At 39.9% G+C, this 72089-nt stretch overlaps 2 protein-coding genes across 5 annotated transcripts; one reads left to right on the forward strand and one right to left on the reverse strand.

Moving 5' to 3' along the window:
• The first annotated feature begins 29273 nt into the window (after window positions 1-29273).
• Window positions 29274-41933, forward strand: foxl2a (forkhead box L2a). Of its 4 annotated transcripts, none has more exons than XM_060905754.1 (3): window positions 29274-30856; window positions 33996-37755; window positions 41877-41933. In XM_060905754.1, the coding sequence occupies exon 1, from the start codon at window positions 29501-29503 to the stop codon at window positions 30401-30403; it is 903 nt and encodes a 300-aa protein (XP_060761737.1). In that variant the 5' UTR covers window positions 29274-29500; the 3' UTR covers window positions 30404-30856; window positions 33996-37755; window positions 41877-41933. The 4 variants fall into 4 exon arrangements, with proteins under 4 accessions (XP_060761737.1, XP_060761736.1, XP_060761735.1 ...); XM_060905753.1 differs by lacking the exon at window positions 41877-41933 and adding an exon at window positions 38369-39000; XM_060905752.1 differs by lacking the exon at window positions 41877-41933 and having other exon boundaries at window positions 33996-34065; window positions 37675-39000.
• A 13811-nt stretch (window positions 41934-55744) lies between these two features.
• rps28 (ribosomal protein S28) lies at window positions 55745-66754 on the reverse strand. The gene is made up of 4 exons (XM_060905755.1): window positions 66678-66754; window positions 61543-61590; window positions 58248-58370; window positions 55745-55947 (listed from the first exon to the last, which is right to left on the reverse strand). The coding sequence occupies exons 1-3, from the start codon at window positions 66714-66716 to the stop codon at window positions 58248-58250; spliced, it is 210 nt and encodes a 69-aa protein (XP_060761738.1). The 5' UTR covers window positions 66717-66754; the 3' UTR covers window positions 55745-55947.
• Window positions 66755-72089: the final 5335 nt, after the last annotated feature.

The raw sequence follows: 72089 nt of genomic DNA on the forward strand, positions 1-72089 counted from the left end.
GTCCACTGGGGTATGGCTGTTCGTGTGTTTGTGAGGAAGTAAAGATCTTAGATCATTTTGCAGCAGTCTGTTGCCATTGCATGCTCAGGAATTTGTGGTTAGCATGAAGACGATCCTGCAGTTCCCCAACCCTTCATATTTTTTATGTTTTCCCAGCTCTAACATTTTCATGAATGTTGCAGAAAGTGTGTTTATTTAACCCTGTCTGGTAAAGGTTTGCAAACACCTGTAAAGATTAAAGTATTGGCATACTTGTCTGTATTTGGGACTTTGGAAAGACATTAAATGGAAGCCATTTAAAGAAACTAATTATGTCTCAAAAATGCACACTCATTTTAACATCAAATGAGATATGGCTGGATTATTTTCAAAATTGTTTATTTAAAATTTGAGGAGTATTTTACTACTCATACCTACGGTATCAAGACACCACCAGATAACCTCTACATACTCCTATGTTCTTTAGTACAACTGTAGAATTAGGCAATATTTGTATACTCAGCCAGGACAAGGATAGTCCCGGGTTCACATTTGTTGCATGAACTTGGCGAGCCATGCTGGTTGGTGAAGAAGCACTATTAATCTTTCATTATGGAGAATCATTAGTAATTATGTCTACACAAACAATTTTTTTTTTCTGGGGATTGAGTGTCATTTTGTGCAATTTAGTTATGGAACTGGTTTTTGTAGTTGCTGTAAGGCTTCAACACTCAATCTAAAATGTGCTTTATTGCTAAATATTGGCTTTCATTAGAAAATAGTGTAAAAAAAAAAAAGGTACAAGTTTTCACATTTTAAAAAAAAAAGGACACAAAAATCTTTGAAGTAAATCTGGCTACCAAAGTGCATGTGTAGCAGTGGTGTCAAGGTTACCCACAGGTGGTGTACTATCACCAGTAAGTTGCCAGTGACCACACATCACTTCTATATACAGCCCTAAAACCAGTCTATTCAGAATGTAAGTTGTGTAAACTACAGTATAACTTATGAGGTATGTGTACATGGTAATACTAGGGTTGAAGTCTCATCTCATCTCATTATCTCTAGCCACTTTATCCTTCTACAGGGTCGCAGGCAAGCTGGAGCCTATCCCAGCTGACTACGGGCGAAAGGCGGGGTACACCCTGGACAAGTCGCCAGGTCATCACAGGGCTGACACATAGACACAGACAACCATTCACACTCACATTCACACCTACGGTCAATTTAGAGTCACCAGTTAACCTAACCTGCATGTCTTTGGACTGTGGGGGAAACCGGAGCACCCGGAGGAAACCCACGCGGACACGGGGAGAACATGCAAACTCCACACAGAAAGGCCCTCGCCGGCCCCGGGGCTCGAACCCAGGACCTTCTTGCTGTGAGGCGACAGCGCTAACCACTACACCACCGTGCCGCCCAGGGTTGAAGTCAAAACCACCAATTTCAAGTCTAGGGCATGTCCAAGACCAGGACTAGCCAATATTATGTCCAGTCAGGGTCTTAAGGGGTTTTGAGGCCAAATCAAGATCAAGTGTAAATGAAAGTGAGACTGAGTCAAGATCAAGACCAAAAACATCTAATTATTTTTTTAGACCAAGCCTTTAGTTCAACTATTTGGCCTTATTCATGCTTTGCACCAATGCTTAGGCTATGCATTCTATAAGAATTTAGACAAGAATTACTTCTGGTCAAACTTTCTGCATGCGAATAGAAACAGTGCAAACATTTTTTTTTTTTACAAACTCTGTCAAGACCAAGACCATATTTACCTAATGCCCAAGACCAAGACAAGTGCAAGTCTGACTGTTAATATTTCTGAGCCTATTTCCAGGTCCTCTCCTTATGGGATGCAGTTTCTTAGATTTCAACAAGCTGGTCAGGACCAAAAGATGCCAGCCCTATTCCAGACACCAAGCAACTGGCCAGCTAAACCCTTGCCACACCAGGCCTGTTCAACCCTTCTGGCCAAGGACAATATGACCCCTAAATATGACAGGCTGGTAACTGCTAATGCTATGTATGATTCCTTCCAGGAGGTGCAGGAGGATCAGCATGTAAAAAGTCAATAATTAAAGGGTAGCCCAGATTTGCTGGTCCCTCACAACTTCCTCATCTGTGAAAGCCTCCTAGTTAATTACCTGCACAAAGATTCATATGGGGGCGGCACGGTGGTGTAGTGGTTAGCGCTGTCGCCTCACAGCAAGAAGGTCCTGGGTTCGAGCCCCGGGGACGGCGAGGGCCTTTCTGTGTGGAGTTTGCATGTTCTCCCTGTGTCCACGTGGGTTTCCTCCGGGTGCTCCGGTTTCCCCCACAGTCCAAAGACATGCAGGTTAGGTTAACTGGTGACTCTAAATTGACCGTAGGTGTGAATGTGAGTGTGAATGGTTGTCTGTGTCTATGTGTCAGCCCTGTGATGACCTGGCGACTTGTCCAGGGTGTACCCCGCCTTTCGCCCGTAGTCAGCTGGGATAGGCTCCAGCTTGCCTGCGACCCTGTAGAAGGATAAAGCAGCTAGAGATAATGAGATGAGATGAGAAAGATTCATATGATGATGCATGCAGCACATTCTTACCTCTTCCACTGGTGCAGTACCCACTGCCCTTGTGTCCCTTTTTATTATGCCTTTGAATGTATGGATGGATTGGTCTGCTCTACCACATTCAACCTGGAGATACCAGTACATCATAATCAAAGTAGATATTGCCAGTTGCTAACTAGAGGCAGGTGCTATATGGACATCTACAGTGCACAACAGTGCCATCTTAGTGCATATGTTAAGCCTCATGGGTATCCCCATGACCATATTGTCCAATGCAGGTACCACATTAATAGCCTGGAGGACAGAGCTGAAATGGGACAATAATTCAGGCTGGGAATCTAGACCAAACATATACTATACATATAGCATGTTTTGGGCGCAAGTCTTTTGTCTACTTTGTAAGTACTTATTGTGCTGAGCTTTGGAAGAAAAACTTCTCAGAAATGTTTAAGAAACCTTGGGAGGCTATGCCAGGTTTGAAGTTCCAAGAGGGTTTTGGGGTGGTTCCTTTTTGCAAATGAGGTTCTACTTCACTTCTCTAAGATACTGTACTTCTCTTTAAATCACATTTCTGCACTAGGTCATGCTAATGAGAGATGTTTCCCAGCCTCAAGATAACCTTCTGAATGTGTCTATGTTTGCAATTGGTAGCTATTGTCTGAATTCTCCTCATCCAAAAAATTTAGGAGTTTTGTGCAGCTTTCCAGTATTTCCACGATAAATCTTTCACATGGAGATTTACATGGAACAGACTTACTGTTAATGTATACTCAACTCCACACTATTTATGAGTTCTGTTTTTATCATTTGACAAGGATGCACTATCAGGATATGTTATCATCAGGACCCTGGTGATGACTTGGATACATAACCTCAACTAGTTCTGAAAAAACTGTCCTTGTGGTCTGGAAGGAAAGCAGATTAACCTTTGGGTTGATGAGAATGGCCTGAGGATGAGTGTAATGTACCATGGGCCAATTTACAAGTGATACAAGTACAATTACAGTCACAAGGTGATGATTCTGCTTTTAGTATTCGTCAAGAAACAAGCAAACAGGAGAACTCCAGGTCCACTCAGTCATAGGACCACAGTGACATATGTAGCCTTCTGGTTTGCAGTTCTTGAAATTCAGAATTTGTTCAGTAATTAACCATATAACAGTATACTGTACAGTGGTGCTTGAAAAATTGTGAACCCTTTCGAATTTTCTACATTTCTGCATAAATATGACCTAAAACATCATCAGATTCACACACGAGTCCTAAAAGTAGATAAAGAGAACCCAGTTAAACAAATGAGACAAAAATATTATACTTGGTCATTTATTTATTGAGGAAAAGGATCCAATATTACATATCTGTGAGTGGCAAAAGTATGTGACCCTTTGCTTTCAGTATCTGCTGTGACCCCCTTGTGCAGCAATAACTGCAACTAAATGTTTGCGGTAATTGTTGATCAGTCCTGCACACCAGCTTGGAGAAATTTTAGCCCATTCCTCCGTACAGAACAGCTTCAACTCTGTGATGTTGGTGGGTTTCCTCACATGAACTGCTCGCTTCAGGTCCTTCCACAACATTTCCATTGGATTAAGGTCAGGACTTTGACTTGGCCATTCCAAAACATTAACTTTATTCTTCTTTAACCATTCTTTGGTAGAATGACTTGTGTACTTACGGTCGTTGTCTTGCTGCATGACCCACCTTCTCTTGAGATTCAGTTCATGGACAGATGTCCTGACATTTTCCTTTAGAATTCGCTGGTATAATTCAGAATTCATTGTTCCATCAATAATGGCAAGCCGTCCTGGCCCAGATGCAGCAAAATCGGCCCAAACCATGATACTACCACCACCATGTTTCACAGATGGGATAAGGTTCTTATGCTGGAATGCAGTGTTTTCCTTTCTCCAAACATAACGCTTCTCATTTAAATCAAAAAGTTCTATTTTGGTCTCATCTGTCCACAAAACATTTTTCCAGTAGCCTTCTGGCTTGTCCATGTGATCTTTAGCAAATTGCAGATGAGCAGCAATGTTCTTTTTGGAGAGCAGTGGCTTTCTCCTTGCAGCCCTGCCATGTACACCATTGTACATGGTAGGGTGCTGCCCCCCCTCCCTTCCTCTGACCCTGCTCCAGTCTTGAGCTCTCATGAGGTGAGACGTGTCCTCCGCAGCATCAACACCAGAAAAGCAGCCGGACCGGATGGTGTGCTGGGCTGTGTGCTGAAAGATTGTGCTGCGGAGCTAACAGATGTCTTCACCTCCATTTACAATACATCACTGTCCACATCATGGGTCCCCGCCCGCTTTAAGGCAGCCACAATAGTTCCCATCCCCAACAGTCAAATGTCACATGTCTGAATGACTACAGACCTGTGGCACTCACCTCCATTCCCGCCAAATGCCTTGAGAGACTGGTCATCAAACACATTAAAGGCGCAATACCACCAACACTTGACCCATACCAATTTGTATACAAACAGAACAGGTCGACTGAGGATGCTATTGCCATCGTGCTCCATTTACTATTGGAGCATCTCGAGCAGAAGAACACCTATGTGAGGCTCCTCTTTGTCGATTTCAGCTCAGCCTTTAATACAATTCGGCCCTTCAAGCTCCAAGCCAAACTACACCATCTTGGATTGAACATCTCACTGTGCAATTGGATTATGGACTTTCTGACAAACCAAACACACAGTGTGAGAGTAGACACCACACTTCCTCCACCCTTTCAATCAATACTGGGGCCCCCCAAGGGTGTGTGCTTAGCCCTCTGCTCTACACCCTGTTCACACATGACTGCTCTGCTTCTTCTCTTTCCAATCTCATTGTTAAACTCACTGACAACACCACAGTGCTTGGACTTATCAACAACAATAATGAGACGGATTACAGGGCTGAAGTGCAACATCTAGCGTCATGGTGTGTGGGTAATAATCTCATACTGAACATCAAGAAGGCCAAGGAGATGATTGTGGACCCCCGCAAGAAGAGACAAAACAACCACCCTCCACTCTTTATCGGCAATGAGGCGGTGGAGAGGGTGATGTACTTCAAATTCTTGGGAGTGACTATCACTGAGGACCTGTCCTGGGGCATCAACACCACCTCAGCGGTAGGAAAGGCCCAGCAATGGCTCTACTACCTGAGGCAACTGAAGAATGCCGGGATCCAGAAACAGCTGATGGTGAACTTTTACAAATGTGCCATCAGCAGTGTTCTGACGTATGGTTTCCTTGCGTGGTTCTCCAGCTGCACTAAGGCCGAACAGCAGGCACTCCAGCGGGTGGTAAAAACAGTGGGGAAAATCATGGGGACCACTCTACCAGAGATCAGTACCACCTACACCTCCCACTGTCTGAAGAGAGTGTGTAACATCCTCCGTGACCAACACCACCTGGCCTATCACCTGTTCCACCTGCTGCCCTCAGGCAGAAGGTACAGGACTTTACCAGCCAGAACAACCAGAATGGCCCAAAGCCTGTACCCTCAGGCAATGAGGCTGCTGAACAGTGCCCCTCTCCCCTCCTCCCATGGACAGTAAACCACACCTCACCCTACAATAACTGTGAACTGGACTCTGCATTGCTGCAACATTACATTAACTCCACATCTGACCATGCTCTCTGTTTTTGGTGCCCCTGTTCTTGATCTGTTTTCTGATATACCTCTTGCTGCTACAACTATGACTGTTTACATTTCGTGTCTGCACTGGACTCTATTTATAATGGGTATTATGGGACTTTGCACTACTATGCACTTTTTTACATTATGCACTTTTACACCTACTATGTATGGCTGGGTTGCTCCAATGGAATTTCGTTGTTATTTATGACAATGACAATAAAAAAAAGTGAAGTGAAGTAGTTCAGTGTTCTCCTGATGGTGGACTCATGAACATTAACATTAGCCAACGTGAGAGAGGCCTTCAGTTGCTTAGAAGTTACCCTGGGGTCCTTTGTGACCTCGCCGACTATTACACGCCTTGCTCTTGGAGTGATCTTTGTTGGTCGACCACTCCTGGGGAGGGTAACAATAGTCTTGAATTTCCTCCATTTGTATACAATCTGTCTGACTGTGGATTGGTGGAGTCCAAACTCTTTAGAGATTGTTTTGTAGCCTTTTCCAGCCTGATGAGCATCAACAACGCTTTTTTCTGAGGTCCTCAGAAATCTCCTTTGTTCATGCCATGATACACTTCCACAAACATGTGTTGTGAAGATCAGACTTTGATAGATCCCTGTTCTTGAAATAAAACAGGGTGCCCACTCACACCTGATTGTCATCCCATTGATTGAAAACACCTGACTCTAATTTCACCTTCAAATTAACTGCTAATCCTAGAGGTTCACATACTTTTGCCACTCATAGATATGTAATATTGGATCATTTTCCTCAATAAATAAATGACCAAGTATAATATTTTTGTCTGATTTGTTTAACTGGGTTCTCTTTATCTACTTTTAGGACTTGTGTGAAAATCTGATGATGTTTTAGGTCATATTTATGCAGAAATATACAAAATTCTAAAGGGTTCACAAACTTTCAAGCACCACTGTAAAGTGTCAATACAGTATAATTGTCTGGTCCCACAACACCAATAACTATAACTATACCTATACCTGAATTTAGTTCCAATCTGGAGCAGTCACACCACAACTATAATCTCGCCTATTGGTTGTTGGTTTTTGCGGGAAAATGTAGTGGTTGTATGCTGTTTGTGTGCACACCCAGTGCACTCAGAAGCACACAATGGCTGACAGTGACAGCGAGGAAGAGCTGCTTTTGATGCTCAATTTGCACAGAAGGCAAAGCTGAAAGAAGACAAAAAGGAGAATCTGGGTACATGAAATCCTGCAGCACATAGATGACCGCTAATCTCAGACTCCTGGCACTCCTGCATGTAACAGACCCACTCGGATAGTCAATGGGATGACACACAGAGCTATACACTGTACATATAAGACACATGCCTGAGTGTTTTGCTTTGAGAGTGATAAAAAAAATGAACCTTTAACACAAACAGGTAGCCTAAACTGTGGCTGACTGATTTTATCCCGTTTACAGTGAGCATTCCCAACACGAAAGAGAAAACAGTCAAAACCGAAAGAGTGAAAGTGATTATCATGCCGTTATCATGTGAATATTCTTTTGTGAATGCATAAGTGGGCGCTCAGCGCTCCAACTGAGGTGTGACTGAGTAAGGTGACAAGTTTTATTCATTCATTCATTCATTCATTATCTCTAGCCGCTTTATCCTTCTACAGGGTCGCAGGCAAGCTGGAGCCTATCCCAGCTGACTACAGGCGAGAGGCGGGGTACACCCTGGACAAGTCGCCAGGTCATCACAGGGCTGACACATAGACACAGACAACCATTCACACTCACATTCACACCTACGGTCAATTTAGAGTCACCAGTTAACCTAACCTGCATGTCTTTGGACTGTGGGGGAAACCGGAGCACCCGGAGGAAACCCACGCGGACACGGGGAGAACATGCAAACTCCGCACAGAAAGGCCCTCGCCGGCCCCGGGGCTCGAACCCAGGACCTTCTTGCTGTGAGGCGACAGCGCTAACCACTACACCACCGTGCCGCCGACAAGTTTTATGTTTCATCTAATTTAGGTAATTTTAAAAATATAATATTATTTGGCAGTGGGCACATAGGAAAGTGTATCAGACATGAGACCTCGTGCTGCAAAATATTTTTTACATGATCCACAGATAGTATTTGTGGCAAACTGTGTGTGTTTGTGTGTGTGTGTATTGTGTGTAGTGTGTATAGTTGCATGATCTAAAATCTCAGTTTAAAATGGCTCAACTCACAGTGCGACATGACACTTTGTGCTCTGAAATCTTTTTTTACATGATCTACAGCTCGTGCTGGGTAACAAAGAGAGTGTGTAGCATGGTTTAAAACAGAGATTTTAGAGCGCACAGACACACACACACACACACACACACACACACACACACACACACACACTTGCCAGTCATACCCATGCTCCTGCTGATGAGCTTCCATACATTTTCTTTTTTGGCTGTATCTTTGTACAGCTTGCGCTTTTTGTCATAAAGCATGGGATTCCTTGACACTTCTATAATCAGCTTCTCCTCCATTGATGCAACAACTACCTGAAAACAATTACCTGATTGATCAGATGTTTTATCAGATCAGGTTCAGGTCTGGAAAAATCGCTCCAGAAGCAAGCTCATCGATATGGATGAACCCAGGCCTGGGCTATAGGTATCGTTATCAGTCTGGTGTGACCTCCAACCATATAAACTGCAGGAGACCAATTTATTTATAATTATCATCATAGTCATAACTACAAAGTTATAGTTATAGTTATCGGTGTTGTGGGACCGGGCCCTAACTTTATATACCAATTTGATGAATTCTTAGAGGAGGTATAGTACTTGAAGTGCACAATAAATTTGCCCAAATAGATTTTCTCTCTGAGCGGCACGGTGATGTAGTGGTTAGCACTGTCGCCTCATAGCAAGAAGGTCCTGGGTTCAAGCCCAGCGGCCAACGAGGGCTTTTCTGTGTGGAGTTTGCATGTTCTCCCCGTGTCTGCGTGGGTTCCTCCGGGTGCTCCGGTTTCCCCCACAGTCCAAAGGCATGCAGGTTAGGCTAATTGCTGGCTCTAAATTGACCGTAGGTGTGAATGGTTGTTTGTCTCTATGTGTCAGCCCTGCGATGACCTGGCGACTTGTTCAGGGTGTACCCCGCCTCTTGCCCATAGTCAGCTGGGATAGGCTCCAGCTTGCCTGCGACCCTGTAGGACAGGATAAAGTGGCTACAAATAATGGATGGATGGATGGATGTTCTCTCCACCCCTCACTTCTCCCTACTATATTTTGATGTATTTTAGATAAAATTATATCATGAAAACTATCACTATCAACTATCAAAATGTAATTTAACAAAAATAACCCAGAGGAATTCACATACAAAAAGGAATGGACTGTTATCTAGAAAGTTTTAGATTGTAGAAAGTTGTAGAGAGAAAGACTGTACAATCATTGCCCAATGCATGCTGTGTGTTGGCCATTATACCGTATATAGTTTGCAAATGTATATGTTATAATTGGATGCATGTGATATAAACACTAATTCTTGGTATCAATTTCATGAAGCAAATTTATTGTACGGTTACTATAACTTCCACCTAAACGTTTGCCTTGAGCGAAGTCCCATTTAGACCCATTTAAAGTGCCCATTTAATATATTTAAAGGCTTGATGTTTTTAGGTCAGTGCTATATGTACATCGAATAGAACCATGAATTAAAAACAAGTGAAAGTTCACTGAAAGATGATGAGAGAGATTAAAATAAAGAGAAAGAGGAAAATGGAAAGAGGAACAGCTGTGTGGCACAACGTACCATTATTGACTTTCTACTTGTCATGGCAACACAATGTGATATGATCTCCCACAATTCACTGCCACCCACATGTGGTTTAGGCCTTTGTAACATGGAACAAATAGTGTGCTAAGGATGATCTCTTATCACTTAGCAACCACAGGGCATGAGGGGGTCAGTTGAACACCCCCTTCAGCCTGCCCCACCAACACACACACACAAGCAAGAGCAAATTAACATGTAGACATACTGTACATGACTTACATATGCAGTCAGATATGCCTGGTAATTAGTGAGTACATGCTAATTATATACAAATTGATATGATAAAAGCAGAAAGAATATCTCCGAAATACTATTTTGCATGTTACTTGCTACTAGATAGGTGATCTTTGTGTTCATAAACAGCACAAAAAAAAAATTCAAATCCAAAATGAGACATGTCTCTCTTTTCCTCCTTCCCCTCGGATCCGATACTTCAATCCACTGCAATGGATTACTCATTAAAACTCATATAGATATTAAACCAGCACTTTCACTTTACATCAGTACTAAATAGTTATGACTGAATATCAAACTTGACATGTCAAACAGTTGTCTGGTTACATGTGTCGTATCCACATGGTAATTAGTCCTAATAGCGCTGTGCAGCACCATTAGAACTACAGTGGTGCTTGAAAGTTTGTGAACCCTTTAGAATTTTCTTTATTTCTGCATAAATATGACCTAAAACATCATCAGATTTTCGCACAAGTCCTAAAAGTAGATAAAGAGAACCCAGTTAAACAAATGAGACAAAAATATTATACTTGCTCATTTATTTATTGAGGAAAATGATCCTATATTACTGTACATATCTGTGAGTGGCAAAAGTATGTGAACCTCGAGGATTAGCAGTTAATTTGAAGGTGAAATTAGAGTCCGGTGTTTTCAATCAATGGGATGACAATCAGGTGTGAGTGGGCACCCTGTTTTATTTAAAGAACAGGGATCTATCAAAGTCCGATCTTCACAACACGTTTGTGGAAGTGTATCATGGCACGAACAAAGGAGATTTCTGAGGACCTCAGAAAAAGCATTGTTGATGCTCATCAGGCTGGAAAAGGTTACAAAACCATCTCTAAAGAGTTTGGACTCCACCAATCCACAGTCCGACAGATTGTGTACAAATGGAGGAAATTCAAGACCACTGTTACCCTACCCAGGAGTGGTCGACCAACAAAGATCACTCCAAGAGCAAGACGTGTAATAGTCGGCGAGGTCACAAAGGACCCCAGGGTAACTTCTAAGCAACTGAAGGCCTCTCTCACATTGGCTAATGTTCATGAGTCCACCATCAGGAGAACACGGAACAACAATGGTGCACATGGCAGGGTTGCAAGGAGAAATCCACTGCTCTCCAAAAAGAACAATGCTGCTCATCTGCAGTTTGCTAAAGATCACATGGACAAGCCAGAAGGCTATTGGAAAAATGTTTTGTGGATGGATGAGACCAAAATAGAACTTTTTGATTTAAATGAGAAGTGTTATGTTTGGAGAAAGGAAAACACTGCATTCCAGCATAAGAACCTTATCCCATCTGTGAAACATGGTGGTGGTAGTATCATGGTTTGGGCCAATTTTGCTGCATCTGGGCCAGGACGGCTTGCCATCATTGATGGAACAATGAATTCTGAATTATACCAGCCAATTCTAAAGGAAAATGTCAGGACATCTGTCCATGAACTGAATCTCAAGAGAAGGTGGGTCATGCAGCAAGACATTGACCCTAAGCACACAAGTCATTCTACCAAAGAATGGTTAAAGAAGAATAAACTTAATGTTTTGGAATGGCCAAGTCAAAGTCCTGACCTTAATCCAATCGAAATGTTGTGGAAGGACCTGAAGCGAGCAGTTCATGTGACGAAACCCACCAACATCCCAGAGTTGAAGCTGTTCTGTACGGAGGAATGAGCTAAAATTCCTCCAAGCCAGTGTGCAGGACTGATCAACAGTTACCGGAAATGTTTAGTTGCAGTTATTGCTGCACAAGGGGGTCACAGCAGATACTGAAAGCAAAGGTTCACATACTTTTGCCACTCACAGATATGTAATATTGGATCATTTTCCTCAACAAATAAATGACCAAGTTTAATATTTTTGTCTTGTTTGTTTAACTAGGTTCTCTTTATCTACTTTTAGGACTTGTGTGAAAATCTGATGATGTTTTAGGTCGTATTTATGCAGAAATATAGAAAATTCTCAAGGGTTCACAAACGTTCAAGCACCACTGTAATTACCATGCACCTGTTCCTAATTAGAGCACATTCACAGCGCATACATATAAGGACTCTCAGTAACACACAGACTTTGCAAAGTATATGCTCTGTACCGTGCATCGGATGTTACCAAGCCTTGTATTTTGTTTCACGTTTCTGGTTTTGACCCTGTTTGTGTTTTTGGACACATTACCTCTGATAACCTCTCTGTGCCTCACTTGGCCACTGCTTGTTTTTCGACTCTGCCTTTGTCTCAGTTTTGGATCTGTTTGCTAGCATGTTTTCAATAAAACTCTTCCTGCACTTACATTCGTCTATCGCCATCAATTCTCCAACAAGCTAGTGTACTAATAACACTATTTTAACTAGTTTTATATGAAACTGTCATAAAAATTTTCTGCAAAATGTGTTAGCAAATAATCCCACGTTATTTTGAAAAAGCAAATTAAAAATAAGCACTGGATAAAAATCCATCGATCTTATGTAAATAAAAAGTCCTTCCCACGCCTAATGGCGGCACCGATCTCCATTTCTGTAGCCCTTGGCCTTTCGCCTATTACACAGCTAGGGTTACAGTGGGGGGGCTAGTCCTCTGGTAACCATGAGAGTTTGACTCCCTACTCACATCTGTATTGCAGCATGCCTTGCCAGACGGCAGTAGGTACTATTTTTATGACGGTCTTTGGTATGACACGACCGCGAGTAGAACTCACAATCTCACAATCAAGAGGCAGACACGCTAACCACAAGGCCAACTCATGGGTCTTATGCAAATAGGGATACAAATTTTGCTGTCTGGTGGTTGTGTTTATGAGCTAAGTTGCCTGTCAATTACAATCTGGTACTCTGTGGTGGTACACGTTCATCGTTCGTACATACTGAAGTGCATACATCGTTCATACAGATGTCTTGCAGTCATAAGCCATCAAAAATCAGGTCAGTGCATTACCATATTCTCTTACATATGGGGCTCCACTCTGCTCTGTGCGCTTTGCACACGGGGAGCTCGGCTAATATTGTAACTCACTTAGGTTTGTGGGCCTTAAAAACTTGTACTAAAAATGAGACGACTTTTGTACTAAAATTGCCATGGAATGGAGAAAGTAATGAGTTGCCATTTTCCCATCTATGGATATTCCACTGTTTTAAAAACAACCCGCAACAATCCAGCCACATCCTAAGCTATAATCATAAATTGTAACATGAAATTGGAAATATTTTGTCAAAGTAGTTAAATTTTAAATTCTTTCAACCAATCCATTCCATTTTCATATGGTTATTCCCAGAGCTGGGTAGTAACATGTTATGTTTACTATATTACATGTATGTACTTACACAACAAACAGGAAATGTCCTATTTTGTCCCTCAGATAGCATTCTCATTTGGTCTTTCAAAAACATTTTAAGAACATCCCATTTTGGTCCCCTCCATAACATTACAATGGGGACTTTCCTAGGACATTTTTTTTTTTTTTTTACATTTTAGTGGCCTGGGCAGCACGGTGGTGTAGTGGTTAGCACTGTCGCCTCACAGCAAGAAGGTTCTGGGTTCGAGCCCAGTGGCTGATGGGTGCCTTTCTGTGCGGAGTTTGCATGTTCTCCCCGTGTCTGTGTGGGTTTCCTCCGGGTGCTCCGGTTTCCCCCACAGTCCAAAGACATGCAGGTTATGCTAATCGGTGGCTCTAAATTGACCGTAGGTGTGAATGTGAGTGTGAATGGTTGTTTGTTTCTGTGTGTCAGCCCTGCGATGATCTGGCGACTTGTCCAGGGTGTACCCCGCCTCTTGCCCTTAGTCAGCTGGGATAGGCTCCAGCTTGGCTGCAACCCTGCACAGGATAAGCAGTTACGGATAATGGATGGATGGATTTTACTGGCCTTGTGTGTATACACACACACACAGGTGTGTGAGGGTGTGAAGGAAAACAAGGTAGGAGGAATTTTATGTGTGAGTTCTGGGCTCGTGTTTTTACTAATTTACTAATTAGTCATTGAGTGTATATTGTAGAGTTATAAAACACATCGATCTTGGCAAGTCCATTTTTACTGAATCTCTTGTTAGATTGCATGTGAGGAAAGGATATGGATTTTTTTTTAAATCTTGCAGAATTGAATCGTGCACGATCTCCAGTTAAAGACCAGTCAGAAGTGATCAGATTCCAAGATGGAAGGTAAGTTTGTTTATTTTCATCTCATCTCATCTCATTATCTCTAGCCGCTTTATCTTGTTCTACAGGGTCGCAGGCAAGCTGGAGCCTATCCCAGCTGACTACGGGCGAAAGGCGGGGTACACCCTGGACAAGTCGCCAGGTCATCACAGGGCTGACACATAGACACAGACAACCATTCACACTCTCATTCACACCTACAGTCAATTTAGAGTCACCAGTTAACCTAACCTGCATGTCTTTGGACTGTGGGGGAAACCGGAGCACCCGGAGGAAACCCACACGGACACGGGGAGAACATGCAAACTCCACACAGAAAGGCCCTCGCCGGCCACGGGGCTCGAACCCGGACCTTCTTGCTGTGAGGCGACAACGCTAACCACTACACCACCGTGCCACCCATTACATTATAGAGTTCATCATTTTTGTCATCATTTTTGGCACATCAGGATAAAGTGCCTTATGGCAACACTTCAATGAACTTGCATAGAAAAATATTGAACCATGAATAGAAAATGTCCCTCCAAATGTCAGGTTACTTAAATCACATTGCTCCTGTGGAGGACGGCCCCATACGGACAGTCGAAAGTCACACTTGGAAGAGGGCTCTGGACACTTACAGTAATGCATCTATTGCTGAGGACTACAGATGACTTGTTAACTTTAGGACTGCAATTAATGAACAGTTTTGCACTCAAGTCTTCATCAATGAACAGTTTATAACTTCAACAAAGCAGACTTCATGTTAAAGGAGAACTGAAGTCAGTTTTAAACTTGCTTTATTTCTTAATTAACGTGTTATTCAATTATGTTTTCGGTTTTAGTAACCTTATATCGTGACTCGTATTGGCACCTAATTGCAATTAAATATTATACTTATCGACATATTCGGTTTTTAGCCATGTTGAATTTAGTTCGTTTGATCCATGGCAGGCGTCGCTTATCCGCGCGATTTTCACGAGACTTGTGCAAGACTTCGAAACATGAAGTGTCACTCAGGTGTCAGTGCCGCCATTTTGAAAACTGTTTTCCAAACGAAATCTTGCACAAAAACGAGTTTAAATGACGATTACTGCTGACTTTTTTCAAACTTTCCTGATTGCTATCAAAACAAACAAAACTTTCGGCTTGATTACATCAGGATTCGAAAGAGGGCGCGCGTGTCTTTTGACAACGTTGGCAGATGTTGGTCAGTTTGATTTCCGCTGTATGTTTTACTTCCATCCTACGATGTCTCGCACAGGTCTCAACGAATCTCATTTATGGCCATTGCTTTGACATATGGACTGATATGTTACATAGCATATTTCAAACACTCATAACTTGCTATAGCAATGACAAAATAGCTATCAAAAATGCATTTCTATATTTAATAAAATGAGATAAATAGAATTTTGATAATAAAAAAATGTTTGCCTTCGGTTCTCTTTTAAAACTATAATGATTTTCCTGGTTACACAGTTGTACAACCCCGATTCCAAAAAAGTTGGGACAAAGGACAAATTGTAAATAAAAACGGAATGCAATAATTTACAAATCTCAAAAACTGATATTGTATTCACAACAGAATATAGACAACACATCAAATGCCGAAAGTGAGACATTTTGAAATTTCATGCCAATTATTGGCTCATTTGAAATTTCATGACAGCAACACATCTCAAAAAAGTTGGGACAGGGGCAATAAGAGGCTGGAAAAGTTAAAGGAACACAATTCACCGTGCCATCCGCCGTTGCCAGCTAAAACTCTATAGTTCAAAGAAGAAGCCGTATCTAAACATGATCCAGAAGCGCAGACGTCTTCTCTGGGCCAAGGCTCATTTAAAATGGACTGTGGCAAAGTGGAAAACTGTTCTGTGGTCAGACGAATCAAAATTTGAAGTTCTTTATGGAAATCAGGGACGCCGTGTCATTCGGACTAAAGAGGAGAAGGACGACCCAAGTTGTTATCAGTGCTCAGTTCAGAAGCCTGCATCTCTGATGGTATGGGGCTGCATTAGTGCGTGTGGCATGGGCAGCTTACACATCTGGAAAGACACCATCAATGCTGAAAGGTATATCCAGGTTCTAGAGCAACATATGCTCCCATCCAGACGACGTCTCTTTCAGGGAAGACCTTGCATTTTCCAACATGACAATGCCAAACCACATACTGCATCAATTACAGCATCATGGCTGCATAGAAGAAGGGTCCGGGTACTGAACCGGCCAGCCTGCAGTCCAGATCTTTCACCCATAGAAAACATTTGGTGCATCATAAAACGGAAGATACGACAAAAAAGACCTAAGACAGTTGAGCAACTAGAATCCTACATTAGACAAGAATGGGTTAACATTCCTATCCCTAAACTTGAGCAACTTGTCTCCTCAGTCCCCAGACGTTTACAGACTGTTGTAAAGAGAAAAGGGGATGTCTCACAGTGGTAAACATGGCCTTGTCCCAACTTTTTTGAGATGTGGTGTTGTCATGAAATTTAAAATCACCTAATTTTTCTCTTTAAATGATACATTTTCTCAGTTTAAACATTTGATATGTCATCTATGTTCTATTCTGAATAAAATATGGAATTTTGAAACTTCCACATCATTGCATTCCGTTTTTATTTACAATTTGTACTTTGTTCCAACTTTTTTGGAATCGGGGTTGTACTTTGTGACTATATAGAACACCATTATAGAAGCAAGTAATTTATAATCATGCTATCTGTTGTCAACCAGATGGGTTCCCTTTTGAGTCTGGTTCCTCTGAAGGTCTGAGGGAATCCTCCTCATATCATCTAAGGGAGTTTTTCCTTGCCACTGTCGCCACAGGCTTGCTCATTGGGGATAAATTAGGGATAAAATTAGCTCATGTTTAAAGTATTTAATTTTCTGTAAAGCTGCTTTGCGACAATGTCTGTTGTTAAAAGCGCTAAGCAAATAAACTTGACTTAACATAAATGTACACAAAAGATTTCCTTCCTTTCCAAAGTAAATCAGTGGCCTTTCTTCAATAAAATAATTAACGATCAATATAAACCACGTACCGATAAATCAGTTACATCAATGTCGCTTCATATTTTGCGAGAAGGGTTGGGTATCATTTGGGTTTTTTCCAATACTGGTGCTAAAACAATAGTTTTAGAAATGCACCGGTGCCTAAACAGTACCTGAAGTGATGCTTTTTTTTTAAATAGCACAAAATTAAGGTTGACAATATTAATGAGTGGCTTTTTTTTTTTTACAAAGTAGGTGGGTAGTGGTTTTATATGTTGGTCTTATATCTCTAATGTACATCTGACAGTTTTGACCTTGTTAGGACATTTGCTTTTACAAATCCAGCTTTTTATTTAAAAAAAAAACTAAACTAAAAGACACAAAGACTTTCTTTTGGGTTGTAAGGTAGGAGTTAAGGTTTAGGTGTTGCCAGAGGTGGACAAAGTACCCAAGTTTATTACTTAAGTCAAAGTACAGATCCCACAGGTTAAATGTTACTCCAATACAAGTGAAAGTTGTCCAGTCAAATTTTTACTTAAGTTAAAGTACTGAAGTACTTGCTTTTAAAAATACTTAAGTATTAAAAGTAGATTTTCTGTCAACGCACTGTTGTATTACTGCCACAACACTTACAAAACCTAATGCCTCTGAAGCAACCGACTGGATTTTCTGACAAGTTTGTAGAACCTGTAGAGCTGAAGCTCCACCTGGCATGCTAGCAAACTCTTTTCAAACTCAAAATCATATTGGGTAGCTAATGCTACTAGAAAAGAAAGATTTCTACATTCTGCTTATTTGGCAAGATTATGCTAAAGTTAATGTTATTCATGTTAGCATAACTCTGTTTTCACATGCTAACTAACAGTGTCCAAGTTAATTAGCGATGTGTTAATGTTAGCTGTGGACAAGGCTGTAGCAACTTGGCGGGCAAATCCATAAAAAGTCATTTGACTAACCAGACTGCATAGCTATTACAACGTTATCGCTAGCTCTAAAAGCACAGACAACTTCATTACAAGCTTTCTCTTGGAATAAAACGTTTACATACCTCAATATGCTTCCACAGGTTGGACGGCGAGTTTTTGAAGGCTGTGATGTGCTCCATTTTCGGCAAACAAAGCAAACATTTAAAACAAAATGAATCTTTAATCCTTTCTGAAAACTGAAACATGGGTTCTAGGTAAAGCCATGAGTGTGTGCGTTCTCCAGAAAAACTGCCTCCTTCCATTCTGCCATCAACCGAACAATCATGTTTAAATAAAGCTGCTGAGAAATCACTGAACTGGATTTTATAGTCTATGGACGTGATGTGACCCTAGTGATTACTGATAGACCGTCTCAGTGTCAGTTGCGAAAAAACCAATCACGTTTTATAAAAGAAAACAAAAAAACATCCACTTTCAAAGCTGCTTCATAGTAACAAGTAATGAGGACCTTGATAGAAATGTAGTGGAGTAAAAAGGACGATATTTGTCTTTCAAATGTAGTGAAGTTAAAGTCATAAGTTTCCAAAAAAAAATACTCAAGTAAAGTACAGATACTCAAAAAGTGTACTTAAGTACAGTACTCAAGTAAGTGTACTTCGTTACTGTCCACCTCTGGGTGTTGCATAGCATTAACTAGCTGAATTATGCCAATAGTAAGGTCTCCACAAAGAGTGTAAGATTGTGTGTGTGTGTGTGTGTGTGTGTGTGTGTGTGTGTGTGTGTGTGTGTGTGTGTGTGTGTGTGTGTGTTGCTCAGGTCCCTTCCTGACCCAGTGAACTAGTCCTCACATTCCTCCCGTGTGAGCAATCATAAACAACCTCATGCCTCAGTCCGTGGGCAGGAAGTGTGAGAGGATCAGGATTTCTGTCTTTCAGAATTCATTACAGCTGCAAACCAGTAACACAGCCTACTTTGTTTTTGAACCTGTCAGCCAGTTTGATACGCAGATGTTTTCAAGTACACGTTAAACGTTTAATAAATAGTCGAATAATATCATAGCTCAAAGAAATGCAACTTTGATCTTGACACTATTTCATTTCCTTCGTATCTTTAACTGCCTCTAGTTTTATCTGACGCAGGGGGTTTTACATAAAAGAAAAATGTTTTATGAGTAATTCCGCTAACTTACCATAGAAAAGTTAGATCGCTGTTGAACTTTTTCTTGGATGTCACATCTTCACTGTGCTTTCGACATTTGCAGCACGTACTGTACAGCACACTGTATATTAATACTTAGATTAACTACCAATCATGCAATCTCATCTTAAGCCTCATGAATTGGTGTTGGGTAAATGGCCATGTGACTGCCATGATTTGTAATTTTATAGAAATAAATTAGGTGTACTGTCTAATAATCTTATGCACTTGGCGCATTTCAAATGGGAGTGTGTGCATACACTACCAATCAAAAGTTTGGGGTCACTTTGAAATTTCCTTATTTTTGAAAGAAAAGCACTGTTCTTTTCAATGAAGATCACTTTAAACTAATCAGAAATCCACTCTATACATTGCTAATGTGGTAAATGACTATTCTAGCTGCAAATGTCTGGTTTTTGGTGCAATATCTCCATAGGTTTATAGAGGCCCATTTCCAGCAACTATCACGTATTTATAAAACGTGATTGGTTTTTTCGCAACTGACACTGAGACAGTCCATCAGTAATCACTAGGGTCACGTCACGTCCATAGACTATAAAATCAAGTTCAGTGATTTCTCAGCAGCTTTATTTAAACATGATTGTTCGGTTCTAATGGTACAATGTGTTTGCTCATTGCCTCAGAAGGCTAATGGATGATTAGAAAACCCTTGTACAATCATGTTAGCACAGCTGAAAACAGTTTAGCTCTTTAGAGAAGCTATAAAACTGACCTTCCTTTGAGCAGATTGAGTTTCTGGAGCATCACATTTGTGGGGTCGATTAAACGCTCAAAATGGCCAGAAAAATGTCTTGACTAGATTTTCTATTCATTTTACAACTTATGGTGGTAAAGAAAAGTGTGACTTTTCATGGAAAACACAAAATTGTCTGGGTGACCCCAAACTTTTGAACAGTAGTGTATACGCCCAATCACCTACATTGGGCCATATTGGCCTACTGGCCCCTATAAACTATGATTTATGAAATATACATAATGTATATTACAATAATACTACATTTAAATACTGTGTAATTTTACTTGTATATTATATCCACAGGAAAAAAAAAGATTTCAGGAATTGTCTCATCTCATCTCATTGTCTCTAGCCGCTTTATCCTGTTCTACAGGGTTTCAAGAATTATATCACTAAGTAAAGAACATGGAAATACATTTCTCTAGAAAGTAGGGAGCCTTGCTGAAGGCCTCGTGAAGCTGTTTCACCATTACTGAGGGTGCAGTTTTACGTGATGATGGAAAATCTCCACCAATTAATCACAGTGTGTGACTCACAGCTGTGACTGACATGAGGAGAGTCTAGAGATAAGAATTGCAGTGAAACTACTGGAGTAAACATGTAAGGGTGACATTATAGATGTGATATAGTCCCATATAATGTAAATGCAGTACTTTGTACCTTATTTAGACTGTTTTCTTCAAAGGAATGTCCTTTGTCCTTAAGTTGTAGGTATACAACTAGGTCATGTCCTGAGGAAGCATGCCATCACCTATGTCTGTCTTCTCAAACCAGGCTTGTAGTACTCAAGTCCAGGACTCAGACTCGAGTCCAACTCATGCCCTAATTTTAAGGACTCGTGACTTGACTTGGACTTGAGCACTGATGACTCAGACTTGGACTCGGACTCGTAAATTGGAGATGAAGACTCAGATTTTTCTTTATTTTTGTAACATGCCATAATAATTTGGCATAAGATATTTATATCTACATTAATTTTATACTAATTTTGTGCAAGAGAATGCACATTCACCTGTTCATATGTCATGTTCATGAACAAACTAACGTTAATGGTGCTAAAATGCCCAGTGAGAACGCCCCTAGGATTGTCTGCTTTGCTTATACAGACTTCTCGTGCATTGGGAAAAAATGCACTGCTATGTGTTCCATATGTAGAAGAACTATCGAGGAGACGACGGGGACAACCTCGAACTTCAATCGTCATTAGGCAAGACTCCACCCAGAGGAGGAAGTGACATGCTATGTTCATTGCTCTGTTGATAGCGGAGCTTGCTTACTGACCAATGAACTAGCTAGTGTTAACCCTCTCTCATGTTATTTGCCCTGTTGATAGCGAGGCTTGTGTCAGACTCAACTTGGCTCAGTAGTGGACTCGACTCGGACTCGACTTGAAACTTTCTTTAATGACTTGGACTTGACTCGGAATTGAACGCTGGTGACTCGAGACTGGACTCGGACTTGAGGTTTAGTGACTCAACTACAACACTGTCTCAAACCCTTTTATAGTCTTAGCAATGAGCTTGTGAATGTCCATTGAATGAGCTACAACTAGTTTTGGTCATAACAGACAAGGTCATCTACAGTGCTGCTTGAAAGTTTGTGAACCCTTTAGAATTTTCTATATTTCTGCATAAATATGACCTAACACATCATTGGATTTTCACACAAGTTCTAAAAGTAGATAAAGAGAACCCAGTTAAACAAATGAGGCAAAAATATTATACTTGGTAATTTACTTATTGAGGAAAATGATCCAATATTACATATCTGTGAGTGGCAAAAGTATGTGAACCTCAAGGATTAGCAGTTACTTTGAAGGTGAAATTAAAGTCAGGTGTTTTCAATCAATGGGATGACAGTCAGGTGTGAGTGGGCACCCTGTTTTATTTAAAGAACAGGGATCTATCAAAGTCTGATCTTCACAACATGTTTGTGGAAGTGTATCATGGCACGAACAAAGGAGATTTCTGAGGACCTCAGAAAAAGCATTGTTGATGCTCATCAAGCTGGAAAAGGTTACAAAACCATCTATAAAGAGTTTGGACTCCACCAATCCACAGTCAGACAGATTGTGTACAAATGGAGGAAATTCAAGACCATTGTTACCCTCCCCAGGAGTGGTCGACCAACAAAGAGCAAGGCGTGTAATAGTCAGCGAGGTCACAAAGGACCCCAGGGTAACTTCTAAGCAACTGAAGGCCTCTCTCACATTGGATAGTGTTAATGTTCATGAGTCCACCATCAGGAGAACACTGAACAACAATGGTGTGCATGGCAGAGTTGCAAGGAGAAAGCCACTGCTCTCCAAAAAGAACATTGCTGCTCGTCTGCAGTTTGCTAAATATCACGTGGACAAGCCAGAAGGCTATTGGAAAAATGTTTTGTGGACAGATGAGACCCAAATAGAACTTTTTGGTTTAAATGAGAAGTGTTATGTTTGGAGATAGGAAAACACTGCATTCCACCATAAGAACCTTATCCCATCTGTGAAACATGGTGGTGGTGGTATCATGGTTTGGGCCTGTTTTGCTGCATCTGGGCCAGGACGGCTTGCCATCATTGATGGAACAATGAATTCTGAATTATACCAGCGAATTCTAAAGGAAAATGTCAGGACATCTATCCATGAACTGAATCTCAAAAGAAGGTGGGTCATGCAGCAAGACAACGACCCTAAGCACACAAGTTGTTCTACCAAAGAATGGTTAAAGAAGAATAAAGTGAATGTTTTGGAATGGCCAAGTCAAAGTCCTGACCTTAATCCAATCGAAATGTTGTGGAAGGACCTGAAGTGAGCAGTTCATGTGAGGAAACCCACCAACATCCCAGAGTTGAAGTGTTCTGTACGGAGGAATGGGCTAAAATTCCTTCAAGCCAGTGTGCAGGACTGATCAACAGTTACCAGAAATGTTTAGTTGCAGTTATTGCTGCACAAGGGGGTCACACCAGATACTGAAAGCAAAGGTTGACATACTTTTGCCACTCACAGATATGTAATATTGGATCATTTTCCTCAATAAATAAATGACCAAGTATCATATTTTTTGTCTCGTATGTTTAACTGGGTTCTCTTTATCTACTTTTAGGACTTGTGTGAAAATCTGATGATGTTTTAGGTCATATTTATGCAGAAATATAGAAAATTCTAAAGGGTTCACAAACTTTCAAGCACCACTGTAAGGTCTAATGCTAACTACGTAACATTACATAGATACAAAATCAATGCACATTGTTGTAAAAAGTCAGAAAACAAGTAGGCTGACTAGCTATCCAGACTTTTAGGGGAAAATAAACTTATGTCACATGTTAAATCTGAAAACGCAAAGGATAACAAAGGAGAAATAAGGTAATCAAGGATTTTCTCTCAACCATATACTTTGCCTCTTGTCCGAAAGGCGAGACTTCTCAGTCTTTCAGTTTGTGTTCTATCCAATGATGCTGCAGCAGCAAAACACTGCTAGCATGTTCCAGCAGGAGAATTAAACCAAACACTGAGCTCTAACCGGGGCGGCACGGTGGTGTCGTGGTTAGCGCTGTCGCCTCACAGCAAGAAGGTCCTGGGTTCGAGCCCCGGGGCCGGCGAGGGCCTTTCTGTGCGGAGTTTGCATGTTCTCCCCGTGTCCGCGTGGGTTTCCTCCGGGTGCTCCGGTTTCCCCCACAGTCCAAAGACATGCAGGTTAGGTTAACTGGTGACTCTAAATTGACCGTAGGTGTGAATGTGAGTGTGAATGGTTGTCTGTGTCTATGTGTCAGCCCTGTGATGACCTGGCGACTTGTCCAGGGTGTACCCCGCCTTTCGCCCGTAGTCAGCTGGGATAGGCTCCAGCTTGCCTGCGACCCTGTAGAAGGATAAAGCGGCTAGAGATAATGTGATGTGTGTGATGTGTGACTGAGCTCTAACCACAATAATGTATTAGTATGCAATTATGCATGCAAATTCATGCAATTTAATATTATTATAAATGTAATAATGTAACATAATTTAATATAAACCTCTTTTTACTTATAAATCATTTTTGTATATAGCTACATAACAACAAAATACAATTTGATAACTTAGCAATAGCTTTGTAAATTGTTTGCCTAGTTAGAGTTAATATAATTTAATAGAAATAGTATAATTTTCCTGTGATTTTAAGAGCACTAACATTTAGTCTTTTTAGTTAGATTGTAGCCATACAGTATCTCCAGTATCGTGATATATTACAGTATCGTACCACCCATGATTATATCTCTTTTTGCTGTATTGCAACATCAAATTTACGTAGATCAGAATGTGATTTTTTTTTCTTGTCATTTTGTGAGCTAGTGGCTCTCTACAGACATTAATTTTAAGAAGTATTTAGATGGCCACAGAATGGTTTAAAAATTTTTTTTAAACTTTTGGCAATCTAAATTATAACTAGTATTGAATTTTCAAGAGCTCACACTAAATATGTTAAACAAGGTACATCTGTGTTAATTTTAAATCCATCTGTGTCCAATTGTACGCTTGCACCATAAATATCTCTGACCTTGGGAGGTCTTACAGATCAGCTCAGTACCGCTGTTGTGAAAACCAAGGAGATCTAAGGAGCACTGTGAAATCCATTGTATAAAAGTGGGGGGAAAAAATACAGCAGAGCCAAGAAACAACGAAGATAAGACCAGAATAAGTGCTCGGGCAGGAAGGGCAGGTCACAAAGCTATCCATGATGGCCTTGCCTTTACTGGAAGCATAAGGGTCAAAACTCCACACTACACACCACGTTCAATACATAGCTCTTATCTGCACCCACTTCCTGGTTACATAGCAATGATGATTGACTGATGAATACAATATCATCAGCTCTTCACAGATCAGAAAGAATCCACTTCTGAGAAAGGCCATGCTAGAAAATTTGAGAGCTTTTGGAAAATATTTTCTGATCTGATGAGAGTAATGTTGAGCCATTGGCTCTAAAATAAAAGCGTAACTTTTCACACAAACCAAATGCAGCCCAACACCCGAGTAGCACCATTCTAATGATCAAACATGGTGGTGGTAGCATCATGCTTTAGGGTTGCTTTTCAGAAGGAGGACCTAGAAAGCTTGTTGCCATCACAGGCAATGTGGATCGAGCCAAATATAAACAAACTGTTGAGGAGAACCTGTTCCAGTCAGCCGGACATCTGGTTTTGAGTCAAAAAGTCATAGCACAGTGAAAAGAAAAAAAGAGGAATGGAATTACTAAAGGAATGCCTTTTTTAAAAGGTTTATGTTTTGGAATGGTCAGGTCAAAACCCAGACTTAAATCCAATTGAAAATGACCGGAAAATTGCCATCCACCAACGTTCTCCATCTCATTTGACGAAGTTGTAGAAAATCTGCACTGAGAAACGGGCGATAACGATAATGGACAAAATCAAAATGTGCTAAGGGACACATCTGAGACAACTCAAATCTGTAATTGCTTCCAAGGTACAATTCACACTGCGGGGGTGAAGACTTACCAATTAAGCAGTTTTTAGATTTTTTTTATTAGTATTATTTTCAAGTAATTCTGAGGACATCTAAATACTTGAATCAAATTTATTTTTGTAAAGGTCTGCTTCAAAAAGTACAGAAAAAAATAATCACATTATGCTTAAATTTGATGTTGCAGTATGGAAAAAAGAGAAATAATCATTGTGTGGTGAATAGTTTCTAGAGGCACTGTATATAAAATCACCCTAAATTACTTCAGTTCTGTTACTTCAGACAAATTAGGTCATTTTATTTAGCTGACTAGCATCAACAGTGAGTAATATTACCAGCTTACACAGGCTGACGGGTTTTCTGAGTGGATTTTTAAGTCATATATTCACCACTGTTATCATCTGCTTAACTGACATGCGCTAACCTGACAGTATTTCTGAAAGGATTTGAAAGCATTAATTACTGTTCATAATCTTCCTCATGATGGCCAGTTCACTAGCATGAGTTAACGTGACAGGATTAGCAAAAGTCATATTCATAAATCCTCTCTCTGAATATATCATTAAATATCCATAATCTTATCTTATTTTAGCCATTTTTACTATCTTTATTAAGGGTTAGGAACATTTACAAATATGCCCTAAAAATATGCCCTTCGTTTGTTAGTAGTAGGCAATACAATGTTTAAAAAATTCAATTCATTTTATTATATGGCTGAAGCCACTTTTAATTCCTCAGGTAAGCTCAAGTTTTCAGTACTATCTTTTACATCTTTCATAAATGCACTTCTATTTGTTATGCTACCTAAATCTATTGATATACAGTATATGATCCACGATATTGATTGGTAATTGATATCCTACAGCTGATAAAGAAGAACTTGAGCTGTGGCTGATTCCACCTCCTACATCTTAAAAGTACAACATCATCATTTCAAGGCTCGTTAAAAAGGCTTGATTTTTATTTTTTAAATCTTTTTTTTTGTAATTGTTAAGCGGCCTTGGATGTGAGAAATGCACTATATAAGTTTAAATTATTATTATTATTATTATTATTATTATTATTAAAACATGCATGTAATTTTTTTGTTTCTGTTTTAAATTGTAATGTTTAAATAAATGAGTAATTTTTTTATTTCTAATAAAATAGTTTTGTTTGTCTTTATTGCATTAATGAGTTGCATCATCTGATTTGAAATCACATGCGAAATTTTTACTGTAAAGAAAATAATAACTGCATATGATATTAATAATTACAACAACTCATAGGTAAAGTCAAACTGAACCATCAGCCATCAGTTAGCTGAATACAAACTAAATTTGAGCTTAATGGTCAACATCATGCTGAGTTAAATGAACAAACCCCATTTTGCTGGTTTAGATTGAGTTCTGTCTATTAATTACCCAGTTTGTGTTGGTAATAATCCAGCTATTTTTTAGATTGTAGAAAACTGGCAAATCTGCATGGAGAGAGATAGTGGACGAGTTTTTCAGACAAGACGCTTCCAAAAATCTCTCTCTCTCTCTCTCTCTCTCTCTCCTTTAACTTTACTTCATGTTAATCTATATGGGCAGTGTGTCACCGAGATCCTGAAAATACTGAGATACTGAAAATAAGGAAATTCAGCACATGGCTTGTCAACGTTTTTACGGTTTTCAGCACCAAACAAGCAAATAGATAGATAGATAGATAGATAGATAGATAGATAGATAGATAGATAGATAGATAGATAGATAGATAGATAGATAGATAGATAGATAGATAGATAGAACATTTAAAAACATATATCGCGCAAACTGTTGCTCGAACACAAATTCATTTCCATTGTAAGCAGCTGAGCAGAGGGAGTTGAGTCCCCGTGCGGCGCGGTCCTGACTGAGGCCCTGCCTGCATGGTGGAGGCTCAGGACTCCTGTAAAGTGCTGCAGGACTCTCATCAGCGCTTCTGCTCTTCTCTGGATTTACTGAACGCCTAACGCGTCCTTTTTTACTGAGTTGCATAAAAATGTACACCCTTAAGCTTCATGAAAGGACACGCGTATACTCAAAATTGTGTTTTATGGTATGAACTAGCTGTGAATTGAACTTCAGCGGGAAGAAAAATCCTGATAATAAGATTTTTTAAAATATTTTTTATGGGACACTCTAAGATTGCTGACCCAAGAACACCTTCAAGCCAGTCAGTGTTCTCACTGCTTCCCGCAGATGCTTCAGGAGAAAGCGCTCTGATCAGGCAAAGACTTTATTTACAGATAATAATGCTACTACTACTACTAATACTACTACTACTAATACTACTACTACTAATAATAATAATAATAAGTAGAAGAAGTGAGAGAAGAATGCTACCACTAATAATAATAATAATAATAATAATAATAATAATGCTACTACTACTACTGCTGCTGCTACTAACAAGAGCAACAACATATTATTATTATTATTATTATTATTATTATTATTATGGGAGAGTATAATTATGATCATAATAAAGTTACTACTACTACAACTACAACTACTATTAATAATAATAATAATAATAATAATAATAATAATAATAATAATGCTACTACTGCTGCTACTAACAACAACAGCAACAACAACAACAACATATTATTATTATTATTATTATTATTATTATTATTATTATTATTGGAGAGTATAATCATGATCATAATAAAGTTACTACTACTACTACTACTACTATTAATAATAATAATAATAATAATAATAATGCTACTACTATTGCTGTTGCTACTAATAACAACAACTGCAACATTTTATTATTATTATTATTATTATTGGAGAGTATAATCATGATCATAATAATGTTACTACTACTACTATTAATAATAATAATAATAATAATAATAATGCTACTACTATTGCTGTTGCTGCTAATAACAACAACTGCAACATTTTATTATTATTATTATTATTATTATTATTATTGGAGCGTATAATTATGGTCATAAAAAAGTTTCTGCTCCTCCTCCTCCTACTAATAATAATAATAATAATAATAATAATAATAATAATAATAATAATGCTACTACTATTGCTGCTGCTACTAATAACAACTGCAACATTATTATTATTATTATTATTATTATTATTATTATTATTATTATGGGAGAGTATAATTATAATCTAATAACAACTGCAACATTATTATTATTATTATTATTAGTAGTAGTAGTAGTAGTAGTAGTAGTAGTAGTAGTAGTAAAATAGTATTGTGTGTGTATATATATATCCAGCTAAATTTTAGATTATTAATGTACCTATGCATAAGAGATGAATAAAATTATTTTTTTAAGTATTATTATTATTATTATTATTATTATTATTATTATTATTATGGGAGATAATAATAATAATAATAATAATAATAATAATAATAATAATAATAATGAGACTCTTCGAGACACCTGCCCTGTTTTGTGAACTTCTTAAATTAAATTAATGAACTGTGTATTCAACGAATAAATAGCCTATTTTACAGACTGAAATATTTAAGAGGTGTTAATTACTGTTAATTAAGCAGTCACTGCTAATTACCTATGATAACTAAACGTGACTGTTTCGTGTGTGTGTGTGTGTGTGTGTGTGTGTGTGTGTGTGTGTGTGTGTGTGTGTGTGTGTGTGTTTTGAGGGGGGCCGGGTTTAGTCGAAAACCAAAGCGCGTTTTTCCCTCCTTCTCCTGGACTGGTATCTGCTTTAGAAGAAGCTTGAGGCTGTAAAACATTTGAAGTCTGGGACAAAGACGCAAAGCCGCTTATTGTGATTTCCGGCCACCTCAGAGACACCGAGTGTGTGGATTCATTCATATTCGTTGACTGGCTCACAGGACTAACTGTAAGATTTGCGGTCTTGATTGTGGCTTGTGTGAGATGATGGCCGCCTACCTGGGCCTGGAGGAGAACACCACGGGCCTGATGGACACCAGCAGCAAGGCAGAGAAAGAGCAAAGTAAGAACGAAAGTGTGGCAGTGAAAAGTGCAGAGAAAGCGGACGCCACGCAAAAGCCGCCGTACTCTTACGTGGCGCTGATTGCGATGGCGATCCGGGACAGTTCAGAGAAGCGGCTGACTCTGTCAGGGATTTACCAGTACATCATCAGTAAATTCCCCTTCTACGAGAAGAATAAGAAAGGCTGGCAGAACAGCATCCGACACAACCTGTCACTGAACGAGTGCTTCATTAAGGTTCCCCGGGAGGGCGGTGGAGAAAGGAAGGGTAACTACTGGACCCTGGACCCTGCGTGTGAGGACATGTTCGAGAAGGGGAACTACCGACGGCGGCGGCGCATGAAGAGGCCGTTCAGACCTCCACCGGCGCACTTCCAACCCGGGAAATCTTTTTTTGGTGGGGACAGTTACGGTTATCTGTCCCCGCCGAAATATTTACAGCATGGCTTCATGAACAACTCGTGGTCTCTGGCGCAACCTCCAGCGCCCATGCCGTACACGTCGTGCCAAATGGCGAGTGGGAACGTGAGTCCGGTCAACGTCAAAGGCTTGTCTGGGCACTCTTCGTACAACCCTTACTCTCGGATGCAAACCATGACCCTGCCTGGGATAGTCAATTCGTATAATGGCATGAGTAGTCACCACCACACGCACCAGCACCATCAGCAGCTCAGTCCAGCTGCGTCTCCACCAGTTTCCACTGGAAACGGCACTGGGCTTCAGTTCGCGTGCTCGCGGCAGCCCACAGAGCTGCCCATGATGCACTGCCCTTACTGGGAACACGAAGGCAAACACTCCGCCCTGCACACACGGATCGATATATAGACTTGTGGTTATAAAGATGCTTTTCTGTCTCTCAAGACTGTTCTGTCAGGACGTGAGTGGAAGCCCAACTCAGACTGGTGTGATGTTGTGCTTCTTATTTCTGCCGCAGAATGGATTAAAATGGGCAAGAAAATTCAAACTTTTTTTTTCCCTCCCCTGTGTCGCTATCATACATTTAAAACAAATATACTTTCATGTCATTAATGTCTGACGTTTCAAATTCAAAAGGGTCAAACGTTTGAGCAACCGGTTTTCAACGCATCATACTCCTGAAGTGACACCAGTGATTTTAGGGATATTTAATATATTTAAAAAAAAAAAAAAAAAAACAGCAGTTCAATAAAACTGACAAAGTGAACTGAAGAAGGCCAAGAATTACAAGTCAGTCAGCACAATGTGGACCTGAAGCCCACTCTCAGTATGGATTACTACAGGCTGCATTAGGACACAGCAGTGAGTGTGAATCCTTTTTCAATGTTTTTCACCAGGAGCTTGTTGTTGTTGCTGCTGTTGGTGTTAAATTGCGACGTGAAGGCAAACGTGGACTTGTACTGAGGGACACTGGTGATTGTGGGTGGATTTTGGGCTATTATTATTATTATTATTATTATTATTGATGAATAATGTTAATGTCTGCAACAATCCGGGGACCATGTTTAGATAGCACTTTTAAATATTTTTTTCTAGTTTTCATAATAAACTCATTTCTCTTACTATGACGCAATGATCTTGAACTTATTGTGTCATTATTAATATTAGTAGTAGTAGTAGGAGGAGGAGGAGGAGGAGGAGGAGTAAGCTATAACTATTCTGCTTACTTTAATCCAATGCTTTATCTAGATTTTCAAATTATCTTCAAGAAGATTCGTTTCATTTATTTATTTATTTATTTAAAAGGACATTAATCAACAAAACTGTAAATGTACCAGTGTTAGCCAGCAGGCTCATTTTCAGCTGCAGTCCTTAGGCATGATGTCTGTAGGCCCGTGTGACCAACTTTTGTAAAAGTCAGGTTGTTAAAAACATAAAGACATAAACAGAACAGAAAAGAAAGGATTCATTATTTCTGATCAAATTGATGCACTGGATCATATTTATTAATCAACCTAAATGTTTAAGTCTTATAATACTCATACTGTTTGGATGATACATTTAAATATATGTTTTTAGTTAAAAAGAAAAAAAATCGAAGTTACAGGGGAAAAAAATACTGAATCTTTGTGCCTTTTTATTTAATAATAATAATAATAATAATAATAATAATAATAATACTCTTGCATTTTCAGTAAAATCATTTTACAAGCATATTTTGAAATTATAAATCTCTTATAGATCTGGTCCATTTACGGTATGAGGTCGTGTTTTGACTGTCAAGTTATTAGTTTAAGCTCATATAATAATAATTTTATTATTTTATCATACCACAGCGGGTCATATTTTCTGGTCCAATAAAATATATCAGGATGGGTTTTATTATTATTATTATTATTATTATTATTATTATTATTATTATTATTATTATTATTATTTTAAATAAAACGCAAACAAGCAGGACAAACACATTACTGTTTCACACAAGCCGTGAAAGTACCACTCAGGCTAAGTTATTGATTTATTCAGGGCTGTAATGTAGTATTACACTGAAGCCTAAACGGTAATGAAGCACGGCGCATGCGCAAGAGTTCTCTAATGCGGCTCTGATCAGGTCAATAGACCGGAAGTAACTTTTCTATAAACTGTCATGCGGCTTAAACACGTTTTACACTACAGGATGCGTGTCTAACAATAAAAGCTGAGCTAATATAAATTATAAATGATTACAAACGCAATATGTCCATAAGTTTACATTATTATTATTATTATTATTATTATTATTTGCCTAGTCCCAATTTAAACGTATTGTCGGCTATGCTGCATATAGTTTTGTTTGTTTGTTTGTTTTGTAGAATTCCATTAGAAATTCCTCAATTGAAAATAAAATAAAATAAAATAATTGTTCTCCTGGATATACAAAGAAAATGTTTTATAAATATTGCTACACGGAAGTAGCAAGTCTACAGATAAGAAGACTTCAGTTTTTCATTTTTGTACAGTATGTCGATATACAGTATTTGTTTATAAATGACAGATAAAGATCATCAGTTAAAAAAAAATCCTTGGAATGAATGTCAAACTCAGACAGGGTGTTCTACCCAGGTTTCTGTCGCTTTTATGTCTCTTGTGCAACACCTTTATGTGTCAGATGTTTTCGTTTGGATTTGCCTTTTAAATGTACTTATCCTTCAACACTTAACTATAAGGATGTTAAACAGCCAGGAAAAGGAGGAAGAGGAGGAGGAGGAAGCTCTGTAGATTCTCAACAAATAAAAAAGGAAAAAAAGGAAGAAGAGTTTAAGAATTATCACTTCATCACTCCATCTCATGGTTTACCTTGTCTTAAAACTATGAGTTAAACAAATTGTGTAATAATAATAATAATAATAATAATAATAATAATAATAATAATAATAATAATAGGGGAGAGTGGGGAGACTTGGGATGGGGGATACTTGGGACAGTTTGTATTCCCATAAATTAATTTCAACCAATCAGGTTTTCGATTCCATCAGAAGTTAGATGTTGCCCCTTCGAGTAACCGACTTCCTTTGGAGCCACAAAGCTGGACACTGCAGTAAGGTCTGTTAGATATTTTTCTCAACCAAAACTTATATTTTCTATTTTGCCTCCATCTCCATCCTATATACATTTGTAATGGACGCTGGTGAATTGGGGATTTGTTAGAAATTAAAGTATGCAGCCTAGAGTAACTATGTATAGTGTTATTTATTAAACTTAAATTCTGGGGGGAATTTTTTTTCAAGATTTTTTATTTTTCCAAAATGGCCAGATAGGGAGAGTTGGGACAATTCATGTTACATGTTTTTTTCTTGTGGTTTACAAATATAAAATTGTTTAAATAATTGTGTTAAAAATGTGGGCGTGTCCCTGCATGAAAATTAAACTGATTTCATTCCTTCTTGAGAATGGAACTGTTTTGTCGAGTCAGGTTTTGGGTAAACTGACATTTTTCTATTGCTGTACCAGCATTGTGTGTTCATACAGTTCATATGTTACAAGTATTCCTAATAAATAAAAATTAAACATGTAGGCCAAGGTATTTTATTTTTGTTCTATGTCTCCCCATTATGTCCCAAGTCTCCCAAAATAATGTTCCATGTCTCCCTACACAAAATAATGACAGAAAAAGTGAAGCTTGAAGGCCAGTGTATGTGACAAGCTGAGAAACTAATGTTGCGGCAAGAGGGTATAATAAATACTCTCTGATGCATTATTATTATTATTATTATTATTATTATTAAAGTTTGAATTCTATTACACCATATTTACATCTTAATCAACACTGATTAACTGTAGCAACACAAAGAAGACTATTGCAGTCTCAGGTTAATCTATTTTAATCCATAATCTTTACTGCATACACAACCCAAGGCTGCTGCCATTGTTTAATTTTACTGAAGAATGATTCCTGAAGAATATATTAGAGTATCGTGTGTTTTCTTGCTCTTTTCCCCTGCTGTTTTTCTCTCTGCAGGTGAACGAAGCAGCACCTGAGCAGAAAGTGACACAATGCACCCGCATGGATAACCCAGTCAGGGGGTGGGGTGCGTGGTGCATGTTGGGAATTCACCGAAACAGCAGTGCTTCAGTGCTGCAAAACAGCAACAATAACTATTCTTTCCTGTTACTTAAACATTTACAGCAAGATATGATTTTTTTTTTTATTTCTAAATATAGCTATCATGTAAGGAAGTCAGTAAGTAAGTAAACTAAGTATGAAGAAAGAAAGAAAGAAAGAAAGAAAGAAAGAAAGAAAGAAAGAAAGACGTACATACTGTACTCAACTATCTCTGTTTTGTTTTTTGTTTTGTTTTTTGGGTTTTTTTTTCATTACCCACAATGGCTTTTGGAAATTCTTGAAGGCTTACATACATGTGTTCTTACTTATGTGTGTAACTTATCCCCCCATACTGCTACATTACACACTACGGTGTGTGGTGGTGTTTAGCTGTGAATATCGTTTGCTTGAATGCCATTACCAAAGAGGCTCTAGACTTTTGACTTCACCGATCTGTTTTATGCCGAGCTGATTCTACATATTAAACCAGTATAGGCAGCGCTTAGTTTATTGATCTGGAATCAGACTGACCTTTTCTGGATCATGATGCTACAAGATACCACTGCACTGATGGTATACATGTCTTTGTAGACATTAGATGGGGCAGTGGGATGGACGGGTGGGTGTTTCTTTGTGGTTAAATGGTGGACATTAGGAAGATCACTATCTTCAGTTTCAGTGCCTTGACATTTCTGTTAAGAAAGGTTTTATGAATTACTTGTAAAATATAATCTATTTTGGATATACTTGACCCTACTGATCTATTGATCACTTCTCCTTCTCCTACTGTGGGCTCTACTAATGTGGCATATCATTTGAAAATTATGGATCAAAGCAGTTGTGATCAATCTTATACTGGCATTTAAGCTGTTTTCAGCATCAGCCAAATGAATAATTGCAAATAACAAAATGTTCATAACATATGCAGTACATATGTGCTCTATCCAGGCTTGTAGTACTCCAACTCATGCCCTAATTTTAAGGACTCGTGACTTGACTTGGACTTGTGCAATAATTGCATTCGGATTCATAAATTGGAGATGAGGACTTGGATTTTTTCTTTATATTTTGTAACATGCCATAATAATTTGGCATAATATATTTATATCTACATTAATTTTTGTACTAATTTCATGCAAGAGTGCCACACCTGCGTGCCTTGGCGTGTGTATCAGATAGACTCTCGGGCGCGCTCCGGACAGTGCCCACGCCAAGCGGACTCTCGCGTGCGCACCGTAAACAACGCATACCTGCACAGGATTAAGGCACAATTAGCACACCTATAACAAAAACTGTGAAAACACACTTACTTTGTGAAGTATTGAATTGCACTGCTGACACATTACCGAGCCTTATTTCCTTGTTTGGTTTCCTGATCCCTGATTTCCTGTTTCTCGTCTTTGATTCTGCCAAGTCTATGATAGCCTGTTTGTGCCTCGCTCTACCTATTGCCTGTTTCACCGTTTTACGATTTTATCTGCCGTTCTGGATTGTTTACCTGTCTTCACTTGTATTAATACACACACCTTCTGCACTCATATCCATCTCCCAAGCATCTCTGACAGAATACTTCACACTCCCTGACAAAGAGAATGCACATTCACCTGTTCATATGTCATGTTCAGGAACAAACTAATGGTAATGGTGCTAAAACAGCCACCGTTAAATAGTGCGGTTGGAGTGTTGGACTCGACTCGAAATTTCTTTAATGATTTGGACTTGACTCAGACTTGAACACTGGGGACTGGACTCGGACTCGAGGTTTAGTGACTCGGCTACAACACTGGCTCTCTCTAATATGACAGATTGTGAGCAGATCAGGTTGGGCCACATGCTTGCACTGAGTGCATATTGTGTCACATGTAGCAGATGTTGGCAATATATTTTACTGTTAGCATTAGAACATTCTAGTTACAGGAGTTATATCTCTAGTTTGCAGAAATTGAGTCCTCTGTAGGGGAGCTGACTGCCATCTTGCTTCAAGTGGTGGGACACTTAGGTCAAGATATTGGGCAACTCTCCACCAACTAGATTTATGTACAATGTCAAATCCTATTACCACAATCTGCCCTATTCAAAGTGCACTTAATGCAGCCTAGTTGAGTGTTCCAATGCCCACAAAAGTACTTAACGCAAACCTTAGGAAGGCATGCCTCAAGCTGTTAGCAAATGGGGCCAAGTCATGAGCCAGGCCTTACACAGCACTTCTCCACCACTAAAGGGCCCTGCTAAGTTCACCCAAGAGTTTCATCAGGTGGCCCAATCTATGGTTAACCTCACTGAGAACTTGCATACCAGAGCTATACTATGGTGCAGCAGATGCTTTATTGAGGGGCAACCCAGCTTTGGGAAAGGTCTGGCAAGTGGGCCTCTTTACCATTGCTAAGTTTATATATTACCGATTGTGGATTTCCCTGTTGAAGCCAGGCAGTATGCTTGAACAGAATGCATGACTACATGAATCCATGACTGACGTGACCATGTACAATATACCTTTTGTCCTCTACTGCTAATACAGACCCAGGATCCTGATTATGATCTCAAGATGGCTGTCAATACCTTGGTTTTCACTACAGCTTTTCATAGTAGGAATACCTTGGCAGCTTCCTTCCCATGTAGATCTGCTGTTCAAAACAGACAGGGAGATTAACCCAGCCAGGTCACTGGTATCTGTGGGTTTTGATCTTCAGAATGAATTCCCAAATGAGTTAGAAATGTTTCTAATATCCTAATAAATCCAATGCTAATCACTCCATTTCCAAAAGATGCTGCAAAAAGCAGAAGACTATTTGCACAGTGTCTTTTGAATTCGAGTGCTTCTAAACATAAAAAAATGAATATTTTTGAATATTTATGAATATAATTAATGAATTAATATTATGACGCAGTGTCTCAGAAATCCAGTCACATTAGCTTATATTAACCAGCTGGCTAGTAGAAAGCAATGCATCCATCCATCCATCCATCCATCCATCCATCCATCTCTATTGCTTATTCTTCAATTGCACGTGACATCATAGCTAATTATGCATGAGGCATTGAACAGGAAGTGGGCCATTTTGGAGGATATACACAAACGCACGTGGTGCACATTTACTATAGAAGATATGCTCGAGAGGTTGTTACACTCAAGAATCCCTTTAGTTTCTTTGCTATGCCTACTCTTTGTGCTGTAATTGGATGCAGGCACAACTTTATTTGAGACAAGGGGACTTATAAGTTCTTTAGAATTCCAGCAATTATAAATAATCAAGGAGAAAAAACAAGAGAGTTGTCCACGGAGCGTAGACGTCAATGGCTGTCCAACGGCTGATCGAAGCGATGAAAAAGAAAAAACCACATGAGTCGGCAGTGAACATTTTATCAATGGTAAGCGCTACGAATTAGTTATTAATGAAAGATCACAGTATATAAGAAATATTGGATCGTTTAATAGCCTGGTCGTGCAGAAACTCACCACTGTCAAACGTGACAAAGCCGTGATCATCGAGTGTGTGAGCCAACAATCAAAGGCTTCTATGATTATTTCATTTTAAAAAGAGCTGTATATAATTTTTGATGACACTGCTTTTATTTTGCTTTTTCTTTCCATTAGGGAAATCAGCTGATCTCTACAAGTTTACGGATCCAGACTGGGCTCCAACACAAAATATGGACCACAACAAAATCAAAGATGGTACTAAAGCAGTAGCTTGAAATGCGTGGCTTACAGAGCACAGAAAGAAACACAAAATTATTGAAGAATCTTCCCAAACAATCACAGAGTCAATTGAACAAGATTCATGTCAATCCACTTCCTCAAATACTGCAGCCTCCCCACCCGGTGAGGGCTCTTTTATAACTAAATATGTTAGATAGTGTGTTAGATACCTATCTTCTGAAGCAGTCAAAAATGATTGTTTTTACAATAGATTTGAGAAATGACTACAAGCGTCTAAATGTAAAGCCCAGCGCACACCTTCCCGATTTCATCGGGGCTTCGTGTGTCGGGCAATCAGTTACGAATATACGGGCCTGATTTGATCGGTTCAAAATTCCCTGCACACATTTGCGAGACATCGTACACGTTCAGCCTGAATAGATGGTCAAGTGTTCAAGATATCATGTGATAGTACAAAATTATATACATACATACATACATACATACATACATACATACATACATACATACTAGGGGTGTGCAAAAATATCGATACGGCGATATATCGCGATACTTTGTCTTCCGATTCAATATCGATACTCAAAATTTGAATATCGATATTTTTTCAAATAATAAAATCATGTTTCAGACGGGTTGTAAATCCAGCATGACTTCCGCACCTCCGCTCCGCGAGGTGTCGCTGTGCCGCTACCTCACTGCAAGGCACTCTTCGTCTTCTCTTTTTTCCCCGGCGGTTGCAGTGAGGAAAAAAAACAGGCAAGCATGGCTGTTCACGTAAACCTAGAGACGCCGCCGAACTTTAAGGCAGATGTTTGGAGGCACTTTGGATTCCAAAGGAAAGGAGAAAAAAAAACAGTGAGCCAGACAAAGAGAATGCACTTTGCAAAACCTGTTTCGCTCCAATTAAATTAAGATGCTCCAATTAAGATGCCCACTGCACTTTTCAATGTGTTTCAGACAGTGCGTTGTTCCTGCAAAATAAGCACAAGTTAAATGTTCTCCGGTATATGTTCTCAAGTTTACAAAGAACAAATTGATATTAGTGTTAGCACTGAAATGTATGTGCAGTCTGCAGTGCAAGTTTTAAGTTTTCATAAAACAATTTGATTCTGCTTGTTAAGCAGCACTGATGTGTCCATGCTTACAGAAAAGTTGATAATACTAGCACAGAAATGGGAATTTTCTGTATGTTGTAGTGAAGCAACTCTTGGTTTTGCCAGCAGTGGAATAGAGACAAATATATGTCTGGCAAGAGTGTGTAGTTATGTATGTGAAATGTAATTTTACAGTGGTCAATAAATTCTGATTTTCTTCAGTGACACAGATATTGTGATGTGGTTGAAATTTCTTGCAATATATCGATTATCACAGAATCGCTGTACCGTGATATTATCGTTATTGTGGGCAAAATATCGCCATAGTATCGTATCGTGAGGTATCTGGTGATACCCAGCCCTAATACATACATAGAGAAGTATTAAATTTTGAATATTAGAATCAAAAAGGGATAATAATCTCAACTAGACAAATCAATAATACAATCCCGATTCCAAAAAAGTTGGGACAAAGTACAAATTGTAAATAAAAACGGAATGCAATAATTTACAAATCTCAAAAACTGATATTGTATTCACAATAGAACATAGACAACATATCAAATGTCGAAAGTGAGACATTTTGAAATTTCATGCCAAATATTGGCTCATTTGAAATTTCATGACAGCAATACATCTCAAAAAAGTTGGGACAGGGGCAATAAGAGGCTGGAAAAGTTAAAGGTACAAAAAAGGAACAGCTGGAGGACCAAATTGCAACTCATTAGGTCAACTGGCAATAGGTCATTAACATGACTGGGTATAAAAAGAGCATCTTGGAGTGGCAGCGGCTCTCAGAAGTAAAGATGGGAAGAGGATCACCAATCCCCCTAATTCCGCACCGACAAATAGTGGAGCAATATCAGGGGGGCGTCGTGGCTCAGGTGGTTGGGGCGCCGTGCCATGAATGCGGGCGACCCGGGTTCGATTCCGGCCCGGGGTCGTTTCCCGATCCCTTCCCGTCTCTCTCTCTCCCGCTCGTTTCCTGTCTCTGCACTGTCCTATCCAATAAAAAGGTGCAAGAGGCCCAAAAAAAATCTTAAAAAAAAAAAAAAGTGGAGCAATATCAGAAAGGAGTTCGACAGTGTAAAATTGCAAAGAGTTTGGACATATCATCATCTACAGTGCATAATATCATCAAAAGATTCAGAGAATCTGGAAGAATCTCTGTGCGTAAGGGTCAAAGCCGGAAAACCATACTGGGTGCCCGTGATCTTCGGGCCCTTATCCGCCGTTGCCAGCTAAAACTCTATAGTTCAAAGAAGAAGCCGTATCTAAACACGATCCAGAAGCGCAGACGTCAGTTCAGAAGCCTGCATCTCTGATGGTATGGGGTTGCATTAGTGCGTGTGGCATGGGCAGCTTACACATCTGGAAAGACACCATCAATGCTCAAAGGTATATCCAGGTTCTAGAGCAACATATGCTCCCATCCATACAACGTCTCTTTCAGGGAAGACCTTGCATTTTCCAACATGACAATGCCAAACCACATACTGCATCAATTACAGCATCATGGCTGCGTAGAAGAAGGGTCCGGGTACTGAACTGGCCAGCCTGCAGTCCAGATCTTTCACCCACAGAAAACATTTGGCGCATCATAAAACGGAAGATACGACAAAAAATACCTAAGACAGTTGAGCAACTAGAATCCTACATTAGACAAGAATGGGTTAACATTCCTATCCCTAAACTTGAGCAACTTGTCTCCTCAGTCCCCAGACGTTTACAGACTGTTGTAAAGAGAAAAGGGGATGTCTCACAGTGGTAAACATGGCCTTGTCCCAACTTTTTTGAGATGTGTTTTTGTCATGAAATTTAAAATCACCTAATTTTTCTCTTTAAATGATACATTTTCTCAGTTTAAACATTTGATATGTCATCTATGTTCTATTCTGAATAAAATATGGGATTTTGAAACTTCCACATCATTGCATTCCGTTTTTAAACAATTTGTACTTTGTCCCAACTTTTTTGGAATCGGGGTTGTAAGAATTGATTCTAATTTGTTCAGTCGTTCTTAAAATTCAACTTGTTCCAGGATTCCAGACAAGCGATTTCTGTACCACTGACAATGCTATAATACTTTACCAGGCATTTTCAAAGCTAGCATGATTACAGCCATAGCCTCGTTCCTCTTTTCCCGTTTGCTGTAATCAGGTGAACTAATGTCATAAAGACAGGTGGACACTTCCCAAAGTGACACAAGTTGTGCTTCCTGGTCTGCAGTCCACATGTGATCAATCCTGGCACTCCAATTGGCTGTTTAAAATGATCATAACCGATGAGATCGTAGTAACAATGCACACGCTTCTGATTGTGTTGCGTACGAGGAGATCGCGTCCAAAAATATCAAGACCAGTTTGATCTGAACCGAGCAACCGAGAACCGATAAAATCGGCTACGAGGTGCCCCCGCACACATTTATGATTCGCAAGCGATTTAATCGGCCCGACAAAATCGTAAGTGAATCGGGAAGGTGTGCAGTGGGCTTAACTCTCTTGGAATGGCCATCCAGCGAGTTGAAATAAGTCGAATAAGTTGTTATCGCTTGGAATGCTGTTTACAGATGCTATATTGTTTGATTGTATATCCGCCAACATGGCGGCGGTCAGTGACGCAAACAAAGAATTCATCAAGGTCACGGGGAAGCTGGAACCAATCCCAGCTGACTTCAAGCAAGAGGTGATTTACACCCTGAGCAGGTTGTCACTCAATCACAGGGCTAACAGACAAACAACAATTCAAACTCACGTTCACACCTATGGGGAATTTAGAGTCGCCAGTTGACATAATCTGCGTGACTTTGGACTGTGGGAGGAAACCCATACAGGCATGAGGAGAACATGCAAACTCCACACAGAAAGGCCCCAGTCAGCCAGGAGGTTCAAACCTGGAACCTTCTTGCTGTGATGCGACAGTGCTAACCGCTTGACAGAGATATCTGTTTGGAATGCTTGTTACTGTACTTGTTTTGGCTAGTTTCAGTTAAATCCTTGAAACTCATCTTCTCTCGCACATCTGCTCTCTGTTTTTCATAAGGCTATCCTGATTAGTAATTCTCCATCACCTGTTGAAGCTACCCTATCACACGCAGACAACCCGGCTTCTTGATTCAAATCTTCCAATCATATACCTGCAACACACTCTTATATGTGGATACATACTCAGGTTTGTCTCTCAATAAACTGAGGAATATCTCTGAACAGCCGTGTCTGCGTCAGTGGCTGTTGCTCTTGGATCAATCCATGAGGCGAAATCTCCTAGGTGGAAGATAACTACATTTCTGTATCATACTTTGTCAATAGATGCTTTGCACCATCACGTGACCCCTTAGCAATGGTCACTAGGCCGCCATGACAGGGGATACGCTTGTAGTACTTCATTCAGTCAAATTAGTTGTTGTTGTTCGGTATGGGAAGGTTTTGCTGCGTTTTTGGATGTGCAAATCGTTCTCAATGAAATAAAGATGTCAGATTTTAATTTACCAAAAGTAATTCAGCATCGGGGGGAAAGAACTAGAGAGATTTCTAAACGTAGAAGGGAAAATGGGGAAAGAACATCCAGTGGGACTCGGTGTCAAATGGAGAAAACCCTCAAAAACCCTCTGGTATGCTCACTTCATTTCCACGAAGGTAAGAATTGAAAAAAAGAAATAATATGAAACAGTGCATTGACTTTTGGGGATCTTTTGTGCACGCTTGGGACCCAGTCAGGAAACACCTGGTGCCAATTTGAGCGCAATCAGCACACACTGTAAGGACACTGAGGCTTTTCGAAGTATTGTCATTATCACTGTCACGTTTGTTTCCAGCCATGTTTATCACTCTGCTTTCGGTTTCGTTTGTGTGTGTGGGTTGTTTTTTTTTTTTAAATATCACGCCTGTTAATAAACACTCTTCCTGCACTTAGACCCGTCTACTGCCACATACATGACAGAAAACTTCACAAAGTCTCTGTGAAAACACTGTCCTTATCTGCGCTCAAATCAGTATCAGCTGTTTCCCATAATGGCTGGGTCCCAAGCGCATGCACAATGCGCTCCGAAGGATCCCCAAATGTAAATGTACTTTTTGATATTATTTATTTATTTATTTTTAATTTGTACCTTCATGGAAATGAAGTGAGCATACTATATGGTTTTTGACCTCTCTGTTCAACACAAAGTCCTGTTGAATGTTTGTTTCCCCATTTTTCCTTCTACATTTAGAAATCTGTCTAGTTTTTTCCTCCAGTGATGAATTACTTTTGGTAAATTAAAAAATCTGGTGTCTTTGTTTTGTTCAAAATGATTTGCACATCCAAAAACGCAGCAAAACCTTCCTATACTGATCAGTAACAATTAACTTGGCTGAATGAAACATTACAAGCATGCCCCCGTCATGGCAGCATAGTTACCGTTGCTATGGGGTCACGTGATGGTGCGAAGCCTCTATTCAACTTTCTTCAGTACAGACAGATCAAAACGTATCACTACTGCACACCACCATGCTGCCCCAGAAAGCAAAGCAAACCTAAGCTAATTTATTTGTATATAAAATCAAAGTTTCGGCTGGTTAAAAAGTGAACTTGTTAGTCAGGGCATATTTCTGTAATGATAATAAGCAATAGTATTGGCAAAGCCAAGGCAATTGGGGGTAAGGGGTGTCAAATTTTGCTTAGGGCCCCATATAGACCCCTTGTGCATGACGTCACGCAACACATGATAATTATACCTGGGGGTCAAACAGATACTGTCTTTTGTGTAAACTGTTTTCAATAGGGTTCATTTTTGCGCTGTTTTTGGTTGTTCAAATCAAGAAATAGATAAAAGGTATTACCGTTTCCCCACTATCAAGAAAAATGTTAACACAGAGAAGCAAATGCTTTAAGAACAACGAAGAAATGAGTGGTTAAAGAGAATACGATGAGAGGAGCTAGGCCTGAATACTCCAAAGAAATTCGTGATTGTATTTAAAATGCATTTTTAAAAAACAGAAAGTTGGAAGTGAGTATAGAAAAGTTTGCTTAAAGCATATACGCAGAACCATGGCCTCACTTTTTGTTTATAAATGCCTTGAGACCTCAAGAATGGCACAGGAATAGTTTTAAGGATTAACAATAAATCTCATATAGTAATTTTTACAATTAAAATTTTCGTTTATTTCGTTTATTTAAAAGGGACAATGCACATTAATCAACATCTCCATCTGAATTAAAAATGTAAATGTGCCAGAGTTAGCAATGATTAGAATGCAATGAGTTAGAAATTATTCATATAGGTAGCGGTCTGAGTGAATGACCTTGACGTCTGCTACGTCACAGCAGGAAGTCTATCGGTCTCATTGCCATTTCCGCTATACTAAAAACACAGAGCTGACTGCAACTCCGATCCTCCATTTTGAGCTAATTTATCGCCATGCCACATAGATGTGTTGCTGGCGGGTGCAGCAACACAACAGAAGGTGGATTTACATTGCATTCATGGCCCAAGAATGTTTAAACTGCAAAGATTTGGACATGTTTTGCGAGAAGTTCACGGGCGCCTACGAAGTGGTCTCTCCTCTGCTCTGCACATTTTACTGAAGACTCGTACGAGACCTCTGATCTGTTGAGAAGTGTTGGCTGTAAGCCCGTATTGAAAGAGGGTGCAGTACCAACAATTAAAGGAAAATAAAACTATAAGAAAAGGAAAGTAAGTTCAGTTGCACCAGTTCTCCCAGAGTGTGAGCCGAGGGTTGTTGCTAAAACCTGGGATGAAACGGGACGTGGCATATTATCGCTCGGGCAGTGACCTCCCCGCGGTTGTTGCTAAAACCGGTGACGTCCCATCCCGGGTTTTAGTAACTGCCTGAGCTGAGCAGTAATGGTGGAGTACTCAGTATGGAGAAAATGGAGAATGAGTGGAGCAGCTGTCTGATTTCTCCGCTGGATATGTTTGCCTCAGCAGCAATATCTCACCCTTACGTGGAAGAAGTGAATGAACGGAGAACTGAACGAACAACTGAAAGTCAGAACACAGACGGGTAAGATGCAACTCTCATTTGGATACAAAACAGCAAAAACAACAACACTCGTTGTTTACCTGCATTTAGATTAATACATGTAACTGGTATTGCGTATTTAAGTTACCAGTATAAGATTATTTAATTTGCTTCAGAATGTGATCGTCTCAGTTCATCTGATTATTTAATTAGCCTTTTACGTTTTATCAGTGAAAATGCATGCATGTACATGTATGTTGCATAAGTTATAACACCCATCCTGTTTTAATGAGAGTCAACCCACAATCAGTGAAGTCAAATCAGTCTTAGTTGAGCAAGTCGGTAACGCTATTTCTTACTTTCACCGTAAGTTTTTATTTATATGACTTTGGTCTATAGCTGTCAAAGGCCTCGGCCTTAAAACCGGTTACCGCTGTGACATCACGCACTCAGGGCTGGCTGGCTCAGCAGGGCAGCTCGAATGCCAACTTTGTGGTCAATTTTAACTCTCAAAAATATATATTTTTTAATTCTCACTTATGCAGTATACAAGAGTCAAGGACGGAGATACTATCCACTCAGAAATTTATTTAAAAATAAAGGTTCTGCGTATCTCTTTTAAGAATCTCGTTTTATTTTATCTGCTCACATTCAAGTTAGCTTCTTCATGAAAGTGTCTGATTTTCTTACAGGTGAAGCAGCTTCCTTATTTGACATGGAAAACCCAGATTGGTTTCAAACAACTCGGACATTACTCATTTAAAAAAAAAAAGGAGCAACATGCGCAATATATCCTGAAAGAACAGAAAAGATTAAGACCAGAGAGTGCTGAAGCTTTGTTTCTGTTATCAGAGGAACCCAGTCCTATGCAAAATGTCAACATGTAGTCAGAGTGTAATAATGAACCTACAGTTCGAGAGAGTTCTACACAAACACACTGAACTGTAGAACAGCTGCACGCATGTGAAACGGAAATAAACCGACTAAGGCAGGAAAAACTATTTTGGATAAAATTGTTACTGTCCATTAAACACTTCTCAACCTGTGTGACTCAGTTGTGCCTTTTGAATAGAAAATAAATGAAGCAGGAAATGAACATTAACCGTTTATTGAAATTATTATTATAAGGGTGATTATAGTTACTATATGACTATAGCAGGGGCGGCACGGTGGTGTAGTGGTTAGTGCTGGCGCCTCACAGCAAGAAGGTTCGGGTTTGAGTCCCGTGGCCGGCGAGGGCCTTTCTGTGCGGAGTTTGCATGTTCTCCCCGTGTCCGCATGGGTTTCCTCCGGGTGCTCCGGTTTCCCCCACAGTCCAAAGACATGCAGGTTAGGTTAACTGGTGACTCTAAATTGATCGTAGGTGTGAATGTGAGTGTGAATGGTTGTCTGTGTCTATGTGTCAACCCTGTGATGACCTGGCGACTTGTCCAGAGTGTACCCCGCCTTTCGCCCGTAGTCAGCTGGGATAGGCTCCAGCTTGCCTGTGACCCTGTAGAACAGGATAAAGCGGCTAGAGATAATGAGATGAGATGAGATATGACTATAGCTACAACTGGAATGTGCTGATTCTTTTAGTGCTTGTAATTATTGTACTATCCACTATTAGATAAAAGTAAAATAAAATCTTACAATATTGTTTGAAAGTCTAAAGCAAGATATTTTGTTATTTTACAAATAACACTTCAGATGTTGTTTTAACAATAATAAGTATCAATCTATAAATATAGAGTGTAAATTGCTATGTAACTACATGTGCTTGGGGTTGTTGAGACATGGAGGGCTGGGAATACCATCTAGCCCACAATTCAGGTCGGAATCCTTTGAGAGTAAATGCTTTGGCTTTCGTAGCACTCTGTTCCCAAATGCTGATGTCGGGAATAATTCTTTACACAAAGAAGGTTTTCTTGCTTTTGTAGTTTTTTTTAACTGTTCTTCCGTGTCAGGAATCTTCTGGAAAAAGAAGGTATATTCCAACACGTAGCTAATGCTAGGCCATAAATCTACACTATCACTCCAGTCATTTTGAGGAATTTTGTACAGATCATAACCGTTAATAAACTCTAATTTCCACGTGTATCTATCCTTTGCTTCTTTCTGACTAAGATTATCCAAGTAATCCGGTAGTAGAGCTTTTTTAGCTGTAGTTTTCTTCGGACACCTTCACTTGGCTTCAGTATGTGAATAATATGTAAACAAAGTTCACTTGTCCCCCAGGTATAGGGTAGCGACAGTTGCTAACGTAAATGTGACATCAGTGCAAGGGGTCTATAGGCTTGGGCTGGCCCTGCATGCATTCCCACCGAGGGGCTATAAAAAGATACCAGTCCACCTACTGACATGTTTTTGGAAAGGATGGAACCCAGAGAAAACTCAAACAGACACAGGGAGAACATGCAAAACTCTGAGCACACACGAGTCAGAGCTATTAAAACTAGAGCGGCGGCTACAATTATTGACAGTCCATAATTATCAACACCTTTTCAGATTTACCAATAAAAATCAAATTTACAAAGGTGCATTTCAGTTACAACAGTTATTATTGGTTAATTAATCAACCGGAAGACCCTCCTCTCCCTTTGATCTTGTCGTCTGATGTTACCTGAGATGGAATTTTTTTTAGCACGATCAGCAGTTTGAGGAAAACTCGGACATTATCATCGCAAGTAAGCATGGTGGAAAGATCATGGACATGCTTTTACTTATCAAATTCACAGATGATATTTCATGATTTCCTTGTCGAAACCTACTTTGTTTCTTACTCTTTCATTTGACAGTCGCCATTTTGTATCTAAACGTGCGTTTGAGAAGTCACGTGAGGTGTCGATAATAGTGATCACTTTCACCGGTGTCCACCATTATCGACACGCTGTGGAATTAAGTGGCATTTACAACTGTTACGGATCGATCTTTGTGTTGATGTAGAGGAAGTACTTAAAAAAAATAATAGTGCTGTGATTTATAATGGTTTTTTTTTCTGATCAGAATGGAATGCTTGTAGAGTATTTGGAATCTGATTGCAATAAATAGAATTAGACAAGAATTAAATTCCTAGCATATAAAAAATTACATGCTTGAAATATTCAGATTTTTCCATTCCATTCAGAAAATATTTTATTTTGCAGTTTGTTGTAAATATCTACCACATATTACAATATCAGTAAACATTTTATATTTTGTTTCGAGGAATGACATGCGACCTTTGACCTGGATTTTCATGTGGTTACATTATCAATTGCCTGTTGACATTTATTGGTAAAACTAGAAATTAATACAAACAACAATGAATGATTAACAAAATGCGATATACGAAAATACTGAGAAAGTGGGTAGAAAGTGGAACAAAAAGATTTTCTGACACAGGTTAAACATTATCAGTTAATTTGTTTACAAACATTAGAATTACTTCCTCATCTACGTAAGTACCGACATCGATATACTCATATAAAATATATTTTGTACGAAATATAAGTCTATGTAAAACAAATTTTAAATAAAAACTGTTTTGTTGACTTAATACCACATACCGATTTTTTTAAATTTTTTATAAATAATCATGTGGATGGGGCGGCACGGTGGTGTAGTGGTTAGCGCTGTCGCCTCACAGCAAGAAGGTCCTGGGTTCGAGCCCCGGGGCCGGCGAGGGCCTTTCTGTGTGGAGTTTGCATGTTCTCCCCGTGTCCGCGTGGGTTTCCTCCGGGTGCTCCGGTTTCCCCCACAGTCCAAAGACATGCAGGTTAGGTTAACTGGTGACTCTAAATTGACCGTAGGTGTGAATGTGAGTGTGAATGGTTGTCTGTGTCTATGTGTCAGCCCTATGATGACCTGGCGACTTGTCCAGGGTGTACCCCGCCTTTCGCCCGTAGTCAGCTGGGATAGGCTCCAGCTTGCCTGTGACCCTGTAGAACAGGATAAAGCGGCTAGAGATAATGAGATGAGATGAGAATCATGTGGATGTCGATGATTGTGGAACGGTGTCGATAACTGTGGACAAAGGTGTCAATACTTGTGGAACAGCGTCACGTGATCTAATACACTAAGTAATCAGGAATCAACTCCTTTTTTTCCAGTGATAGTTTGAGTAATTATTCATGCACAATTTACATATTGAAAGTCTTTTCTACTTTTGCAACAGCCAAAAGATCGTTAAAGTGTCGATAATTGTAGCCGCCGCTCGACTATACATTTAAAATGGCAGGATCATGAGTCATGAAAAAAAAAATACAATCCTGCATCTTGAGTTGCCATCAGAGCATTTTTTAAGGATTTTCCACTAGGAGACCAACTGGTCTGGGCAATACAATCACTGGCCCCAGAGTCCATGCGGCTGCACTGCTGCGGCATATTCTGTGATGCAAATTGCCGCATTACGAATCCTTGTTTCAGCCAGCATAATAACATAGTTAATGCAGTGCCAAGTTTTCCTTGTTAAATGTATACTTACATGGTACTTGGTTAATTAATTGCAACTGATTGAACCAAATGATAAGACATAACTTGGTTTAAAATTTGGTCTCCCAGTGAAGCTGGTTTGGCATTGACTAGGAGACCAAATCTGGCCACTGGGAGACCATTTGGTCTCCCAGTAACTATGTTAAAAAAATGCTCTGGTTGCCATAATTTAAAAAATAACTTTAAAGCAAATGTTTGTACTGATATTTTAATAAGATACGGTATGAGCAATCATTTGTCATTTTGCATAGCACAACAGGTGTTGGATAAACTTCAAACAGTAAAAAATCAAATTTAGAAAAGATAAAGAAAAGAATATGAAAATAACATTAAAGATGAGAAAAAAGAGGAGACCAAGTAATAGCTCATCTCATCTCATTATCTGTAGCCGCTTTATCCTGTTCTACAGGGTCGCAGGCAAGCTGGAGCCTATCCCAGCTGACTACGGGCGAAAGGCGGGGTACACCCTGGACAAGTCGCCAGGTCATCACAGGGCTGACACATAGACACAGACAACCATTCACACTCACATTCACACCTACGGTCAATTTAGAGTCACCAGTTAACCTAACCTGTATGTCTTTGGACTGTGGGGGAAACCGGAGCACCCGGAGGAAACCCACGCGGACACGGGGAGAACATGCAAACTCCGCACAGAAAGGCCCTCGCCGGCCACGGGGCTCGAACCCGGACCTTCTTGCTGTGAGGCGACAGCGCTAACCACTACTACACCGCGCCGCCCCAAGTAATAGCTGATATATTTTAATTGTTTTGCCTTTTTTGTGAGTCACTTTCCTTGGTGAGTGATTTAGCTTTTAGCAGCTGAAGACACACACAAACACAGTATTAAATACACAAACAAGAACAGTAAAGGAAAATGTCATGGCTGTACTCTCAAATTCATGTTACTGAGAGAGTAATATTTTGGTCTGATAGTCGTTTTATCTGATCTGTTACACATTTGAGTGAAAATGCTTCTATTTTGCATCCTTATCTAATTTAATACAACCTTCTTGATTACAAATTATATTAACAACTTAAGTGAAAAGTCGAATATTTGAAATATTTACATTTTACATAGAGTTTCTTTGTGTCCCCCCCATGAGTGTGCACTCAAGTTAGCATGGACCCCACAAGTTTGTACTTACTTGTAATCAATTTTAGATCAAATCCATCGATGTGCCATCTGAACACATGCTTAGATTACGCAGGAGGAAAATCTGCAGTTATCATGGTCAACATCACAAATTTGCTTATATTCAATTAGGGACCTAGAAATAGTGCAGAATCTTGGATATTAAATATTCAACACAATGAACATTTACTTTCTTAATTGTAAATATTTCAGAATTCTAAAACCTGTTTATTTCCAAGTGAAAAACACTTCATTGGGGTCTCAGACTCTTGAACGCCACTGTACAGTGGTGTTTGAAAGTTTGTGAACCCTTTAGAATTTTCTATATTTCTGCGTAAATATGACCTAAAACATCATCAGATTTTCACACAAGTCCTAAAAGTAGATAAAGAGAACCCAGTTAAACAAATGAGACAAAAATATTATACTGGGTCATTTATTTATTGAGGAAAATGATCCAATATTACATATCTGTGAGTGGCGAAAGTATGTGAACCTCTAGGATTAGCAGTTCATCTGAAGGTGAAATTAGAGTCAGGTGTTTTCAATCAACGGGATGACAAATCAGGTGTGAGTGGGCACCCTGTTTTATTTAAAGAACAGGGATCTATCAAAGTCTGATCTTCACAACACGTGTTTGTGGAAGTGTATCATGGCACGAACAAAGGAGATTTCTGAGGACCTCAGAAAAAGCGTTGTTGATGCTCATCAGGCTGGAAAAGGTTACAGAACCATCTCTAAAGATTGTTGAAAGATCAGATTTTCACACAAGTCCTAAAAGTAGATCAAGAGAACCCAGTTAAATGAGACAAAGATATTATACTTGGTCATTTATTTGAGGAAAATGATCCAGTATTACATATCTGAGAGTGGCAAAAGTATGTGAACCTTTGCTTTCAGTATCTGGTGTGACCCCCTTGTGCAGCAATAACTGCAACTAAACGTTTGCGGTAACTGTTGATCAGTCCTGCACACCGGCTTGGAGGAATTTTAGCTCATTCCTCCATACAGAACAGCTTCAACTCTGAGATGCTGGTGGGTTTCCTCACATGAACTGCTCACTTAAGGTCCTTCCACAACATTTCGATTGGATTAAGGTCAGGACTTTGATTTGGCCATTCCAAAACAAAGTTTATTCTTCTTTAACCATTCTTTGGTAGAACGACTTGTGTGCTTAGGGTCGTTGTCTTGCTGCATGACCCACCTTCTCTTGAGATTCAGTTCATGGACAGATGTCCTGACATTTTCCTTTAGAATTCGCTGGTATAATTCAGAATTCATTGTTCTATCAATGATAGCAAGCTGTCCTGGCCCAGATGCAGCAAAACAGGCCCAAACCATGATACCACCACGTTTCACAGATGGGATAAGGTTCTTATGCTGGAATGTAGTGTTTTCCTTTCTCCAAACATAAGGCTTCTCATTTAAACCAAAAAGTTCTATTTTGGTCTCATCCATCCACAAAGCATTTTTCCAATAGCCTTCTGGCTTGTCCATGTGATCTTTAGCAAACTGCAGACAAGCAGCAATGTTCTTTTTGGAGAGCAGTGGCTTTCTCCTTGCAACCCTGCCATGCACACCATTGTTGTTCAGTGTTCTCCTGATGGTGGACTCATGAACATTAACAGTAACCAATGTGAGAGAGGCCTTCAGTTCCTGAGAAGTTACCCTGGGGTCCTTTGTGACCTCACCAACTATTACACGCCTTGTTCTTGGAGTGATCTTTGTTGGTCAACCACTCCTGGGGAGGGTAACAATGGTCTTGAATTTCCTCCATTTGTACACAATCTGTCTGACTGTGGATTGGTGGAGTCCAAACTCTTTAGAGATGGTTTTGTAACCTTTTCCAGCCTGATGAGCATCAACAACGCTTTTTCTGAGGTCCTCAGAAATCTCCTTTGCTCGTGCCATGATACACTTCCACAAACATGTGTTGTGAAGATCAGACTTTGATAGATCCCTGTTCTTTAAATAAAACAGGGTGCCCACTCACACCTGATTGCCATCCCATTGATTGAAAACACCTGACTCTAATTTCACCTTCAAATTAACTGCTAATCCTAGAGGTTCACATACTTTTGCCACTCACAGATATGTAACATTGGATCATTTTCCTCAATAAATAAATGACCAAGTATAATATCTCATTTGTTTAACTGGGTTCTCTTTATGTACTTTTAGGACTTGTGTGAAAATCTGATGTCGTTTTAGGTCATATTTATGCAGAAATATAGAAAATTCTAAAGGGCTCACAAACTTTCAAACACCACTGTATACTACTATATCAACACTAGTGTAATAACACTTGTACAGTATTTCTGTGCAATACTCACGCACTCGTACATAATCTTACTCCATTTGTACATACCTCAAATTCTCAATAACTGTTCTACCTCAATTTTACTGTGTATATTTGTATTACTTTATTGAAGTACTTTTATACTTTACTAAATTTAACTGCGCATCTGCTGCCTTTTTCCATACATCTCACTGTACTTACACAATAACAACGAAGGCATCTTGTATCTTGAACTCTCCCAAACAGCAGATGGCAGCATCAGCCTACACTGGGTCCCAGAGGCAGGAGGGGATGAGCAAACATCTTTCTATATTAATGTGAACTAAATACCTTTGACAGTTCCACTGAAAATAATTAGTAGAACATGCTGGTAGAGGGGGAGGAAAAAAAATACATTTTACACCTTATGAAACCAGATCTACCTTTTTAATGCTTCCTGCAGTAAACATGAGGTAGGCTACATCTCAGCACTCAAGAGATCGTCATTCTCAAATCTGGAAAAACACGTGCAGTGGATATGGAATGTGGTGCATGAATGTTAGGAAATTTGGAACGGAGTAAAAATATTCTATTTTATACAGCCAAAAGTTTGTAGGCACCCACATGGTTCTTCCCCCAAATTGTTGCCATCAAGTTGGAAGCACACAATTGTACAGAACATCTTCGTATGCTGGAGCATTACACCGTTTCCTTTCACTGGAACAAAGGGGCCCCGAACCTGTTCCAGCACAACAATGCCCCTGTGCACAAAGAGCAAGCCGTAAAGACAGACATGGTTGAGATGGAAGAATTCAATCCCACTGAACAACTTTGGGATGAACTGAACCACCAAATGCACCCCAGATCTCCTTCACTAACACTCGTGGCTGAACGAGCAGTAATCCCCACAGCCTCACTAATGTTTAGTGGAAAGCCTTTTCAGAGGAATGGTAATTATAATAAAAAGCAAATGGATGAATAAATCCGTTACCAGATGTTCAGAAAGCATGACTGTAATGGTCAGATGTTCACAACTTTTGGCCATATTGTGGGTATAATTAACAGCACTGTCTGGACATCAGGGCTTTATTTTTAAAGATAAATTAAAATAAAAACAGGAGTTCTTTCGATTACCGTATTTTCCGGACTATACGTCGCTCCGGAGTTTAAGTCGCATCAGCCAAAAAATGCATTATGAAGACGAAAAAACCATATATACGTCGCACCGGACTACAAGTCGCACTTTTTTGAAGGGTTATTCTATCCATAGAATCTGTGATTGTATCTGATAAGCGGCGCGTGGTTACTGCGCGACTGCATTGTTTATTTAATAAACGAACAGCTGAGCAGTGATAACGCGCCCTTTGCCCTGTAAGTAGCCTAGTCTGATTATTTTAAATATCTACTACTATCTTTAATACTATCACTATCGTTATTACTAATAGCCTATATTATTATTATTATAACTAATATTAGTAGCCTATTACTGATGCATTAATCAGTTTGCTTTTAGAATATTTTTACCGGTAGGGCTTATTATCGCCCCATGGCTCTTTCATCTGTGTTATTAAAGCTGTAGTCATCATCGAGGAGTGTCATTCTTCATTTTTGTCAAATTTTATTTCATCAAATCAGAGGTCAAGTAGGCTATAGGTATATCATCTCCAAAGACAGGTACGGTAGTAAAAACAACCGTCTAGTGAAAAAAAAAAAAAACAACCGCTTTTAAATCCCCTACTTAAATCCTTAAAATGAGTCATTTAACTCCTGTCTTGTGTGATCTGATCTCCAATGGTGAAATAAACCGGTTGTGATGAGTACAGTCTGTTATTTTAGAAGATAAATGTAATATATAATTTAATATATAGACTAATAAAAATTAATATTTTATAATATATCACGACATATTACTGTCTGTAACTGTTTGTCACTAAAGCGTTTTCTAAGATCATAATGTCTGATATTATTATTATTATTATTATTATTATTATTATTATTTTACACACACAATAAGCGCATGTGCGTAAAGTTATAGTAAACCATCCCCCGCCTTTTTTTTTTTTGAGTCGCCGGACCCACCCACCTCCTGCGTTCTGGGACCTCCCACTTCACAAATTAAGCACTGCCTAAAATCACTACATAACTTATTTAAATAACTATAAGCCTATCATTAATAATAAAACACAGGTCAATAAAGTTTATCAAGCTGATGATTTCACTCCAAATCAGCAAATCCATTGAATTCCTCATCCTCGGTGTCGCTTCTGAACAACTCTGCCAACTCCAGCGGCAGATGAAGCGCCGTTTCCTCTTCTTCTGCGTGGCTGTCGTCAGACTCAGCATCAGCTCCAGTTATTCCGCGGTGGGGAAAAAAAAAAAAAAAAAAAAAAAAAAACATATATACGTCGCACCGGAGTATAAGTCGCATTGCCAGCCGAACCATGAAAAAAAGTGCGACTTATAGTCCGAAAAATACGGTACGTTCATTATGTCTTATATTGAATATTGTTAGTTTTTTCTTTATCAGACATCTAATTTTTTTCTACTGACAGTAGAAGGCGTGACCGACCTGTCAATCCAGACAGGAAGGCCACGCCTTCGGAAACAGCTGATAAAAGATGCGTCACCAATAACATCCGGTGACACTCTGAGGAAGACGACAGTTGTACGTCGAAACATGTCAGGTAAACAAACCTAAAAAATTAGATGTCTGATAAAGAAAAAACTAACAAAAAACAGGAGTTGCCAAGGAAATCAAGACAACTCTGGCTTCATTTGGATTACAGCTAAATACTTCAGAAACTCACCAAGTCCATGTTTTTCTTAAACATCTTTACCTATATAAATTGACCTCTTCAGGTAAACTATGCATAAAACCCGTTTGTGGCATCCTGAAGAGTTGCATTATATTCTCAGTATTTCAACTTGCTTAGATAGGAGAAAGTTTTGTGACAAACTGGCATTCTGTTCAGTGTTGATAGTTTCTCTCAATAGTTCCACATTTTAAATTGGCAACTAGAAAATTTAAGAAAAATCTTGAGTTTACACATCATTACACAAAGCAGGGAGCAGAGTCAAGAAATTATGGGTTGTTTGCATTTATTGAGAAACCTTAACAAGTCATACTGCCATTCAGATTTTGTCCAAAAGCCCAAATAAGGCTAATACACCCAAAAAAATAAGAAACTCGCAATGTTTGAATTAGCATCCATCTGAACTAAGAGCCGGCGGTGGTGTTTGCTCGCTCCATTGGGACAGAGATCTTCGAAGCTTTTAACCAACACACTGTGGAAGGAACCAGAAGAAAGGAGTTAGTGGTATCCATAGTATCCACTACACGCACATCTACATTGAACCATTTACTATTAATGAGGGTTAGTTAATCAAAAACCAAATTAGACCAGAGCCATTTCCCCCTAGAGGAACACGGACACCTGTTCAGCGCTAAATGAAATGGAGAATATGAAAAAAAAAGTGACCCACTTGTCTACATCCATTTGCAATTAACGATGCAGAAAGGTTTTCTTTTGACTCAGCCATGTACATTTTCCCCCTCATTAGACAAGCACTATGGACCCTTTTCACGTGACGTCACGTCAAACGCGGCCGCCATTTTGGACGTGTACTACCAGTAGTTTACCACAGCCAGCATTGAGGAACGGCAGCAAAGAAAGTGTTTATTTTCAGCAAGACTTCCATCATGCCACTATATTGTTGTGCACCTGGATGTAGTAACCATCAACAAACAAGGCAAGGTTTATCATTTTATCGGATCCCGACGGAGAAGATGGATAGCGGCCATTAACAGATTGGCAGCCCTCGGCATACCAGCGCTTGTGTAGTGACCACTTTGTTGGAGGTAAGACGAATAAAATTAGCCAGAAAAGGCATTACATTGCTGTTAACATTCTGTGGCGGCGAGTGTGTAACCAAATAGGCTAAAATAACCCATTGTAACCTCTTTGTTCTTCTGTAGTAGCTATTAGCTAACGACATTAGCTAGCGTTGTGTTCCTTTGCTGTTGGTAGACTGTAGGACAGATCAGAGGCAGTGTCCTACAAACAGCGCTTAATTTGAGGGGGAGCAAGCCGGAGCGCGCTCCGGAACCTCGGGCGTTGGCTCCAGCAGCTATTTACACTGGATCCGGTGATCCGACACCTCTCTTGACTATGTAACCAAAAAAAAAAAAAACGATTGTCTTTAGGCTTGCCATCCTTCCACTTGCGAGTGGTAAGTGATCTGCGCTGGGATCACACACACAGCAGCTCAGTCCCGAATCGTGGCTCGTGCACTTCACTCGCGCGCTGTGTGAGCTGCGCAGGGCCGGAGTGCGCACCCTCCAGAGGGCACTCGCTGTTCAGGGTGGAGTGATTTGGAGCGCAGGATGCCTGCGGAGCCGAGCGTATCCGTGTATTGGTGTTGCTGTGTGCAGACGAATCGTGTATTGGTGTTGCTGTGTGCACACTAATCGCTTTTAAAAACGTTAATCTGATGATCCGCTGATACGGTCTAATGTAAACATGGGCTAAGTGTTCAAAACAAGAGGAACATGTATTTGTCTCTTAAATCCAGGCCGTTCCCTGTAATCTCTAACAGCGGTTGGATAAAGTAATGGCAAATAGCGAGTGCACAAACCATAGAAGGTAAACTGTACACAGCGCCAGGGCAGTGTGATGGTATGTCTACTTTTAGATTGTGTTAGCTTATCAATGAACACACTCGTCACTCGTCGAGTTTCACGTCTTTACGACGGATACTTAAATGTGTGTTAGGTATTATTGTTGCAGTCTAAGCAGTCATTGTAGCAGCTAGATGAGCGAGAACCGAAAGGGTCTGTGCCATAAACCGTTATTTCTGTACGGCGTTGCTAATGTGTTGTTACTGTTGTTATTTCTCCCTCTGCTCGCCCTGTAAATGCCCTACGTCGCTGGATAGCGAAGGTGTTTTCTGCATCTCGCTCCTTTTTCTTGTATGTTCTCCGTTTGTCGCCTTCCTCGCATTCAAACCAATTCGAGCCGAAGTCCGCTACATGTCCAAAATGGTGGTCGCGTTTACGAAGGTCACGTGACTGAAAAGGGTCTATACCAGGTTGAGTACTAACTGATCACTGAGACTTGTGCGTGATCCGAATTTTAACCCATTGACGCCTGAAACACCTGCAAAAAAACGTCTGCAAATGCCTAAGCCAGTTTTTAGAAAAGGTCCCCATCTGCCTGAGGGTTTTCTGAAATAAAAATAATTAACGCCTATGAAAAATTCAATATCTCAGCCTCTGAAGCACAAAGACATGAAAAAAGTTGCATTTAAAAGATAAAATTCTCTGCTTTTATTGGATCATGCTCATTCAGCATTAACACTAACATTTTTATAAATAAAAAAAATCAAATCTGGCATGCGTCTTGAAAATAATGACAAGTCAACAATGCTGCGTTATGCAGCAACCAGCATTTGGGGCAATGTTGCGTTATGCAACAACCGGCGCTAGGGGCAATGTTGCGCGACGCAGCATCCGGCGTCAATGGGTTAAACACTAACTTGAAACATTTATGCACATCAGGCCCACTTAAGTGTATGAAACGTTTTACCTATCGAAGCCTTCTTGCTTCTCTTTCAGACTCCAGAAGTGTCAGAACATCTCCCTCTCTCACTGGGCCCTTCACATTTCTGATGATGGATCGGTTGCTGTCGTCCATGAACTCGACGCGCACCTGGGAGGAGAGCAGAGACGAAATGCATCCAACTTCTACTTCTAACACGTCAGGCTGAATACAAATTGTGCTTACAATGAAGATAAAATCCTTCAAAAAAATATAAAGCATGATTAAATAGCTTTAAAGTTAACAATAAGGATGTGCTTTTTTTAAAATCTATTCCTGATGGTCAAACAAACTGTAGTAAAAGTTCACGCACCAGTTGTATGTCCTTTATTACAGAACTATTACTGTAAATCAATTACAATAACACTCAGTGCGTTTACATGCACATCCAAATCGAGCTAAGGGTCCTAGTAGGGGTGCCAGAGAAATCCAATCCTACATGCACACAAGGAAATCGAGCTATTGTGTGAGGTACATTGTGCACCCGAGCCACAGGTGGCGCTACACGCCCCATCACAAGAAGAACGACGACGAGGACAGCAACCAGGGCTTAATTTGAGCCGGAACATGACGGAACAAGATCCGGTACCTCCGTTGTCGGATCCGGCAGCTATTATCATTTCATTCAGTGTTCCGGCAACTATTTAAATGGATCAGATCACCTCCGTGACCATCACAAAGGGAAAAAAATCAAACAATAAATTAAATAAGTAAATAAAAATTTGTTTAGTGTTCAGTTTTGATATCTGTTGTTGATTTCTCTCCTATGACATCCACAAAATCTATGCGAAAGGGGAAGAGGGAGGGATATGGGGTGTATACTTCCGCTCAATAGAACACCGGGTTTTTTGTAGCCGTTAGCTTGCGCTGTGGAAAAAATGGCAAAAAAAAAAAAAAACAAGCTTATTAAAATTTTTTTAAATGAATTCTCCAACTTTTGTAAACCCTTTATTTCTTAACTATTACTTGAATTGATTGCACTCATGTTTGCTGGCACTGCTTTTAAATTATTCTCTTTTTTGGGCTTTTTCCACCTTTATCGGATAGGACAGTGTAGAGACAGGAAATGAGCAGGAGAAAAACAGGGAGGGCTCGGAAAATGACCGCAGGTCGGAATCGAACCCAGGTCCCTGGATTTATGGTATGGCGCCTTATCCACCTGAGCCACGAAGTCCCGCTGGCACTGCTTTTAAATCCCCTACTTAAATCCTTAAAATGAGTCATGTAACGCATGTCTTGTGTGATCTGATCTCCAATGGTGAAATAAACCGGTTGTGATATGAGTACAGTCTGTTATTTTAGAAGATAAATTTAATATATAATTTAATATATAGCCTAATAAAAAAATAATATTTTATAACAATATCACGACATATTACTGTCTAACTGTTCGTCACTAAAGCGTTTTCTAAGATCATAATGTCTGATTTTTTTTTTTACACAATAGGCGTGTGTGCGTAAAGTTATAGTAAACCACCCCCCGCCTTTTTTTTTTGGTTGCACGTCAGCATGTCAACATAAAACAAAATTTGCACCTTTGTCTACAAAAACTGGGCCCACAGTCACAGGGTGTAAAGCCACCAAGTAGCCGACACCAGATCAGGCTAGGGTTGGGCGGTATTACGGTAAGAAGGTATCCCGAGGTATCCAAAAGTACCAACGGTATCGGTCTCATTACCGTCATTTTAAAAAAATATATAATATCTAAATAAATATGGAGTACATGAGGTCATAATATAAAATAATAAATTGAAGATCATCCCGAATAACTGTGTGATCGTATTCTCACTAATTCTATCAATTTCCTAAAGAAGTTCTCATCGCGTGCAGGGTTGTTTATGTCGTTACCATGGCAACCCTGCGTGACTGAGACTGAGACCGTGGGTGTCATGGCTCAGATGGCTAAGGCACCGTACCATAAATCCGGGGACCCGGGTTCGATTCCGACCCGAGGTTATTTCCCGATCCCGTCTCTCTCTCCCCCGCTCATTTCCTGTCTCTCTATACTGTCCTATCTTTTAAAAAAAAAAAAAAAAAAAAAAAGAGACAGACCGCGGTTGAAAGATGGCAAGTCAAGATAACGAGTTAGTGGCAAAAAAAAATACAACATCGGCAGTGTGGCAGTATTTTGGTTTCAAACCTAACGAAAAATCTAATATGTCCCCTAAGGCACACCATAGCCCGGGGTACTCCACTTCCACGAGATCTCTCCAATGAGTTGTGTTTTGAGTAGGTTACATGAGTAACAACAAGGTAAAATAATATAACGTATGACATTTGGGATGTGGGTAATAAACGTTTGAAATGTCATCTACTGAAGAAACGGAAGAAAACATCGTAGCGTAAACTGTTAGGTTTCTGGTGGGAATTAGCAACGCGCTTGCTATCTTTGTTGGGTGTGTTAAACCGTATGGATTTAAGTGGAATAATTGTAAGGAGTTATGTGATCAAGACAACGTTTTAAGCAAGGTAAGGCCATTTGATTATTAATTTCCCCGCCATGGCATGACGTGGGCCCATATGATTTTGCCTTGTGCAGCTATCATGCATTTGAATTAGGTTCGCCTCATTTGCACTGAAGAATATGGTTTATCGCGCAGTCTAAACGGACTTGGGTGTTGGTTGATTCTTTTTCTTTTCTTTTTTTTATTTCCCATGCTTGAAAGGGTATGATCCTGCTCATCATGTACTTTTTTTGATGGAGTAGGTGAAATAGTGCTGCAAATGGCGTTTCAACGCAGACATGTGTAAACGACAGTTGAATGCTATTTTCAAGATGAAGGAAGAGTTGCGTGATGCTTTGAAATCTCTCTTAATCCATTCATCAATGCACAAAATTCGCTTTGCTGCTTAAGCCATACCGCAATGCACACAATTCGCTATGCTGCTTTTAAATAGTACATTTGAGGCATAGGCGCACGTTACACAGTAGGCCGAAACAAAATATTTTTTTCTCGGTAATACCGTATACCCCGGGAAAACACAGACAGTTTAAAGGTATCAAAATTTGGATACCGCCCAACCCTAGATCAGGCTATCGTTTTATTTATAATAAAATTTTTTTTAAAAGTATGTGTAGCATCAGAAATTTCAGTTTGTGTTGGATAAGACATTCAACAAATTTGAAGGAAAAAACTAATTTCTGAGTTTTGAGTGGAAAATTGCAGTTCTCATGGGCAATTTCATTCTATACAACCATTAACGCTTTCCTCATCTGTCAATTGTAGCAGCCTATTCTTGTGTGTATATAAATAGCAGCTATACAGTAGTATTATACACGTACCTGGGTACACTGGCCCTGTGAACCAGTTCTACCGAGCACCTTGGTGACCTGTAACAGATTGAAAGCATGTTAAGAGTTTAAGCGACACAATGGTTTTTCAGAGAGGTTACATAGTGAATATTATTAAATGACGCTGCCAAGAGGCTGAACTGGTATCCAGTGGTTTAGCCCCATGTTTAAATTGGAATAAAGTTGATCAAACGTGCCCATGATTGATCATTCTAGATTTAAATAGAACAGAGCTTTTTAAAAGGAAAGTTTGAACTTGAAGGTTTTGACTGGATTTTTGGATTGACTTATGTAAACTAACTTAAAGGAGAACTGAAGGTAAATTATCAAAATTCCCTCATTTTATTAAATATAGGAATGCATTTTTGATAGCTATTTTATGACCGCTATAGAAAGTTAAGTGTTTGAAATATGCTATGTAATATATCAGTCCATATGTCAAAGCAATGGCCGTAAACGAGATCCGTCGAGACCTGTGCAAGACATCGTAGGATGGAAGTAAAACGTACAGCGAAATCAAACCGTGTCCGAAATCGCTCTCATTCACTACACCCTATATAGGGAATTACTGTATAGAGGACTATATAGTGAGCTCATTGGTAAAATGAAAAAAGGAAAATAAAAACGCTTTCGGACACTAGTCTGTTGCGCTGGTATTTATGTCATTACTGTTACACAATTGAAACGTGCCAGATCAGTCGGCTGGTGGGTTTTCAAAATAATAAATACACGCATGCATTTTTGTGATAAATCCATATTATACTGAGCGTATTTCCCACATTAATCAATGCATAGTACCTGCATCTTTCAGTTCTTTTAAATCAAGGCTGAATACTTTCTTCTTTGCCGCTGCCTTTTATTACATCAAATTTGAGACTTTTCATTTGATTTCTTTCATTGCGCGACCGCAATGCTTGATGGGATATATTGCTTTGGTTAGTGACCATCGTTGTAAACTACTTTTCATGATGCACTGCGGGATACTTTAAGTGCACTACATAGGGTGTAAATAATCCTCACTAATGCCGCTTTTCCACTACAAACGCGGCTGAGTCGGGCTGAGCCGTGCCATGCTGAGTCGAGCTGAGCGGGGCTGTTGGAGTTGCATTTCGACTACAACCGCGCTGAACCGTGCTGGCTGGAAGTGGGTGGACACATTGGGTGGAGTTAGCGAAAGTGGGTGGACGTCAGGTGATGTCGTTAAGCAGCGCAAACAGTGACATCAGTGATCTTTTAAGCGGTAGTCTCACGACCCGGATAGTAAACAATAAACATGGAGTCATTAGTGTTTCTGGTCTTGGTGCTGTGGCTTGTTGTCACCGACAACGCCAACAGATACTGGCAAGAGCGTATAGATGAGGCGAGGCGTATAAGGCTTCAGAAATTCTCGTAATTCTTCTTCTTCCGTGTTTACGGTGTTTACAGATCCCAGCGCGCTCGCGGGGCGTGTGGGGGCATGTGAGGACACTCCTCCTCACCAATCAGTGCACAGGGGAGTGTCTGCTCACGCCCCTAGCCTCACTCGGCACGGCTTGGCTCGCTTCAGCCCTACTCCAAAACGGTGCGAGTTTTAGGGGCTAAGCAGGGCTGAAACGAGCTGAGTCGTGCTGGTTTTTGGTAGTCGAAACGCGAGCCGTGTCGGGCTGAAGTGAGCTGAAGCGAGCTGAAAAAGGGTAGTGGAAAAGGGCCATAAGGTTTCGGACAGCACTACAAAATGGCGTCCGCACTATACAAGTGAGTAGGGAGCGATTTCGGACACAGGGAAAGTGACCAACATCTGCCAATGTTTGGGGGGAGACACGCACGCCCTCTTTCGAATGCCGATGTAACCAAGTCGGAAGTTTTGTTTGTTTTGATAATCAGGAAAGTTTGAAAAACGTAGGCAGTAATCGCCATTTAAACTCGTTTTTGTGCAATATTTCGTTTGGAAAACAGTTTTCAAAATGGCAGAATGGACACCTGGCTGACACTTGACTTTTCAAAGTCTCGTGAAGACTGCGTGGATAAGTGACGTCTACCATGGACCAAACGAATTAAATTCAACACGGCTAAAAACCAAACAGGCCGATAAGTATAAAATTTCATTGCAGTTAGTTGCCAATACGAGTCAAGATATAAGGTTACTAAAACCAAAAACGTAATTGAATAACACTTAAGAAATAAAGCAAGCTTAATGTTTAAGAAACTGACTAGTGAGCTGAATCAAAATCAAGTGTTTGCAGCTCAACAGAGCAGTTTCAGAGGACTCTCAATTTAAATTCTAAAGATGTGACCGTCATTCTAAGAAACATTCTGGTTCACTGGTAATAATTCGGAGCAACGTCAAATTCGCATCTTTAGTACTGTTTGATGCGAATAATTGCCGGTAATAACTTGGAGCGATTTTGAATTCCTCCTGTCTTTAGTTTGTGCAATCGTGTCACATATCAGTGCAAGCAACAATACTTCCTCTAAAGAACGATGAAGCACCAAAGTGAAGCGCTTCGTCAAGATTTTGTTGCTGATGGTATTAACTTTTACATGAAATCGACATGTATGTAAACAATCACGAAAACATAGGTTTCATGACATTAATGACATGTAGCAGACGCTCTTATCCAGAGCGACATACAACATACCCAGAGCAGCCTGGGGAGCAGCTGGGGGTTAGGTGCAATGCCCAAGGGCGGTTCAGACGTTCCTGCTGGTCCAGGGAATCGAACCAGTGACCTTTTGGTCCCAAATCGGCTTCTCTAACCATTAGGCCATGGTTTAAACATTACGATTAGGGGTGGGGCATTAACGCGTTAAGATTAATTAATTTAAAACAAATTAATTCGTTAAAAATATTAACGCATTTTATTGCAGTTTGCATGCCAAACAACCTGGAACCGTTGTTAGTGCACCGTGTTATGGTGCAACAAATATGCTGACGCGCACAGTTCCAGTTACAGCAATGGAGCTTGAAAGCGCGCCGGGTCTGCTGGACCGTAAATTTATATTCAAAAAACGACCCGATGGAACTGTTGATAAAACCACAGTTTATTGCAAACTGTGCAGAAAGGAGTTTACTTATCACAGAAGTTCGTCAACTTTACGGTACCATTTAACGCCAAGCATGTCACCGCGATTACTGAAACAGCTGCAGCTCGAGGTAGCAGTTCTGGTCAGCAGTGCAAACTAACGCTACGTTCACACTGCAAGGCTTAATGCTCAATTCCAATTTTTTTGTGAGGTCGTTCACATTAATAAATATATGCGACTTGTATGTGATCCTCAGTATGAACGAAAAGGATACGACGACGTCACACGCAGTGAGCATGGCCAGTGTTTACGGAAGTAAAACTGCCCGGTTGCGGTATGACCCATCCAATCTAGCTTGAATAGCTGTATCCCCCCAAATGGAAATCAGCTCCCTAACCTCTGCGTCCTTCCATTGAGAAGATTCAGAACCTTCACAGCCCGAAGCATCCCTCGCATTGATGTCATGCGCAGGGGCGCAGATATGTTTTTTTGAACTGGGGGGGACAAAGCTGCCAGCAAACCAACCCCAACCCCGATATGCCTGTCAAACTCATTGTGGGTTACCATAGCAACCAAGCTCGAGCTCGCAACCTGTGCAGTCTGCGCAGCTCAACCAACCGAATATCAGTCTTTGTTTTATGTGAGTTGTTGCAACTATGTATACACTGCCGTGCACCTCAATAAACCGAATGGTAATTAGTCTTTTGATTTTTCCGTGAGGTTTGCCTTATGCAAAGAAAGACAGCATAGACGTTTTTTCCTCCCTATAAGTGGGGGGGACCGAGCGAGGTGAATTTAAATCTGGGTGGGACGAGTCCCCCCCTCTATCTGCGCCCGTGATTATGCGCCATGTTGTAACTTTTGAGAGACCCGCCGCCTACTTCAGCGCAGAATAGTGACGTTTGTGGCTTGTTGATGACGTGTAAGTCGGATGAATGCGACCTGGCGGTTCAGACTGAAGTCGCATATGAAAAGAGCGGATAGGAATCGGAATTAGGACCACATATCCAAACGGCCTGGGTCGGATTTGAAAAAATCGGATCTGTGTCGTTCATATTGTCAATAAAAGATCGGCTACAGGTCACATATGGGCGAAAAGATCGGATTTGAGTCACTTCAGCCTGCAGTGTGAACGTAGCCTAAGAAATGGCTGGATTCCAGAAGAAAATTAGCAGGGCAACATCAGAAAATTTAACGAACATGCTGGCCAAGTGGATTGCAGACCGCTATTGGTGGTAGAAGACAAGGGTCTACGAGATGTATTGCAGATTGCGGCGTGTGATCCAGAAGGTAACAACTAAAATGGTTAGTAAAATGGCACTGAAACTTTAGTCTCTTCAATTTTGGACAGGGACCCTACCTTTGTTTATTATTTTGAGATGAAATGCAATTTGTTTTTTTTCCAAGACACTTTTTAAAGCCACTTAAACCTTAGTCTCTTCAATTTTGGACAGGGACCTTACCTTTGTTTATTATTGCAAAATGAAATGCAATTTATTGTTTACAGCCATTAAATGAGCTTGAATCTAAAAATCATGTCTATTATTTGAACTCGTCACATATTTAGTTACATAAAATAAATGTTGCTTTTGGGGCAAATACGGTAGTGCGATTAATTGAGATTAATTAAGATTAATTAATTACAAAGCCTGTAATTAATTAGATTTTTTTTTATCTAGTCCCACCCCTCGTTATGATCAATCTTAGTTCAATGTAATGATAGGGCTAAACCACCAGGGGGCGAAACCACTATAAAACCAAATATACCCGACAACCAAATTTATCCTCATGTGTATACGGCTTGCTCATAACGTAAGACAAATATATAACTTTTCTGTTCGAAATCTTCTGGCAATAATAATAATAATAATAATAATAAATAGTAATAATAATAAGCTAATAAACCACAACAACTTGACTAGCGCCTGTTAGCTAGTTAGCCTCTGAACAGCGCTCGCCTGAACATCACACTCGAATCACATAGCCACTATATACATCCATGAAAGTGATGCTAGTTCATTTCTACCAGCACCAAAAACAACAAATTAAGTTTTAGCGACTTTACAAACACAATTAAATGTAAATTCTGGCTTGAACTAAGCAGTATATTAGAGCTTTCTTACTCTGGCGAGCTTGATAGGCTGCACGCGGCTGGCGTCCATGATCTCAGCGTCGTTGGGAAAGGAAGTCACGTGGTTCGCGGAGCCTATATATACTCAAAATAAAAGTGCCACTTTTCTCCATTTATTAATTTTTATTTTATTTATATTTATTTTTAAGAAATATTTGTCCTCTGATACGCATTTATTTTCGTGAATTTGATATATTATCTATGAAGAAAAAAAATTTGGACAGGCAGGCCAGAACCCGTTTCCGGTTCCGGGTGTCTTGATGTGGACGATAAATACGTCACGTGGGTTTGGGGAGAAGAAGAGGGGCGGTCTAGATAGATAGATAGATAGATGGATAGATATGAGGGTAAATCAAAAAGTTCTAAGACAAATTGAAAAAAAATCTTTATTTATGAAAATAACAAAGCTATTTCTCTACATATCTTCTATTTAAGTCTAAACACTTCTGCAAGCGGTGTTCCCATCGGAGAATTCCTTCTTTGTAGAATTCTGGGGGATGTCTTTCACACCTTTTGAAATTTTAACATCTGTCTTAGAACTTTTTTGACTTATCCTCATATATGGGTGGCGCTGTCGCCTCACAGCAAGAAGGTTCTGGGTTCGAACCCAGTGGCCGATGGGGGCCTTTCTGTGTGGAGTTTGCATGTTCTCCCCGTGTCTGTGTGGGTTTCCTCCACAGTCCAAAGACATGCAGGTTAGGTTAATCGGTGGTTCTAAATTGACCATAAGTGTGAATTTTTGTTTGTCTCTGTGTCTACCCTGCGATACCTTGCGACTTGTCGGGATAGGCTCCAGCTTGCCTGTAGCCCTGTAGAACGGGATAAGCAGCTACAGATAATGGATGGATATATATATAGAAGGGCCTTTCTGTGTGGAGTTTGCATGTTCTCCCCGTGTCCGCATGGGTTTCCTCTGGGTGCTCCGGTTTCCCCTACAGTCCAAAGACATGCAGGTTAGGTTAACTGGTGACTCTAAATTGACCGTAGGTGTGAATGTGAGTGTGAATGGTTGTCTGTGTCTATGTGTCAGCCCTGTGATGACCTGGCGACTTGTCCAGGGTGTACCCCGCCTTTCGCCCGTAGTCAGCTGGGATAGGCTCCAGCTTGCCTGCGACCCTGTAGAACAGGATAAAGCGGCTAGAGATAATGAGATGATATATATATGGGTGGCACTGTCACCTCACAGCAAGAAGGTTCTGGGTTCAAGCCCAGTGACTGACGGGGGCCTTTCTCTGTGGCGTTTGCATGTTCTCCCCGTGTCTGCGTGTGTCTCCCCCTGTGCTCCAGTTTCCTCCACAGTCCAAAGACATGTAGTTTAGGCTAATTGGTGGCTCTAAATTGACTGTATGGAATTGAAAATAAATTATGTAGGAAGTGCTGTACTTCAGTGCTTAAAGATGTCCATGGATAGAAAGAAAAAAGGGAAAACAAGTAAACTAATAATAATTTAAAACATACATACATGGGGAAACACAGTTTTATCTCAGTTATCTAATTTAGTGGGAAAATGTTTTAAATTTTTATACAATCTTTCTTCTTTTGCTCCTTTTACAAATGTTACATCTCATCTCATCTCACTATCTCTAGCCGCTTTATCCTTCTACAGGGTCGCAGGCAAGCTGGAGCCTATCCCAGCTGACTACGGGCGAAAGGCGGGGTACACCCTGGACAAGTCGCCAGGTCATCACAGGGCTGACACATAGACAACCATTCACACTCACATTCACACCTACGGTCAATTTAGAGTCACCAGTTAACCTAACCTGCATGTCTTTGGACTGTGGGGGAAACCGGAGCACCCGGAGGAAACCCACGCGGACACGGGGAGAACATGCAAACTCCACACAGAAAGGCCCTCGCCGGCCACGGGGCTCGAACCCGGACCTTCTTGCTGTGAGGCGACAGCGCTAACCACTACACCACCGTGCCACCCATTACATTATAGAGTTCATCATTTTTGCTTTGCAACATCATACCAAATGTTATATTTTCTCTCAAAATAGAATCTGGAAATGATGAGACTTTTTGTTTTATCCATTTGTGAATGTCAAGCCAAAATGTATGGATTATACCACATGAGAAAAATATATGGTTTGTAGTTTCAGTATCATTTTCACAAAGCTTAAATTATCATCAATGTTAAAACGGAGTCTAAGTAATTCTTTAGAAGGATAAATGTCATTCATAATTTTAAAGTGTGTTTCCTTTGTTTTGAGTGGTATTGGGAAGGTTAGATACATAGTTCTTCGTCTATCGACTGAATTTTCATCAAACTTATGTCGGATATCATTTTTGTTCTGTCTTCCAGTGAAGAGTTTCTCAGTTAGACAGTTTATAATAAAATAATTATTACATTTCTTGCCCAAGATTAAAATCTCCTGAATTGATAGTGAGGCCAGTTGTGGCTGTATAGGTTGATGTCCCATTATATTTTTCATTAGAAATACAAATTCTTGGGGTATTGCTTTAGGTCATTTAACAAAGTCTGATTTGGAAGGGTTGAAACTGTGTTTAGTACAGAATTGTTCATAGTCTAATAAATTACCATTTGCATCCATTAAGTGAGCTACAGACCAGATATTCCTCTCAAACCAATCTTCATAAAATAAAGATTTATTCCAGGACAAAATATATCTATTATTCCAGAGAATAGTCGTGTGGGGTGAAATTTGTTATGTGCATACAACATTTTTCAATATAACAAAATTTGTTTATGGAACTCTGATAATGATACAGGAAGTTTATTAATGTCAAAGTCTGAAATAAGAAGAAGTTTCAATCCTCCAATTTTATTAAATAAGTGATTTGGAATACAATACCCAAAGGAGTTGGCATGTTTGATCCAAGGTTTTAGCCAGTTTATTTTCAAGGTTCCATTAAGGCAATCAAAATCAATAACTTTTAGGCCTCCATCTTTTATTTCTTTAACCATATCCCTTTTTTATTTCATATAATGTGGATTGTTTCTCCAAATGAAATTCATATTAATTTGGTTGAGAGATTTTATTAATTTGTTTGGAATAGAATTAGATTAAGTTGGATAAATACAACGGCACGGTGGTGTAGTGGTTAGCGCTGTCGCCTCACAGCAAGAAGGTCCTGGGTTCGAGCCCAGCAGCCGACGAGGGCCTTTCTATGTGGAGTTTGCATGTTCTCCCTGTGTCTCTGGGTTTCCTCTGGGTGCTCCAGTTTCCCCCAAAGGCATGCAGGTTAGGCTAATTGGTGGCTCTAAACTGGCCGTAGGTGTGAGTGTGAATGGTTGTTTGTCTCTATGTGTCAGACCTGGCGACTTGTCCAGGGTATACCCTGCCTCTCGCCCATAGTCAGCTGGGATAGGCTCCAGCTTGCCTGCGACCCTGGAGAACAGGATAAAGCGGCTACAGATAATGAATGGATAAATACATCTTGAGAAACTTTCACCAAGATAAACCTAAAGGGATATAAAGAAAGTCATCCAATTAAGAGGGTTTTGGAGGCTTGTTGGGGGAGGGAAAAAGCAGAGCACACACACTTTGGTTGGCATTGCAGAGCAAATGGAGTGGAATTTTGCCCAGCTGTGATATGGCCAGTTGTTAGGTTTTGAACTGACAAAGTATGATCTAGGAATGTAGACCTCTGCCACCTAAAAGATTCTGCCTCATGGATCAATCCAGGAGCAAACAGTCACTGACAGCTGCTCAAAGATGTTTCTCAGTTTATTGTAGGACAAACATGAGCACATATATTCACATTCAAGAGTGTGTTATAGCTATGTGATTGGATGATGATTTAATCGATGAAGCTAAGTTATTGATGTATAACATAAATGGGTGACGAAGCATTATATCACTGGTTTAGACTACATTACTGTATGAAAGAAGAGAGACATTATGTACCATTGCATCACCCGGCAGGCTCATAATCTTATGAAAAGAAGAAAGACATTCACAGTCAACATAACCTTCATTAAGCAGAGAGCATTATGGGCGAGCGAAGATAAAGTTCAAGGATTTAACTAACCAAAACAAGGAGCAATCAGACCAGCCTGTACCAGTTCAAGCATGCCAAACATATACTTCTATCACCAGTAAAACCATAATGGATGCTGCTTGTGTGGATTTGGAACTACTGGATATTAAGCGGAAAAATAAGATCACAGATCAAGCCCAGGAATACTACAGCCATGTGGATAGGAATTAAAGTGGTTATTTGCAGCTCTTGACTGATCAAAGGATCCTCTAACAGGGGCAGCAGTGGGGATCACCGATCTCCAGACTGGTATCAGTCGGAGAACATCAGACAATTTGAGTGTGTACTCAAGCAAGTGTACTTAAGCTATTTGCAGTTCTGCTAGCACTAGAATGGATGGGAGAGGTGGAATGGACAAATAAAACCAGAAGGTGGCAGTAATGCAACACAATGGATGCCAACTGCTATAAAACCCAGAAGAAGAAGAAGAAGAAGAGGAATTTTAAACGCCTTTCAGGTTGAATTATTTTGTTCAGATCAAAGTCTTTGGGCTCCTAAACAGCTCACTGCTGGTGTTTCTTAAATCGAACAAAGTTTGTGTGGTTATTTTTTTTTATCAGTGCTTATTTTCCTTTGCCTAATTATGTCTGTAATTATTTAATGACACCTACCTTCTAATTAACAAAATAACATTATTTTGCATTGTGTTTTGGAAATCTCTTTCAATAATTGTCAAATCAGCAAAACACTACAAACGAGCACTAACAAATTCAGTAAGCATTCCTGCATTGGCAGCGTGCCACAATGAAAAGCAAGTTCAGCAGGGACTTGCTCCATTTGGCAAAGGATCTTCTCGATGCTATAATGATGTTCATAAAAGGTTAAACAAATGCTTCCATTTAATCACGTTATTGGCTACCTGCCGCTTTGGTGAGAAATGGGATTAACCAATAGGAATCTAAATGTTTTTCGGCATTTCTGGCATAAATTTAGCATGTTTAGTTTAATGATTTTCAGTTTGTTGCACCCAAAATCAATATAATTATACAGATCACTGTAACATTCGCGCATGGAACATGATGTTTGCGGATGATATTGTGATATGTGGTGAAAGGAGGTTGAGCTGGGTTTGGAGAGATGGAGGTATGCATTGGAACGAAAAGGAATGAAGGCGAGCAGGAGCAAAACAGAATACATGTGCATCAATGAGAGTGTAGTAGAGATGCAAGGAGTAGACGTAAAGAAAGTTGGTGAATTCAAGTACCTGGGGTCAACTGTGCAGGAAAATGGGGGCTGCGATAGTGAGGTGAGAAAGAGAGTGCAGGCAGGGTGGTGCAGTTGGAGAAGGATTTCAGGAGTCATTTGTGATAGGAAAGTCCCAGCAAAAGTGAAAGGGAAGATGTATAAGACAGTAGTGAGACCAGCTGTGGTGTATGGATTGGAGACCGTACCCTTA

This window comes from Neoarius graeffei, chromosome 23, assembly GCF_027579695.1.
Source record: "Neoarius graeffei isolate fNeoGra1 chromosome 23, fNeoGra1.pri, whole genome shotgun sequence".
Taxonomy (NCBI): domain Eukaryota; kingdom Metazoa; phylum Chordata; class Actinopteri; order Siluriformes; family Ariidae; genus Neoarius; species Neoarius graeffei.

What these genes read in the sequence shown, in the direction of transcription:
- foxl2a (XM_060905754.1), top strand. Translation starts at nt 29,501, where the DNA reads ATGATGGCCGCCTACCTGGGCCTGGAGGAGAACACCACGGGCCTGATG.
- rps28 (XM_060905755.1), bottom strand. Translation starts at nt 66,716, where the DNA reads ATGGACGCCAGCCGCGTGCAGCCTATCAAGCTCGCCAGA. An exon ending in AGCCTATCAAGCTCGCCAGA is followed by an intron (nt 61,591 to 66,677) that starts GTAAGAAAGCTC and finishes AATCTGTTACAG; the next exon opens with GTCACCAAGGTGCTCGGTAG. An exon ending in CACAGGGCCAGTGTACCCAG is followed by an intron (nt 58,371 to 61,542) that starts GTACGTGTATAA and finishes CTCTCCTCCCAG; the next exon opens with GTGCGCGTCGAGTTCATGGA.